Here is a 71,089-nt window from a genome sequence, read left to right as displayed (position 1 = left end):
TTTGGAAAACGTTAAGGAACAACGTTCTTCTGTGGGAATTTCAGTACTTTAGCATAACATTTCCTACAGGTTTCCTCATGGTTCTATTCAAAGCAATGTTCTCAAATTATTAGAAGAATGTTAAGGAAACTTTCCATAAAAAAAACACTTGAAAACTTTATTAAAGTTCAAAGAACGCTATAAGAATGTTATATAAAAACATAAACATCACATTCTCAGCATTAACAAAACTTTCTCTATCCTCTATCTTGTTTAGTGTGTTCGGGTGTGTTGGCCACGCCAACTATTTGGCCACACCTGATCTTAATGAGTGCTTGTTTCCTTTGAAATGAGATCTGTTTGACTAGACTAAAATTAGCAGGTTTGTATAATAAATAAATAAAACATGCCTTGCTGGACTAATTCCATGGATAGAGAACAGAAGAGCTGTGCCACAATATAAGATAAATGTGATTGAGTGATTAATGCCAAAACAAATGAATTTTCATGTGTTCTATCTGTGCTTGGAGTTCAAAACTGTTAACCCAAACTAAGCTAGCACTGTTATTAAAAGTCTTGTTGAAACATTTCCCAGAACGTTATTTAATTACCTTTAAATGAACTGTTATTTTCGTTCTCAGAACGTTAATAAAACCGCCAAGGAAAACGTTTTCAGAACCTCCTGCAACCTTAAAATGAATGTTCCCAGAACATGCAAAATGTTCACTTCCGTTCTCAGAACGTCTAAAAAACGTTCAGTTTTATCAGTCAGGAAATGTATGGCTTCGTTCCCAGAACCAATGGGAAAACAAAAATGTACATTCTCACAACTTCCAAGGAACCAAATATGGTAGCCGGGTTTACTCTCCTATAGTGTATGAAATACAATCCAGTGATTCTATATCTGTGACGTTCCCACCATCAAGAAGTCTCTGTAGTGAAAACAAAAATATGATTTCATTGATGACGCATTGTAAGGTCATTTGGGACAGGAAACTGAACAAAAGACCTCAAGTAAGTGGAAGTGGACTCTTCACTGGAGGCCCCACCTTTCTTCGGCCGACATGAGGTGAAAGTTCAACCATCCTCAGCGAAAACTGGATTCGTTGTCTTAGCCTTATTCTGTTTCTCTAACCCCGAAGCGAAAGGAAGTGTGCGATAAGCGAACCCAAGACTCTTTCATCTATTTGGGTCCGTGCTCGCCCCTACTGTGATCACCTGGCAGCAGAACAGAGCCTTCACTCCTCTCTCCTGGGAAACACCATCAGGAGGATTACTGGGAAAAGGCAGAGTAGAGCCGTTTCCCAGTAATCTTCCTAGTGCAGTCAGTGGTGGCTGGTGGCTGGCTGATCCATTTGCAACGGGCCACTGGGGTTTATCGATTCACTGTTTGCCACAAGGTATTACTATTACACAAGATTACCTAGTGGTCTATGGGCTACTTAGACGCGCGTGTGGCCATTCATGTTGTTGACTGTTTGCAATGGCAGGAAGAGGAGGAGGAGGTTTGAACTCTCTCTCTCTCTTATTAAGAGCTTAGCCTACCTATCCTGACCTTTGACCCCTTAACGAGGACAGTCCCTTGACGGTAGTCTGGTAAACATACTGTAGGTGTAAAGATGCTTACAGTCGCCACTTACGCTTGTATCAGTCTGCGGATTGAAAATGGCAGATTTGGGCACTAATAAGTGCCTAAATTAGAATGAGTGGCTGTACATGATGCCAGAGCTCTGGCTCTGCACTTCACAGTGCTGCATTGGTTTTGACTGACAGCCGTTCTGAACTTGAGTACTGCGCACAACAAGAAGGTGCCCCCATCCCTCCAGGTAATTGGGGAACTTGAGCAAATGTTTTGTTTTCTGAGTGAGGGAAATTCTGTAAATTAAGATGACTCAATGTATTTTGAAAGATGAGACGTGAGGATTATAATAAATATCACTTTGATGTCATACAAGCAAGCCAAACACCCGTGAGTCGTAATGTGCACTTCACCTCTCCAAATCATAAAAACTCATGTCATATACAGTGTCAACATTTATGATCACTATGTTTGATGTACAATTACAAGATGACATTTGACGTTGTCATACCAAATGTTTCTTTATTGTGAAGAGGATTCGCCAACGCACACGCACCTGAATGCACTCATGACTCCTCTCGCACCAAAATTACGATCTGTTTCTCTGAATTGCCTTGTGAAAGCCTAACACTGTAAGATCATATTTTATGTTGGCAATAGAACAAGCTTTCAAATCATGCCCACCTGACCCAGATTGGCATTTATAATGGACCGTTTTTGGATTGCGTAAACAACAACAGTAATTGTGTGATGGTGGGGATGCAGGGTTGGGTTCCAATCGAAACAACTACAAGTGTGCTTGCTCTAGTTCCTCAACGACACAGCTAGGAGAGCTAAAAAAAAAGTACCTTAGAGTTGAAGACTCTTCTTTGAGTCATAAAAGTGCATTGAAATTAATTAGGAACTGTGCACACTTTAGAGAGGTGTGTGACCACTTGGAGACACCAGTTAGTCCTCTCACTCAAACCCTTGTGTTTTTTTGGCCTTATGTTGCACCTACCTCACATTTTCCAGGAATAGTCTTATCAAGTTATTCAATGTATCCACAATGTATTTTCACATTTCATTTTCAATAACTGCAGCGAAAAGTCAATGTAAAATGCAGATAAAGTCAACAGTGTGACAGGTGAACTGTTATCTCCAAACTGTTCCCTTTCAATTGCTACCATTGTTATGCATATGCTTTCATATTTCTCGAATATAAACATTTAATTTTAGCCCTGTCCATATAGGCAAAATTCCCATGACTGTGAAGGGTTCAAGGGCTATAACTTATAATTACAAAATGACCTATACTGTATTCTTTAGCTGTGAGAGTTGTATATGGACCTGGGGAGATTGTTATTCGCACTCTTTGGGTTTGTAAACATAACACAGTCGCTGCATGCTAACATGCTAACATTAGCATCGAGCTAGCATTAGCATTGATGACCAAATAAACGATGGGAATTAATTAACCTGAGTTTAAATCACTTTAAAGAGAGTGTGCAGCTACTTAATGTAGCGAATGGAATCGTTTACCTTTTTTAGAAAGAAACTACACCACACAGAGGGACAGATACAAATACTGATTGAAAATCATATTTGTTTTTTACAATCTGCAAAAAGTGCCTGTCAAACATCATGAGCAAAAATCTGTTCAAATCTCTGTTTTCACCATAAGGCTTGACCTCTGCTTGCTTGCACAAAAGAAAACAACACTTCTGTCGGTCTCCCAGGTAAGTCCATCTACACGAGAATGAAAATGCTGAATTTGTTCAGGTCCCAGATGATATTGACTGCAAGGGGCCCAGAGAGGTGAAGTAAAAGCAATAGTGTTTAGGCTACGTCCCAAATGGTACCCTATTCCCGACATAGTGCGCTACTTTTAACCAGGGCCCATAGGGTCCACTATGTTGGGAATAGGGTGCCATTTGGAATGTACCTTTAGACTTAATCGCTGCTCTGGGTTTGTGGTCAGCAAAAGCCCTGAAGAAAATCTAGCGTGCGTGAGAAACATTACACGGGCCGATGTTGTGGCTTGTTTCTTAGCGTGACCCTCTATGCACCACGGATTAGCTCCAGTTACCATTAATGGAAAGTAGAGCAGACTCCTGGCTGGGCTGTTTGTGTGGGAGGCCTCTCTCTCTTGATCTCGCTCTCTCTCCTTCTCTCTCCTGAGTGTCCCCTCTTCTTCTCCTACCTCATGTACTCAGTGTGTGTGTGTGTGTGTGTGTGTGTGTGTGTGTGTGTGTCTGTGTGTGTGTGTGTGTGTGTGTGTGTGTGTGTGTGTGTGTGTGTGTGTGTGTGTGTGTGTGTGTGTGTGTGTGTGTGTGTGTGTGGAATGACGGGGGGCCCACTTAACACCAAATCTCCTCTAATCGGGGCTCTGTTTGGAGAGGGGTGAGGCGGCTGGAAAACAACCTCTCAGACACCTTGCTCAGCTCAGTCTTACCGTCCCGCTGACTAACTGGGGTCTTGACTATTTGGCACATGTTCTGTTGTGCTAGCAGTTATGGCATTACGTGTGTGTGTGTGTGTGTGTGTGTGTGTGTGTGTGTGTGTGTGTGTGTGTGTGTGTGTGTGTGTGTGTGTGTGTGTGTGTGTGTGTGTGTGTGTGTGTGTGTGGCCGAGGGCTCCCGGGTGGTGCAGCGGTCTAACCAGCGTCATAACAGACCCTGGTTTGATTCCAGGCTGTATCACAACCGGCCGTGATTGGGAGTCCCATAGGGCGGCGCACAATTGGCCCAGTGTCGTCAGGGTTTGGCTGTGGTAGGTCATCATTGTAAATAAGAATTTGTTCTTAACTGACTTGCCTAGTGAAATAAATAAAAAAGAAGTCCCCACAATAATAGTAAACAAACAGAAATTTGACCAACTGGGGATATTTTGTTAGTCCCCACAAGGTCAAATGCTATTTCTAGGGGGTTTAGGGTTAAGGTTATGATTAGTGTTAGGGTTAGAATTACATTAAGAGTTAGGGTTAGGAGCTAGGGTTAGTTTTAGGGTTAGGAGCTAGGGTTAGGCTTAAGGTTAAGATTAGGTTTTTGGGTTAAGGTTAAGGTTAGGGTTAGGATAAGAGTACGGGTTAGGGTTAAGGGTTAGGGAAAATAGGATTTTGAATGGGACTGAATTTTGTGTCCCCACAAGGTTAGATGTACAAGACTGTGTGTGTGTGTTTGTGTGTGTGTGTGTGTGCGTGTGTGTGTGCGCCCGTTGAGAGCTAGGGAGTGCATGTGTGTGTGTCTACCGTGTCCATGTCTGTGGCCCCCAGACAAAGTCCAAATGAAATACCAACACAGATCAGCAGGGTGAAAGGTAAATGTACAATTTCCTGGAAACACACATTCTCAAAATCCCCAAAAGCCTTAGCCGCAGACTGTGTGTGTGTGCTTGTGTGTGTTGTTGAAAAAGCAGTTTTATCAGTGCAGCTGAAAGGGGGCAGATATGCAGACACAGCCACACACACACACACACTCACACATTAACCCCCCCCCCCCCAAAACACACACAAACACACACTAAACCCATCTAAACCCACTCCCGACAAATACAAAGCATACCATGAGGCTTGTCTTTTGAACCAGGGCCTCAATTAATGCTATCCTGCCTCCAAGAAACTCCCTCTCAGCACCAGAAACCCAATGCCCTCAGGGATGGACGGATGTGGAGAATGTGTGTTTGTTGGGGAAGGAGGGAGAAGAGAGGTAGAGGGAAGGAGGGAAAGAGGGGTGGAGGAGTAAGGGAGGCCCATTGAGAAGTAGGCCCCAAACAAGGGCATCCTTTGTGCAAGCTAGAGGCTCATGTGATGAATTAGCACTAGCTCGCTGCTGCTGGAGAACATTTTTCCCCTCTCTCTCTCTTTCTCTCTCTCTCTCTCTCTCTCTCTCTCTCTCTCTCTCTCTCTCTCTCTCTCTCTCTCTCTCTCTCTCTCACTCGCTCTCTCCCTCTCTTTTTCTCTCCATATCTCTTTCTATCCCTCTCTCTTTCTCCCTCTCTCTCTCTTTCGCTCTCTCTCCTCTTCCTCTCTCTAAACTGTGTGTATCTGATAAGAGCTTGTATTATGCTTTACGGTGAGTGAATGAATGTGGCCCCCCATTGCTGACTTTGGGAAATTATGAGAGTACAGTGTGTACACACACACAGCACACACAAGGTACACACAGTACACACACAGACACACACACATACACATACACACACACAAGGCAGTGTAGCCTAGTGGTTAGAGTGTTGGACTAGTAACCGGAAGGTTGCATGTTTGAATCCCCGAGCTGACAAGGTACAAATCTGTTGTTCTGCCCCTGAACAAAGCAGTTAACCCACTGTTCCTAGGCCATCATTGAAAATAAGAATTTGTTCTTAACTGACTTGCCTAGTGAAATAAAAACACACAGTTTTGTACTGCTATCCTTGTGGGGATCAAATAATTGATTCCCATCCAAAATCCTATTTTCCCTAACCCCGTAACCCTAAATCTAACCTTAACCCTAAGCCTAAAATAACATTTTTCCTCGTAGGGACCGGACTTCTGCTACCCACAAGGACAGTTTAATATAAAACACACACACAAGGTATACAAACTAATGCTGGTACAGGCACCCCAATCTTTTAGACCGATAACTGACTTTGGCAACAAACCTCCAGACTAGTGGGGCCTTGATTGGGTGAGAGGAAAACACAAACCGTGACCTATATAAGGTATTTAGAAAAAATCCTGGAATAGCATTTACAACCACGTCGTTTTTTCCAGGGGATGCGTGCCAAATAGCACCCTATTCTGTATATAGTGCATTACTTTGACCAGGGCTTTCCCTATATAGGGCCTATGGGCCCTGGTCAAAAGTAGCTCATAGGGAATATTGTGCCATTTGAGACGCAACCAGAAACAAAGCCTCTCTCACACCCATGACACAGCGCCGACACTATGAATACGCGGTACCATTTTGTGTCGTGATATGATAGACAAATACCACAGGGATTAGATTTAAGCCTATATGCAGCTTTCTTTTGTGAGCGTGTGTGTGTGTGTGTGTGTGTGTGTGTGTGTGTGTGTGTGTGTGTGTGTGTGTGTGTGTGTGTGTGTGTGTGTGTGTGAGAGAGAAAAATATGAAAATGGTCAGTCGCTCTGGATAAGAGTGTCTGCTAAATGACTCAAATGTAAATGTAAATGTGTGTGGGTTTGTGTGTGGACCCCTTTTGTTTGTGTGGGCGAATATTGCTTAGCTTTCCATTGACATAATCTCTTTGCCAAGCCCTTGGTGAAACCAATCCACAGATTGGGATTCCACAGAGAATGCCTTAGAGATGTTTCTTTTCAGGCATCCGCCATGCATGTCTGATTAGAAAATTATGGATATTTTGCATCATTGATGTGGGCTCCGGCCAGGGGAAGGGTACAGTAGCCTGCATTGCTATGTGCTGGCAGGAGTAACGGCTCTACTTTTGTTTGTGCGTATGTGTGTGTGTTAGAATTTTGACTTACCGATACCAGGTTTAGTATCACGATACTCAATACCATCACAATAAATCGATACCAAAACGATACCACGGCAAAACAAGAAGGCGTATTAGCCAAAGTCACAGAATGGTACTTGACAGATCGTTTGAGTTCAATACCGTTACATTTAGCATTTGAGATTTTTGAATGTATGCATTAATCAATTATAAAACTATACAATAAATTTGACATTTTTATTTTTTGGGCCATCTAACTACATAACAACATAATTGTAATCATTTATTTGAAAGGTAAATCTCTATTGATAAACTGGGTAAATCAAGATGTAGCCTGGGCCTATTCACAATGCAGGGAAATGCATATTCAGTAGGAGTGTGTGCATGCATGAGTTATTGATCTTGTTTTGGCTGAATTCATGAGGCTACTGATGAAAAACTGTTTACCTGTTTACCTTCTTTTCGGGATAAATTTGTTACTAATTGTATAAAAAAAGCTGGATCCCTTCTAGCCATGACCGCTCGTAGTTGGTGGGCCATTGCAAACTATTGTAACGTGTACGCTGGGAGTCGGGAAGCAAGTTCAGGGTGTGTATTTAGTTCATAAATTAACTTAGAACAAATTAAGAAACACGAGTAGCGCACAGACATGAAACAACGGAACAGAAACAATAACGCCTAGGGAAAGAACCAAAGGGAGTGACATATATAGGGAAGGTAATCAGGCAGGTGATTGAGTCCAGGTGAGTCGTGATGAGGCGCTGATGCACGTAATGATGGTGACAGGTGTGCATAATAATGAGCAGCCTGGTGACCTCGAGTGCCGGAGAGTATACGTGACACCTGTCTGCTTTCGTTTTTTAGATGATCGACCTCTGTCGAGGGAGGGGCTGGTTTTTACATGTTGTGTATATTTATTTATTCTGAATACATATGTTTGTTAGCAATGTCAATTCTTAAGAATTAAAAAAATAAATACTTTTATGTTCGCTAACTGGACAGGCAAAGACCGCTGCGTACTAAACTGTAAACAAATCCAAACTTGAGCACTATCCATGGTACTATCTCTGCTGATCATATCTGCCAATCACATTATCCATATCCAAGGTAGTAGACCACTAATGATATTTCCAGAGAGATCACTTTCCGACAAACTACTATCAGGTAAATTATGTTTTATTTATTTGTAATCAAACTATTTAATTATATAAACATGATACCATCAATGCAAGTTGGAAAATGTCTCTCAGCTTAGGACACAGCAACCTTAGTAATGTAGCTAGCATGCTAGTTAGCTAGTTACAACAAGTAGAACAGTTGCTAGCTAGCGGGAACAGATAGCTTTATCACTAGCTAGCATGTCATTCTGGGACAAGGATGTTTTAGCTATCAGTTTTTTCCAAGTAATAATTTAAGACTACAAAAATCTGTAGAACTAGTAGCGTAAATCTAATACAGTCATCAAGGCAGGACCCACTAATTTAATTCATACTGACAAATAAGAAATGCCACATTGTCCCTGTCAATAGTTGGAGAAGGATGATTGCAGATCACCCTGTCTCAGACTGTCAGAATGTTTATTTTCTAGCTCACATACTACATCCCTTTGCTGTGATGATTTATTTTATTAATTCTTTTCTATCACGTTTGTCTTTTATTTATTTTGATATAACCTTTATTTAACTAGGCAAGTCAATTAAGAGCAAATTCATATTTACAATGATGACCTACCAAGAGGCAAAGGGCCTTCTGCAGGGATGGGTGCTGGGATAAAAAAAAAAAAAGTAGGACAAAACAAAAAACACAACATGACAGCAACACATGACAACACAGCATGGTAGCAACGCAACATGACAACAACATGGTAGCAACACAACATAGCAGCAGCACAACATGGTACAAACATTGTTAGGCACAGACAACAGCACAAAGGGCAAAAAGGTAGAGACAATAATACATCAAGCAAAGCAGCCACAAGTGTCAGTAAGAGTGTCCATGATTGAGTCCTTGAACGTAGAGTTGTAGGTAGAACTGTCCAGTTTGAGTGTTTTTGCAGCTCGTTTCAGTCGCTAGCAACAGCGACCTGAAAAAAGGAGCGACCCAGGGATGTATGTGCTTTGGGGACCTTTGGGGACCCAAATTCTATAAAACGATGTTGGAGGTGGCTTATGGTAGAGAAATGAACATTACATTCTCTGGCAACAGCTCTGTTGGACATTCCTGCTGTCAGCATGCCAATTGCACACTCCCTCAAAACTTAAGACACCTGTGGCATTGGGTTGTGTGACAAAACTGCACATTTTAAAGTTGGCCTTTTATTGTCCCCAGCACAAGGTGCACTTGTGTAAAGATCAGATTAATCAGCTTCTTGATATGCCACACCTGTCAGGTGGATGGATTATCTTGGCAAAGGAGAAATGCGCACCAACATTTTAGAGAAATAATATTTTTGTACGTATGGAACATTTCAAGGATATTTTAGTTCAGCTTATGAAACATGGGACCAACACTTTACATGTCGCGTTTATTTTTTTGTTCAGTATACAGTGTATTCAGAAAGTATTCAGACCCCTTGAATTTTACACATTTTGTTGCATTACAGACTTATTCTAAAATCGATATAATTGTTTTATTTACTCATCAATCTATACACAATACCCCATAATGACAAAGCAAAAACAGGTTTTAGAAATGTTTACAAATGTATAAAATAAAATAAACTGAAATATCACACTTACGTAAGTATTCAGGCCCTTTACTCAGTAATTTATTGAAGAACCTTTGGCAGCGATTACAGCCTCGATTCTTCTTGGGTATGACACTACAAGCTTGGCACACCTTTATTTGGGGTGTTTCTCCCATTCTTCTCTGCAGATCCTCTCAAGCTCTGTCAGGTTAGATGGGGAGCGTCGCTGCACAGCTATTTTCAGGTCTCTTCAGAGATGTTCGAATGGGCTCTGGCTGGGCCACTCAAGGACATTCAGAGACTTGTCCCAATGCCACTCCTGCATTGCCTTGGCTGTGTGCTTAGGGTCATTGTCCTGTTGGTCCTGAGCGTTCTGGAGCAGATTTTCATCAAGGATCTCTTTGTACTTTGCTCCGTTCATCTTTCCCTCGATCCTGACTAGTCTCCCAGTCCCTGCCGCTGAAAAACAACCCCACAGCATGATGCTGCCACTACCATGCTTCACCGTAGGGATGGTGCCAAGTTTCTTCCAGATGTGATGCTTGGCATTCAGGCCAAAGAGTTCAATCTTGGTTTCATCAGACCAGAGAATCTTGTTTCTCATGGTCTGAGAGTCCTTTTGGTGCCTTTTGGCAAACTCCAAGAGGGCTGTCATGTTCCTTTTACTGAGGAGTGGCTTCCGTCTGGCCATTTTACCATAAGGCCTGATTGGTGGAGTGCTGCAAAGATGATTGTCCTTCTGGAAGTTTCCCCCATCTCCACAGAGGAACTCTGGAGCACTGTCAGAGTGACCAAGGCCCTTCTTCCACTATTGCTCAGTTTAGCCGGGTGGCTAGCTCCATGAAGAGTCTTGGTGCTTCCAAATTTCTTCCATTTAAGACTGATGGATGCCTATCTGATTGAAGCCTTCTGCATATCTGTGCCTCGACACAATCCTGTCTACGGACAATTCCTTCGACCTCATGGCTTGGTTTTTGCTCTGACATGCACTGTCAACTGTGGGACCTTATATAGACAATTTCCCACAGGTGGACTCCAATCAAGTTGTAGAAACATCTCAAGAATGATCAATGGAAACAGGATGCACTTGAGCTCAATTGTGAGTGTTTTAGCAAAGGGTCTGAATACTTATGTAAATAAGGTATTTCTGTTCTTTATTTTTAATACATTTGTATGGAGTATTTTGTGTAGATTGATGATAATTTATTTATTTTTAATACATTTGCTGGGGACTAGGGGTTGCATCACTGCCCGGTATGGCAAGTGCTCGGCCTCCGACCGCAAGACACTACAGAGGGTAGTGCGTACGGCCCAGTACATCACTGGGGCCAAGCTTCCTGCCATCCAGGACCTCTATACCAGTCGGTGTCTTAGGAAGGCCCTAAAAATTGTCAAAGACTCCAGCCACCCTAGTCATAGACTGTTCTCTCTGCTACCGCACGGCAAGCAATACCGGAGCCTCAAGTCTAGGTCCAAAAGGCTTCTTAACAGCTTCTACCCCCAAGTCATAAGACTCCTGAACAGCTAATCAAATGGCTACCCAGACCCCTTTTTTACTCTGCTGCTACTCTCTGTTTATTATCTATGCGTAGTCACTTTAACTCTACCCACATGTACATATTACCTCAATTACCTTGACTAACCGGTGCCCCCTCACATTGACTCTGTACTAGTACCCCCTGTATATAGCCTCGCCATTGTTATTTTACTGCTGCTGTTTAATTATTTGATACTTTAATTTTCAATTTTACTTAAAGCGTTGTTGGTTAAGGGCTTGTAAGTAAACATTTCACTGTAAGGTGTTGTATTCATGTGACAAATAAAATTTGATTAGATTTTTGATATGATATACTTGTAATTATTAAATCCAAATATTTTCCAGAAATCTAAAAGCATTGGATTGATGGAGGCATGGGCTAGAGCAGGTGTATCAAACAAATGTTGCCCTGGGGGCCACATTCGGTTTTCACTGAGGTCAGGAGTGCCGCATTTAAAATGTATTATATTTCCTTACCGTCAAAAATAATTGTCTATCCATCGCTTTTTGAATTTTTGATGCTCCCTGACTGTCTAGCTTTCATTTTGATGACTGTTAGCAAACTAGACAGCGTGAAGAGTCTATAAAATGTTAGTCCATTATCTTTTCTACCCAGTTTCGAATTGGTTTTAGTCAAAGTAAAGTAAAAAAGAAACAGGGTATTTTACTCAAACCATTCCCGGGACAGATTGAATGGGTTTACATTTTTCCAACATACATTCCATCTGAAATGCCCCTTCTTTAGTTTCTCCTCCCCGGACGGCGCACACGTGATGTGGGAAGCGGTGGCACAGTCATCTGGAATCCACCGAAGCTCCCCTTTAAGTCTGGGATAACCACCAGAGCCCTCCTTTAAGGCGGTGGGAAATCATTGCCATGTGCTAAAGGGAGGTCGGAGGGCACGGAAAATGTTAGCGCACTTGAGGCGGCCATGAGGAAAGGATAGAGAGAGGGAGGGAGGGATAGGGGTGACTGTCTGAGAACAAGGTATTTTCTGTTTTGTGGAGGAGGGGATGTAAGTGGAAGGGGAATGCGGTTGGGGGGGGGGGGCAGGGATTTTCTGGGATGTAGAAGTCAACCAATGTAGATGTCAACCAATACTGTGACAGTCAAATGAAAGGTGTCAAGATCAAAAGAGAGGCGGACCAGTCCAATTGTTTTCTTTCTTTCTTTTGTGCACTCACAGGCTGGTGGTGCCCCTTTCAAAAAAGGTCACTGTCCCAACCTTAAAGTAGGTCTACCTCCTTCGTATGTACTCTACACCTCTTAAGCTCTCTCTTCTTTTCTTCTCCCACATTTTCACAGGAGTGCCGTCATGCTCCCATAAAGCCTCTTTTCTTTTCTTCCCCAAATGATCCCGATAAATCCGGGAGGGAGGTTAGGGGGTCAGACTCTGACATTCCTGAGCCCCTGGTTAACCCCTCTATTCTACCCCCCATTGCTACATATCCCAAGCTATGACTGGGCTATTACACATGTTAGACATATACATTCATTTCTATTGGCCACATATGTAGCCTGATGACCCATTTCTATCGGCCATAGGTGGACGCTATATTGCTCACATATCACTCTGAATCGAATCATGTCTACACTATTCTGAATCATACTTATGGGTACGGTAAAAATGACCTTGCATGCTGAAGGGGGGACGGGGGGGGGGGGGGGGGGGGGGGGGGGCGGGGGGGGGGGGGGGGGGGGGGGGGGGGGGGGGGGGGGTGCATGACACGGCATGGCTCCGAAATATCCTTTTGCAACCTTATACTACAAACCAGTGTCGGATTTAGGTATAGGCGACATGGGCAGGTGACATGGGCAGCCGCCCAGGGCGGTGTCTTGCCGGGGGCGGCATGGGGCGCCCGCACAAAAACAATCGAAATGGTGACATTTGCGCAATCGGTTTTCTATTGCTCATTTGCACGTCACGTCAATGACATCATGTCACCGTGTGGGACTGTGGGTCAATTAACCTTGTCGGAGTGGGCGCCCTGATTCTAGATTGTGAGCTAGGCAGGCTACTGCCTGGGAAGGTCTCCCACTCAGAAGTACAAGATGGGGAGGGGGACAGGGGTAGGTTGACCTCAGATCTCCCCACTGGAAGCCCGAGGTAGGGGGAGCGGGGGAATCTATCAAATAGCACACCTCTAACTTTATACAGTACAAAGCAATTAGTAAAATCAGTCACACTACGAAATACTGTGAATATATAGTTTCACAGACATATTGTTGCATTTTGTTCTGGTTTGTGCGAAATCGTTAAGAATAATATAAAACCAATCTGCACACCACCAAGGTGAATTGATTTAGTCTCGACAGTGTTGGGGGATGGGTAATGTATTGATGCTCGAGTGCCAAATCAACACAAATTTGTTTCTATTTGCCTTTGTTACTTCTTTTTGATATTTATGAGTCTAAGTTTTGTATGTATTTTTATATTTATATAGTTTTAAATGTTATGATGAATTATTTGTGTTGTTCCAAATGTCTGAATAAAAATTACAGTTAGTGCAGAATGGTGCTTTTTTTGTTGTTGGTGGGGGGGTGCTGAAGGGGGGGTTCACCCAGGAAGCCATACAAGCTAGAACCGCCACTGCTACAAACCATGTAAAAGCTTTGCATTCCTGTCACCAGGAAATGGTAAGGTAAACAACATTATATGAACCCAAGCAATATGGCCGCCTCCGTCACTACACAGCCACAACCATGTTTACATTTTTCCCCTGCCACTGAATCCCACAGAAAAATATTGCGAAAAACAGTTGCTGGGGAATCCAAACAACAGCTTGGCCTGTGTGTTGAGAAAGCCCAGAGGGCCGTCATCATTTCCTGAATAGAGCCCCTCTTTAACACCCCTCTAGCACTCCTCCCCCTCCTTTCTCCTGGTACAGTGTGCTAAACTAAAGGCAGCGTGTCTGGCTACATCATTGACGACGGGAAACTCTGCTGAAAGCTCACAGACAACCTCATTTATCCCCCCCAAATACTTATCCCAGAGGAGTGCAGAGATTCGCTGCATGTCACTGCATGGTGGGTATCCCATGACGACGCTAAGGCCCACTCTGGTTTTAAATATTAATCTACTGATCCGTCGGCTTGTTCGTTTGGTTTACCCACCTCCAGGCAGGCTGGGACAAGCCACCTTTTCAACCAGACTGCTACCTGCCAAGCTGCCCGGCACACATCCTCCTCTTGTGCCCAAATGATTTCCTTTGTTTGATGCCTTCTCGACACATAGAGAAGGAGAACATTTGTGGACAAAACATTTGTGGATGTTGACCTATACTCAGTATTCTCACCACAAAGCAAAGCAAATCTGGCTGATGACCAAACAACAACAAAAATAATATGTTCAACCGCTGAGACAAAAATAACACTATAGCTACATTATATAGCGATAAACGATAGCTATACTTCAATGAAGGCCAGTTGGTATGCTGAGAGAAGAGCCTCCATGTAAATGGATGTCTATCTCTTTCAAAGAGGGTATAATCATCAGAGGCATCTAAGGCGGAGGCGTCACACTGAGCTGCCATCCCCAGCCATCTGGACAGACAGCGGACGCTGCCAAGACCTTCCTACGGGCGTGCTTGGCCAGGCAGCCGTGATGGCAGAGAGACAATATAGCTAGCTAGCTTGCTAACCAGGCTACAGCAGACAGAGACGCTAGCACTACTAACCAGGTGCCGCAGAATAGGGCTGGGGTTAGATGTATGTTGCCACCCAAGAGAAGATTTAGGAACAGCTTACCAGAACTCAATCTTTGATCTGACCATAGGAGATGGTTCTCTTAAGCATAGATCAGGAGAACTTTCGCCATATAGCTCCTGCAGCTGCAGTATGCTGTTACGGAATAGAGAGTCAAGAAAACAAACAAACATACACAGATTAACACTGAAAGTAGCTTTATAGGTTGAGTTGTGCTTGATGGCAATTCCCCAAGTGTAAGAGTCTGTATTTTGTACTAAACTGCAGCAATGACAGAAAACCATCTGCTGTATACAATTAATACAATCCTGTAGAGTTAGAAACACTAACTTCCAAAGCCTTGTTATGTCCACTCTTCAACTTCCCACTGGGCAAAAACGGGTTGAGTCAACGTTGTTTTAACGTCATTTCAATAAACCAATCATTGTGATTACGTTGAATCAAGATGGAAAACGGATTGGATTTGAAAAAACTTCAGGGAATTTCATATATTTTTTTCACCCAACTTTTGTTGTTTTCATGTTGAATTCATGTTAGTTGACAACTCAACCAAAAGTAAATCAAAACTAGACGTTGAACTAACGTTTGTGCCCGGTGGGTTGTGTGTATTGATATAACTTATTCGTAGACTACTACTTTTTTTGTGTCATTCACCCATTACTTCAGCTGAAAGTTATCTTGTTTTGGGAGTGTGTGTGTTTCCCTGAGTGTGGGTGGGTGTGTGTTAGTGTTTGAGTGAGCGAGTGTGCTTTTCTGTGTGTGTGGTGGTGCTGTGAATGTTGTGCTGGAGCAGCAGCTACCCCTATTGACAGCTGAAGGATGGTGGGCTGTCTGCCTCGGCTCAGAAGCCTCTTCTCTCTCTCACCATGCCAAATAGCGCCCTCTATCTTCCACTCTTTTATCAAATCCCTCTATTCCTCCTTGGCTCCCTCACAGCTCAAACCCTAAACTATATCTCAAATTCTACCAACCAAATTATAATCCAGGAGCTAACTCAGAATATAGAGGTCATTCTAAAATGCTAAATAGCCTGAAAGCTAACTCTTGGTCCTGGAGATAACTCGACTACCTTTTGGAGATAAAATGGTAGCCAACTCTCACTGGCCAGAACTCTGTTGCACTCATATCCGTCCAGAGATTCCACTCACCCAGAAGGGTGGAGGGAAAGGGAAGGAAACTGGCTGGAGCTGTAGCCAGCCGCCTCCGCCAGCGCTTACTTTCCCCTTACTGACCCCAGAGGGAGGGAGTGGTGATTTCAACATGGAGGACTAGTTGGAGCACTGCAGGGAGGGAGAAATGGTTCACTTACAGCCGCCGATAAAACCTTGACCGCCTACGCCGTTGCCAAGAGCTGAAGAGAGAGCTAGCTAATGAGGTCTTGGGGCGCAAGGCCTTGCTAACACAAGCAGTCCTCTTTACCTCTCTCTCTCCCTTCCCTCTCTCTCTCACTTTCCATTCCTTTTCAGTCAGCACTCTCTCCCCCATTCAGACAACCTAAACAGAAAAGTCTCTCTCTTCTCCACTTGGCTCAGAGACTTGGCAAGCCTGCCATCCTCCCTCCTCCCTCCATTCCTGGTTCCACTACGTGTTTCTCCCTTGAAAACACATCTAATGACAGAGCCTTTGGAATGGGGAGAGCACAGGGTTCATGGAAAATACAGGGTAGGCCTGCCATTTCCAGTTTTATGGGACGTTCCTGGGCCGGGATTCAAAACGTTCTGTATTTTATTCCAATAGTAAGAGAGGGGATTTTTTCAGTTCCTGTCTCCTGGCCTGTCTCTCTGCTGCTGGAGCCAGGGCTGCCAAGACACACAGAAAAACAGCTGCAGCCAGGGTAAAAATAATTACTTCTCTGTTTGTCCCTGCAAGCTTCCTTCACTGGAGCCCTTGTGCAAATCTCCACTCAAAAACACTTGCTTGGTCTGTGTGTGTCTGAGTGTGTGTATGCGTGTGTGTGTGTATGTGTGTGTGTGTGTGCACGTGCGTGCGTGTCTGAGTGTGTGTGTGTGTGCGTGTGTGTGTGTGTGTGTGCGCGTGCGTGCGTGCGTGTCTGAGTGTGTGCGTGTGTGTGTGCGCGTGCGTGTCTGAGTGTGTGTGTGTGTGTGTGTGTGTGTGTGTGTGTGTGTGTGTGTGTGTGTGTGTGTGTGTGTGTGTGTGTGTGTGTGTGTGTGTGAAGCACACGTGTGTGTGCGTGCATGTGAAGCATCAGTGGGAAAGACTTCTGGTGGTGTGTCTTATCTCTCTCCACCGCTTTGGGGAATACCAACAGTGTTGCCATAGTTACCTCTCTGGTCTGAAACCATGGCAACAGAGGAGTACGCGCACCATTCCAAGGAAGATGACAGGGCAGAAGAAGATAATTGCTTTTGCACTCACAGACGCAAGTCGCCTTGCCAGGTTTTACAGTAAATGTGCAGAGTCAGCATGGCTGTGAAAGTCATATATAGCGATGAGCTCACCGTGCAGCATCATGCACACTGATTGGATTATGAGCCCAAGCATACTAATTACCTAGCCTTTATGGAGCATGCTTAATTCACTTAATAGTGCTATGTGCACAGTCAATAAAGGTACACAGTGTGGCTCGTATACTGCACAATAAGCAACTGCAGGGTGTCTCCTGTCTTATTGCCAACCTTAGCACACCCAGGAGAACAGTAAAAGTTATACCCATATAAATGGTTTTAAGAGAGATATGTAGGAATCAGTCAGTAAAGCATCCCCATTGGTTGGCTCTCTTTATAAACCCTAAAGTCTTACATGATTCTACTGTCTGATTGAGAGATAGTTTTGCAAGAACCATTATTTGTACAACATCTCTAAACACTCTCTGACGTGTGTGTCGCGGTCTTTCTATCCAAACCTCCAACCCACATCGACATAAGGACATGAGATCTGTCTGAGTCCCAGCAAATGACAAGAGTACTTGTTTCCTAGGGAATTGCTACAGACATGTATACAGACATGTATAATGTGGCCTGGGATGACAGCATGGATCAGGAGCCCTCCAAACACACGAGCACTGGGATCACATACAGCAGGGCTTCCAAAGCAGCTTCCAGGAACGATTGAGTAATGGTAATAATAACCCACCGCCGTGAGATGACGAGCCTCTGGCTAAGCCGCCTCACGTCATGCCCGGGCACTGGCGGAGCTAGATGTCCCTGAGGGGTGAATTCTTCGCCAACCCTCAGCCAGCTGCATGCCAGGTGCGAGCTGCTAAGCCGCTGGCGAGAGAGACGACAGGGCAGACGGATAATCCTCCTACCGTGTAAATTGTCCACAGACAAGTGTACACATGCACGCACATACACGCCAGTGGAGGCTGCTGAGGGGAGGACGGCTCGCTTCATTCCGGCCATTATTAGGAATCGTCCTCCCCTCAGCAGCCTCCACTGATACATGCACACACACACGTAAGTATGAAGAAGTACACATGCAATGCATGCTCACATGCACACACATAGAGACATAAATAAGGGTATGGAGGTCTACACACACTTGTTCAAACACACACTTGTACCAACACACATGCACGCACACAACCACACACCCACAGCTTAACTGGAACCCCCCCCAAAAGCACACACACCCTTCCAAAATCCTGTCAAGCGGCAACGTGTGGTCAATGACGCCAATCTCTAAGATTCAGTTACTCCTTTAATAAACTGTAACAACAACAAGCGGTCACAGAAATGGTGCAAGGGTGCAGAACGACTCGGTTGCCATTTAAAGACAAAGGTGCACGTAATACCAGACACAGTCTGGTGATGATGTAATCCATGTAAGGATGTGCATGCCTGATGGTTTGTATTACTGCAGGTCTGAGCATGTGCCCTCAGAAGCCTAATAGTCAAGGTGGTATATTTTTGCAGCAGTCTGGCCTTGCACATGTATTGCAGCTGACCATCTGTTCTGTTGAGCAGCACTTCTAGGGATTAGCTATCATCTGGGAGATGAAAAGTGCCAACTAAGGCCAAACTGGCATAGGAGCAAGGCTCAGAGCAACTGGCATAATTTTTCGTAAATGAATTGGTCATAGCGAAAGCTAAATTGTACACGTTTTCTTACTAGTCTAGATGATTGTGCCACACCATGTAGCCTACTGTTCAATATTTCACTTGGCCATTGTTTGCTGCTGTGTAGTCTACCCCAGATTAGTCAAAATACCTAGAGTTGTAGCTAAATTGTTTCTATTTTTGCTACTCTGGAGAAAATACTGTTGTTTAATTGTATCAAATGTGATCACTAGCCTGCTGCTTCTTTTTTTAATGAATTGTTACTGCCCCCTTGTGGTACTTTCATTTCAATGCGACCGACTACTAGTTACATTGATTTGAAGAAATCCTAACACATTTATTTTTTCCCATCTGGGTTCAACAACATGCAACACTTTATAGTCAATCAAATGCATACGTTATCGGAGATATCATGTGATTGGGAATTAAAGGTGTATTATTTTCTATCAGGCGTTCAATGCGGACACCCTAGCTGTCAAATTAGTCAGTGGTCCTACTGGTCCTTTTTGCTGCGAACTTGCGCCTGTGTGAGGTCATGTACCATCTTTGATATAAGCCAAAATTGAAATATTCTCTTTGTTAACATCGAAATATCAACCATTTCAGGAGTGATGATGGGCGGTAAATCGAGCACGATAGCCGCCGGTGTTTGCGGGGCTCTGTTCGTCGGCTACTGCATCTACTTCGACAGGAAAAGACGGAGTGACCCCAACTTCAAGAACAGGCTGCGAGAACGTGAGTGTTGCCTGCGTCCTTTGCAACCCGCTCCGGTCTCTGTTTGGGAGACCTGAGGTGCAACAAAATGCTCGAGCCAGGCAGAACTCGTTTAACTATTCCCAATTGGCGAAGTATAGAAGCTTGAATGGTAACGTTAATGGTTTGTGCATTAGATCTGATTCATTAATTGTCAGCGCACTGCTAACCCCAAAAGTCCTGCACCTAACTAGCTCCTAGCAGAGGAACGCTCAACTCTGTTCTCTTAAATAGAGTTGAGCGTTTATACTGTAGCTGGACTACAGTATTAAAGATGGATTCTGGCTGTCAGCTGGCCACAATGCTTTTATACACCTGCTTTACCGCAATTGAATGAGCCATGTTCCTGTTAGCAATTTTGTCATTTACCTTCCACCGTGGTAGTTCATAACCCTATCAGAAAAAAATAACTAGGATTGTTTGGCTAGTTGTCACTTGCTACTTAGCAGCTACACTTAAATATTTCCTGATTCTGACCCGGGTAAACCACTTTATCAAGGGATATCAGAAGGGGTGTGGATTATTTTGGAGCTTTGTTCAAAAGCCGAAGTTGTACTTCAGGGTGTCAATTTAGGATGTTAATGAGACTTCTTTACTGTTCCTAATCATAGTCTTGCATTGTAGGATTGCCTGAGAAACTAAGGTGTCTTAAGTACAGACAGGAGCAATCCCCAAAGCTATTTATATTAACAGTGATTGCGTTTACCTCTGCCCAAGGGAGGAGAAATCAGGTGGCTGCGAAACAGGGGACAGGACTGTCAAAGGTGAGTAAAATCCCCTCAAGGTACTATTTAAATTCTTCCTCAATGAATACACGTCTAAAGAAGTCATGTCTAGTACACTTAAGATGATACCTTGTGGAAAATAATCTCCAATGACCTCCAGTGGAATTAACAGGATATCTTCACTGGCATGTATTGGGACATGGCAAGGTGATGGCTGGAATTAGTGCATTGACTTAACCTTTCTATTTTTGTTACTCTGGAGAAAATACTGTTTAATTGTCTGTACAGTGGTACCGAATTTCAGTCAACACAACTGTATAGCTCCCCAATGGAAACAGACCTACTCGACTACACTCTTCCCTCCAAAATCTGTTACTTAAGGCCCATATACTTGACTAGTACAAGAACGGTTCTGTGGCGAACAAGCCATTGTTTTCCAATGGAGGAAGTGCAAACCCAGCAAGAACTGCTGGGCTGAGCTAGGCGTTGCGCTAAGAGGTCACTGAAATGTAATTCTAACCTTACACCTGACGAACTGGCAAGCCTCTGCGGATTGCCCCAGCTCATGTGAATAAGCCTTTTATTCTTATTGGAGCATAGGCCACCGACAACAGCTTTTCCACCTGTCTATGTTTTAGTTATTTCTTGACCAATGAAAAGAAAAGTGTGTGTTGTGGAACTCTTGCAGCTCCCAGACCTGAAGGATGCTGAGGCGGTCCAGAAGTTCTTCCTGGAGGAGATTCAGCTGGGAGAGGAGCTGTTGGCTCAAGGTAAATCAGTCTTGCTTACACTGACATCACTTAGGCTGTGTGTGACACTCTATTCCCCATATAGGCCTGCTAGTGCACTTTTTACCAAGCGATGACCCCCCTATTCCCCATATAGTGCACAACGTTTTACCAAGCGATGACTGCATATTCCCTATATAGTGCGCTACTTTGGACCAAAGCATTGACATCCTCCCCCACTACTTTCAACCAGTGCAATGACACCTTGTGCCCCATAATGCACTACCTAATTTACTTTTGACCAGAGTAGCGACACTGTTCTCCATATAATGTACTACTCGTTTCGTCGATCTAACCCTCTTTGCGCTTGGTATAGGAGACTACGAGAACGGCATCGAGCACCTGACCAACGCCATCGCCGTGTGCGGCCAGCCCCAGCAGCTTCTCCAGGTGCTTCAGCAGACTCTCCCGCCACCAGTCTTCCAGATGCTACTCACCAAACTGCCCACCATCAGCCAGGTACAGTCCTTTTCTCTACTTCAAGGTCATTTAGCAGACACTCCTACCCTGGGCTGCTTACAGTAAGTGCATACAAGCAAGGAAGCTAATGTATCTAATATGTAATATCTAATATGTAGTCAGAACTGCAGTCCTATTCAACATTGAGCTTGTGTAACATCCCCAACACTAACCATCAGCCGGGTACAGTGCCTCTCATACATTTCAGGGTCATTTGAAGGTACTGAAAAGTTATGTTGCGCTGTGCTATTAGCATAACCATTGGCACAATGTGTGTGCAACAGTCTGCTACAGATAGCTTTTGACCAACTAACTTTTTAGTGCCCGCATCTGCAGCAGGTACGCTTCTATTCAGAGCAATTTACACTAAGTGTATTCAAGCAAGAAAGCGGAAACTAACCAGGGCTGGCCGATATGGCCTAAAAATCATATTTTTATTTCTAAACATTTGCGAGTCACAAAAAACCTTGATTTTATTTTTAAACATTTTCCCTAAGCTTTGTTGCACAGTTAAAGGGCAATACACTGCATTTCAAAAAATAATCAAAATTCATTCAGGGCTTGTAAAATTATAACTAAGCTAAATATGATCCTTCCACAACCATAAGACTGACTAATAATTGAATTATTTGAGTAATAGTTTAACCTACTTTTTAAAAATAATCATTGCTCTGGCTTTCATGTCTGTCTATGAAATTGCATTTATTTATTTTTTACAAATTTAAACAGAACCACGCACAATGACCAACTTCTTGGAGCAGGCATAATAGAAAATTTAACATGGGTCTCGTAAAATCACTCAAGCACAAACCCACGTGCTAGTGAGTAGCCAGCTAATGTTTATTTCAAGTCTAACCAACTTGAATCTATTTGCTAGCTAACAAGGTAGAACAGTTGAACTTATTTAGATATCGAAATCAAGTGGCCTACCTGGATAAACCGATGCTTATTTCTCAGAATGAGAATGAGTTGCCAATTCCTAATGTAAATGTATTTTTATGCTCATTGCACATTTATTTAAAAAAAAAAAACAGACTAGACAGCTAGCCCATAAGTCTGTGGCTAAAATGCTGCTAGCGGTACTGCCCGTGACAGACTGAGAATGAATTTTCCACCATATTCATTGATACTTGTTTTAGATGGGTCTGCTCCGTACTACATTCTGAGAGTTGACACATAAAACGGGTATCATTAGAAAGGTTAAGTTCTCGTCTAAGCATTTCGGTGTTCCTATGACTGGTTCTGTTGGACCAAACCTCAAATGCTGCAAATAGCGAGTTTAACTTCCTCTATGACAACAAGCAGTTTCTTTAATCTTTGTTGTTGTGAGGGGCTTGGTGTCTGTGTGCTAGTGGGAAGGTGCACAAGGAGCAAAGGAGATGAGACCAAAAACACATAAAAAAAATAAAAACGTAGATTCCTGCAATCCAGGCATCTGAACATTTAAGAAAAAACAAAATTTAGATGAATTAGATATCGCCCAGCCCTAAAACCAGTTGTATTATATGCTAGACAGAAGTACAATCTGATTCAAATAAAAAAAATTGGTCACGTGTTTAACAGATGTTATTGTGGGTGTAGCGAAATGCTTATAGAGAAAATACTGCAACGTTGCCTAGGAGATAGAAGCACGGCTGCCCTTTATCGGCACCATTTTTTTCACGAATGAGTTTAGGTAACAAACATGTCTGAGACTGAAACACAGCTCGTGACTTTGGTGGAGCTGTATGTGCCTCCAAGTACAGATCCAGCATACTGCTTTTACCTATCAAACCTTGTCAAAAATGGTCTTTCTAACATAATGAAAGGCACCCACCACACTGTTTAACCATCTTCAGTCCTTTCAGGGGCTGCATGTCTCAACCATAGAGTAGAAGTGCTGATTTTTGGGTCAGTTTTTACCTTGAGTAAGAACATGGACAGAGGGGACCTGAGCCCGTATTCATAAAACATCTGAGTAGGAGAAGATGCTTTTTGAATATGGGCCCTGATCCTAGATCAGCACTTTTACTCTGAGACTCTTTATGATTATGGTTCGAGATCAACAACGAAGAGGAAACTGGACACATTTTGCATGTTTATGGCTTTAGAATTTGACGTTATTTCCCTCTTTCCTGCAGCGTATTGTGAGCGCACAAGGTAGCTTGAATGAAGAGGACTTAGAATGAGGATCGTCGCTGGAAATTTCCCCTCGGAACCCTCCTATAACGGAGTGCCCCTAGATGCTGATCTTGGGTCAGTTTTGTATTTCCCCGACTAATGGTTAAGGTTAGGATTGGGGGAGGGGAAGGTGATCCTAGATCAGTACCTAGGGGAAAGTTAATCCCGGTGCTCCTATAACCAATTTTCTAGACAAGTCAGGATAAGAGGTAAACTTTTTTAAACTCACTTTGGAGGGTATTGAACATTCTTTCGCTTCTGTCCAAATGAAAGAAACATGAAACCGTCCCCCACACGTGTTACTATTGGTTGCATCAAATTACCATATCGTGATTTGCAGCAACCAATCAAAAATGCCTATCGGACAGCATTGTTATTGGATTCATATGCAGTTAGAAAAATACATTGTTTTGCTTCTCTTAGTGGTCGGTCTCTGGAAGGTGTAGCAAAGCATTTCACAGCATTTACAATATCATCGCTGCAACCACTCCCACGTTTACACAGCTCTGGGACCATATGTATTAAGCGTCTTGAGTAGGAGTGCTGATCTAGGATCAGGTCCCCCCTGCCCATGCATTCTCATTCATTGTGATCTAAAAGGGAAAAATGGATCCTAAAAAAAAGCATTCCTACTTGATACATATAGCCCCTGTATTAAAACCTCTTTCTACAAACTTCTTAGATCACATGTAGGAACAAGGAAATTGAAAGACTGTCTCAATGTTGTTGCTTCATGGTATTTAAGTTATTGTTTTGATTTCAGTCCGACATGGAGATACTTTAGAAAGTGATTGAATGTTCTGTTAGGTCATTAAGAGGTTGTTCCTCTTTGTAAGAAATCGAAATAAAAAGGTAAATGACACTTGCTTCTAAAAGTTTATTTAGTCTCTCAGATATTAATGTCCAGAATAGTTAATGAATGTTTTCCCTACCGTTAGGTGGGACCATAGACGTACAGTTGAAGTCGGAAGTTTACATACCTTAGCCAAATACATTTAAACTCAGTTTTTCACAATTCCTGACATTTAATCCAAGTAAAAATGTTGTTTAATTTAGGATCACCACTTTATTTTAAGAATGTGAAATGTCATAATATGTGATTTTATTTAAGCTTTTATTTCTTTCATCACATTCCCAGTGGGTCAGAAGTTTATATACACTCAATTAGTATTTGGTAGCATTGCCGTCAAATGTTTAGGTAGCCTTTCACAAGCTTCCCACAATAGGTTTTGTGAATATTGGCCCATTCCTCCTAACAGAGCTGGTGTAACTGAGTCAGGTTTGTAGGCTTCCTTGCTCGCACATGCTTTTTCAGTTCTTCCCACAAAGGTCAAGGCTTTGATGGCCACTCCAATACCCATGCTTCACGGTTGGGATGGTGTTCTTCAGCTTGCAAGCATCCCCCTTTTTGCTCCAAACATAAGGATGGTCATTATGGCCAAACCGTTCTATTTTTGTTTCATTAGACCAGAGGACATTTCTCCAAAAAGTACAATCTTTGTCCCCATGGGCAGTTGCAAACCATAGTCTGGCTTTTATAATGGCGGTTCTGGAGAAGTGGCTTCTTCCTTGCTGAGGGGCCTTTCAGGTTATGTGGATATAGATACTGTTGTACCTGTTTCCTCCAGCATCTTCACAAGGTCCTTTACTGTTGTTCTGGGATTGATTTGCACTTTTTGCACCAAAGTACGCTCATCTCTAGGAGACAGAACACGTCTCCTTCCTGAGCGGTGTAACGGCTGCGTGGTCCCATGGTGTTTATACTTGCGTACTATTGTTTGTACACATGAACGTGGTACCTTCAGGCGTTTGGAAATTGCTCCCAAGAATGAATCAGACTTGTGGAGGTCTACAATTTTTTTCTGAGGTATTGGCTGATTTCTTTTGATTTTCCCATGATGTCAAGCAAAGAGGCACTGAGTTTGAAGGTAGGCCTTGAAATATATCCACAGGTACACCTCCAATTGACTCAAATGATGTCAATTAGCCAATCAGAAGCTTCTAAAGCCATGACATTTTCTGGAATTTTCCAAGCTGTTTAAAGGCACAGTCAACTTAGTGTATGTAAACTTCTGACCCACTGGAATTGTGATACAGTGAAATAATCTGTCTAAACAATTGTTGGAAAAATTACTTGTGTCATGCAAAAAGTGATGTCCAAACCGACTTGCCAAAACTATAGTTTAACAAGAAAGTTGTGAAGTGGTTGAAAAACGAGTTAATGACTCCAACCTAAGTGTATGTAAACTGTACATGTTAATATTTACATACATTGGGTGGGATAGCCCCAACCTAAAAAAAAGTTTCAACTGGAAATGAGTTAAGTCAGGAACGCTTACACACCATCTCATGATATAGCTCCACAACACATTTTATCTGCTTTAACAATATCAAATTCATTTATATCACAACTGCACAAAGCACAGACCATCAAATGTGTACGACCTGATTCCTTTTCCTCGGTTTGAGTTTCTTCTTCAGTGCTTTCGCCTTTGCTTTTTTTCTGTTTGGGTCAGCCATCTCACCTTTGAAGGAAGAGGGGCCGGTGGTGGCTTTCGTTGCCTCGCCTGGACTTTTCTTGAATGGCTTCCCCATCGATTTGATTTGAGGCCCCTTCCCCTGTGGCCTCCCGGAAGACTTGTTTTGGGGACCGCCCTGGCCCGGTCTCTTCTTAAATCCCCCTTTGGTAGGCTCCTTCCCTGCACCCTTAGTCTCTCTTTCTTTCCCTCGGGGACCTCTGTGCACCACTTTCTTCTTCTCTTTCTCCTTCTTCACTGACCTCTTCACCCGGACCGACCTCTCCAGGAGTTTTGAGCCGTCTAGTTTCAAGGCCAGCTGGACAGCATCGATGCTCTACAACAAAAGCGTTAGCCGTTACAGATGATGCAGGTACGGATGGAGGGGGTGTAGTTAGAAAAGAATCTGTGCTGCTGCCGTATGGGACTTGGCCAGCTCAGTAGTGGGAAGACTGCTGAAATGCATACATAACTGCTTCACACACACACACCTCTGAGCAGGTTGGGTGCGTATGAAATGTGCGTTCTTTTTCTCACCTTGAATAAGATGTAGCCGAAGCCCTTGCCCATTCCAGAGTACTTGTCCCGCACCAGCCGCACCCCCTCCACCTTGCCACACTCCTCAAAGTGCTGTCGCAGTGGCAATTCGTTTATATCTGCAAGTTAATACAGTATGAGCCAAATAACCTGCATTTGTTTTACTTTTGACTGAGACGTTCACAGGAAAGTAAACCCTCTTAAATAGTTACTCACCGAATGGTAGATTGCCAATGAATATTGACCTCTTGTGATCGTGCTGAAAGACGAAACGATTTTAGTCAATGTAGCAGCATCCTTGCTCAAACAAGTGTCAATTTATCACCTTAACTGGATCGAACTCTCAGCAAGTGCATTCTATTGCCACCAAGTATACCGATCTTAATGCTAGGCAGCTGCTGTGCTTTATAAAATATCAAGTGTCATGGGACACTTACCGATGCACTTTTGGAGACCCTGTCGACCCGGATGTGAATGTTTTTCTCAATCTCCATGCCGTTCCTGCAAGAATTAAAGTAATACATATTAACCCACAAGGGCCTAAAGATAACACTTGATATGTTAATCTCTCGGACAGACGCACGTAACACATGGTAACGTAGCATCTCAACTGACTGGGATTTGACGACTAATGAGGAACTTTGTTCTGGTACGCAGATTTTGACACTGATCATTTGGACAAATCACGATTTCGCAGGTGCGCACATCTTCGAATTTCTGAAGGGGAACGTAATAGAGCATCTGACGCAATTAAGCAAGACTTTAGTTCTGAGTTTACGAGATTATGACAATTTAAAACAGCCATGATAAAATTCAAGTTGAATGCTTGTCAGTTGCTATACTTTTCCAATGCCTTCTTGGCTCCTTCCTCAGCTCTGAAAACCACGTAGGCATTGATGCTCTGCTTCTTGGGGTGAACCTTGCGTCTAGAGAAGGAAAGCAACAACAAAAAGTACTCAAATGCATGCGTCATGTTACCACGGATACTCCCATTCAATCAGTGTTAGCGTTTCTGAAGGTAAAAAAACAAGGAAACTTACTGAATAGCTGCTACTTTGCGTGACATAGATGGATCCTCTCTTACCTGCAAGGAAAATGACATCTTTTAGCTTCACCGATCAGGGTTGAGTCTTCAGAAAGCGTTGTATTATTCAACTTTCATCCATTACTATGAAGCATTCAGGAAGCTTTACCCTAGTGGAAATCAAATTTTATTTGTCACATGCACCGAATACAACGGGTGTAGACCTTACAGCGGAATGCTTACTTACAAGCCCTTAAACAATGCAGTTAAGGAAATACCTAAAAAAAAGGTAAGAGATAAAAATAACAATTAAAGAGAAGCAGTAAATAACAATAGCGGCGCTATATACAGGGGGTACCGGTACAATGTCAATGTGCGGGGGCACCGTTGTCGAGGTAATATGTACATGTAGGTAGAGTTATTAAAGTGACTACGCACAGATAAGAGTAGCAGCAGCGTTCCGGGGGGGGGGCAATGCAAATAGTCTGGGTAGCCATTTGATTAGCTGTTCAGGAGTCTTGTGGCTTGGGGGTAGAAGCTGTTAAAGAAGCCTTTTGGACCTAGACATGGCACTCCGGTGCCGTGCGGTAGCAGAGAGACTATGACTAGGGTGGCTGGAGTCTGACAATTTTTACCACCTTCCTCTGACACCGCCTGGTATAGAGGTCCTGGATGGCAGGAAGCTTGGCCCCGGAGATGTACTGGGCCGTACGCACTACCCTCTGTAGAGCCTTGCGGTCAGAGGTCGAGCAGTTGCCATACCAGGCAGTGATGCAACCCATCAGGATGCTCTCGATGGTGCAGCTGTAAAATATTTTGAGGATCTGAGAACCCATGCCAAATCTTTGTCTCCTGAGGGGGAATAGGTTTTGTCGTGGCCTCTTCACGACTGTCTTGGTGTGCTTGGACCATGTTTGTTGATGTGGACACCAAGGAACTTGAAGTTCTCAACCTGCTCCACTACAGCCCCGTCAATGAGAATGGGGGCGTGCTCGGTCCTCCTTTTTCTGTAGTCCACAATCATCTCCTTTGTCTTGATCATGTTGAGGGAGAGGTTGTGCTTGCACCACACAGTCAGGTCTCTGACCTACTCCCTATAGGCTGTCTCATTGTTATCGGTGATGAGGCCTACCACTGTTGTCATCAGCAAACTTAATGGTGATGGAGTCGTGCCTGGCCATGCAGTCATGAGTGAACAGGGAGTGCAGGAGGGGCCTAAGCACACACCCCTGAGGGGCCCACGTGTTGAGGATCAGCGTTGCGGATGTTTTACCTACCCTTCCCACCTGGGGGCGGCCCGTCAGGAAGTCCAGGATCCAGTTGCAGAGGGAGGTGTTTAGTCCCAGGGTCCTTAGCTTAGTGATGAGCTTTGTGGGCACTATGGTGTTGAATGCTGAACTGTAGTCAATGAACAGCATTCTCACATAGGTGTTCCTTTTGTTCAGGTGTGAGAGGGCAGTGTGGAGTGCAATAGAGATTGCATCATCTGTGAATCTGTTGGTGTGGTATGAAATTGGAGTGGGTCTAGTGTTTCTGGGATAATGGTGTTGATGTGAGCCATGACCAGCCTTTCAAAGCATTTCATGGCTACAGATGTGAGTGCTACGGGGTGGTAGTCATTTAGGCAGGTTACCTTAATGTTCTTGGGCACAGGGACTATGGTGGTCTGCTTGAAACATGTTGGTATTACAGACTCATGCTCGGCGTACACATCCTGGTAATCCGTCTGGCCCTGCGGCCTTGTGAATGTTGACCTGAAAGTCTTACTCACATCATCTAACTCACAAATGAGCACTCGCATTGTCTGACGATGGGTATGAGATTAATCTAATACGGTGAATGGAGTACTTACCACTGATCGAAATCGAATGCTTTCAATGGCTCCCTGATCCTTGAAGACAAGCTGTAGTGTCTGAAAAACCAAACACAGAAACAACATAAGGCATATTTGTATTTTCACTTGATCACCATTTTATTTGCTTTGATTTCAAATGCTATTTGAACCCAGGTCTGCTTTCAACATACCTAATCAATGAGATTATGTTCACTGCTTATAACACAACTAGGACTGGGGCTACTGTTACCTTCTTTGTGCAGCTGGCAGGGAGGTTGCCGACAAACACTGTTCGTTTCTGCTTTACCCTCTCCTCTGCAATTTGGGCTCCAGTCCTCTGTTTTTTTGTCTGCCTCTCCTCCTCCTCTGTCGCACCCCCTTCTCCCATCTCAACAGCTTTCCTTTTAGTCTTCTTGGGCATCTTTGGGACCTGTTCATCTTCGTCAGCATTTTGTAATGCACTTTCTCTGAAAGCGAGCGAGAAAGAAAGCTTTTATCTATCAATCTACATCTCTTGCAGCATATTCTTTTGCATGTCACATTGTTTCATTTTGAATCGCTCACCTGTTTTCTAGACTTAAGTCTGCAGCTGATTTTTCCTTTGCGGCTTTCTTTGTTTGTTTCTGGTTGTTCTGGACTTTTGTGACCGCACCTTCCTTCACCTCCACGCTCCTCGGTTCAGGCTATGAAGGGAATAAAAAGGCTACATGACTCAGGCCCTCAAGCTCTCTAGTTCTGTTGGTTTTCCAGGTAATTACCTCCATCATTTTGGAAAGGAAAGCTAAAATGTGTGTTTCTTAGTGGGCAGGTAGGAACTCCGTTTCACATTATTTCAGAAACTTTTCTCTACTGAATATGGCCTTGGTTTCCTGGAAAACAATAAGTCAGCTGGGCTGCAGCATTAAAAGACCCGAGCTGTGCATCCTTGCCTTGGACTTATGGCCTTACCTTGGGAGCAGGAACAAAGAACGGAGTGTCAACTACTGGTGCAGCTTGGAACAATGCAGATAGCGATCCGGAGCTTGATGTAGACTCCTTTGGAAACAAGCTGCCTGATACTGATCCCACTACATAGTCCATGGACTGTTTGTCCACAGATGGCCCCTCACTAAGGAAAAACAAAAATCCTTGTTAGACTTATATACAGCAGCAGTTTGTTCACTACCAGTTTTGTGTTGGGTAGCTAGAGGTGCATGAATGCCAAGGTATGTGTAATATTTATTGCTACAAAGACAGCTTGCTGCCCTTGTGATCGTCTTCATAAGCATTTCCTGAACATCCAGAGGTAACAAAGGTAAGCTATCCAGTGTCAATGAGCTGCCAACCTAATTGGTTGCGAACACACAGAAGCAATTTACTGAACAAAAATATAAACGCAACATGAAACAATTACCGATTTTACTGAGTTACAGTTTATATAATGATATCAGTCAATTGAAATAAATAAATTAGGCCCTACTCTACGGATTTCACGACTGAATTCAGATATGCATCTGTTGGTCACAGATAGGGGCGTGGATCAAAATACCAGTCTGCATCTGGTGTGACCACCATTTGCCTCATGTAACACCACATCTCCTTCGAATAGAGTTGATTAGGCTGTTAATTGTGGCCTGTGGAATGTTGTCCCACTCCTCTTAAAATGGCGAGACCTGGAGCATGCTGCCGTACACATAGATCCAGAGCATCCCAAACATGCTCAATAGGTGACATGTCTGAGTATGCAGGCCATGGAAGAACAGACATTTTCAGCTTCCAGGAATTGTGTATAGAGCCTTACGTCATGGTGCTGTGCATTATCATGCTGAAACATGGTGTTGGCGGCAGATGAATGTCACGACAATTGGCCTCTCGTCATGGTGTCGCTGTGCATTCAAATTGCCATCAATAAAATTCAGTTGTGTTCATTGTCTGTAGTTTATGTCTGACCATAACCCCACCGCCACCTTGGGGCACACTGTTCACAACATTGACATCAGCAAACTGCTCTCCCACACGATGCCATACATGTGGTCTGCGGTTGTGAGGCCGGTTGGATCTGCTGCCAAATTCTGTAAAACGATGTTGAAGGCGGCTTATGGTAGAGAAATTAACATTCAATTCTCTAGGAACAGCTCTGGATATTCCTGCAGTCAGCATGCAAATTGCAAGCTCCCTCAACTTGAGACATCTGTGGCATTGTGTTGTAGCAAATCTGCACAAGGTGCACCTGTGTCAAATCAAATATTATTTGTCACACACATATTTAGCAGATGTTATTACAGGTGTAGCGAAATGCTTGTGTTCCTAGCTCCAACAGTGCAGTAGTATAACAATTCACATCAATATACACAAATCTAAAAAATAATGGAATTAAGAAATATATAAAATATTAGATTGAGCAATGTCAGTGGCTCATACTGCTTTAATCATCTCATATGTATATACTGTATGTAAACATTAAAGTGACTAGTGTTCCATTATTAAAGTGGCCAGTGATTCCAAGTCTATGTGTATATAGGGCAGCAGCCTCTAAGGAGCAGGGTTGTGTAACCGGGTGGAAGATGGCTAGTAAACAGTCTGATGGCCTTGAGATAGATGTTTTCAGTCTCTCGGTCCCAGTTTTGATGCACCTGTACTGACCTCGCTTTCTGGATGATATCGGGGTGAACAGGCCGTGGCTCGGGTGGTTTATGTCCTTGATGATCTTTTTGGCCTTCCTGTGACATTGGGTGCTGTAGGTGTCCTGGAGTGCAGGTAGTTTGCCCCCGGTGATGCGTTGGGCAGACCATAGCACCCTCTGGACAGACCTGCAGTTACGGCGATGCAGTTGCCATACCAGGCGGTGATATAGCCCGACAGGATGCTCTCAATTGTGCATCTGTAAACGTTTGAGGGTTTTAGAGCCCAGCAAAATATCTTCAACCTCCTGAGGTTGATGAGGAGCTGTTGCGCCTTCTTCACCACACTGTCTGTGTGGGTGGACCATTTCAGATCGTCAGTGATGTGTACGTCGAGGAACTTGAAGCTTTCCAACTTTCCGTTGATGTGGATAGGGGGGTGCTCCCTCTGCTGTTTCCTGAAGTCCACGATCATCTCCTTTGTTTTGTTGACGTTGAGTGAGAGGTTATTTTCCTGGCACTTCTCCCAAGGCCCTCACTTCATCCCTGTAGGCTGTCTCGTCATTGTTGGTAATCAGGCCTACTACTGTTGTGTTGTCTGCTAACTTGATGATTGAGTTGGAGGCATGTAGTCATGGGTGAACAGGGAGTATAGGAGGGGGCTGGGCATGCACCCTTGTGGGTCCCCTGTGTTGAGGATCAGCATCTGGGCTGGCAGCCTTGCGGGGGTTAACACCTTTAAATGTCTTACTCACGTTGGCCACGGAGAAGGAGAGCCCACAGTCCTTGCCGGGAAGCAAGACGTTTGTGTCCACGTCGTGGCTAGTTTTCCTTTTGTAGTCAATGATTGTCTGTAGACCATGCCACATACTTCTGTGTAATGATCATGCCGTTTAATGATCTTCTTAATATGCCACACTTGTCAGGTGGATAGATTATTTTGGCAAAGGAGAAATGCTCACTAACGGGGATGTAAACAAATTTGTGCACAATATTTGAGAGAAATACATTTGTGCATATGGAACATTTCTGGGATCTTTTATTTCAGTTCATGAAACATTGGACCAACACTTTACATGTTGCGTAAAAAAAAATAGTTCAGTGTAATAGTGTGCGTTTCCCAAACTACCTTGTATTTCCAACAATTTTCAAATTGAACATAATTATTAACGTTAGATACATGCGGATACTCGTGGAATGGCGACTAACCTCTCTCCAGAAAGTGTCTTTTTCATGGTCAGTTCACGTCAATGTTCTCGATGGTCGATTCCAACTGGTTTGAATGATGAGACACTCTTATAAAAACGTGCTTTTTATCATGGAAATGATTAATCAAATAATTTGTACGGGAAGTTATAATGAACACATCTATTTAGAACTATTTGTTGATGCCAAGAAGAAATGTAGCTATTTACTCACGTTTTACTCCATGAAGACCTGTCCTTCACCTAATTATGTCCTACCATGCACAACGCAATTGTAAATGTTCCCAGCTATTACATATGGGTGGGCTTTCATCCAGTGATCTAAAATATAGATGCATTGATTGTTACCTGATTATAACGATGATGGCTATTTAAATAATGACACTAAAATAACGTTTATTGCCGATAACTTAATCATTAATAATCTATGAAACTTGTACGGCAAACGTGTGCATCATCATATTCAGTTACTTCCTGTCGGGGTTTGTGAGCTGTGATTATTTATGCTGCTTCGAAATATGACCAACTCTTTGAAAGTTACCTTAAATCAGACACATATTTGGAAATAACAGCATATCCATTCTGTGGTCCTCGTGTTTCATGGGCAGTGAAGATGTTTGTTGTAGCTAATCTAGCTATAGTAGCCAATCAAATAAAGCTAAACAACATCACAGTTTCTTGGGAGTTGACGTGACAGCAAGTATTTTAGCTAGCTAACGTTACTACCTAATGCTTTCTTAAATAGCACTGTCAAAGTACAGCAAGTAAGTACAGAAGGCTTTACCTGCTCATTCTTTTTCATTGCACATATATAGGTAGACAAATACCCAACGTTATAGATTCAGTGAGTTCAATGAGAGTCTCTGACCAGACACAACCCACCACCATGGACGAGTGCCTTCCATCAGACGCAGTGGGCAGACGTGTGGCTTGTGAAGGGGAGCGTGGCACGGTGCGGTTTGTTGGCACTGTACCACCAGCTGCGGGTAAGCTAACTAGCTACAGACGGCTTGGGATATCGATATAATAGGCAAAATAACATAAGCGTTATCCACAGTGTGTGTGGCAGCACTGTTTGAGAGAAATGCGCAATTATTCTTGGCCATGCACTATAACCAAGTACTTATTCAATGCCTGTGCTTACCAATTCCTCTGTGCTTAGGGTTGTGGCTTGGTGTGGAGTGGGACAACCCTGATCGAGGCAAACACAATGGAAGCCATGAAGGTGTCCACTACTTCACGTGAAGGTAAAGTAAACCATATCAAGTATCTCCATGATGGTAGCATGACATGGGTGTCATCCTAATTACTGTTAACCCATAAGTAAAATCTTCCGTAATTTGGTCAGCTGCGTGATTTATTTCTGTGTTCATACGTGTCAGAAATTGAAATTCTGGCAAAAATGAAGTCTCCACCCTCAAAAAAAGGAAACAGGCATTTGTTTTGGTTTGGAATGTGGCCATATGTGTTTTTGGTTCTCTCCCCCCTCCACCCCACCTAAGGCATCCGAAGGGAGGCTCTTTCGTCCGGCCCAAGAAGGCCAGCTTCGGGGTGGACTACCTGACGGCCATCAGGCGGCGTTACGAGATGGAGGTCCAGCAGGTCTTAGGAGAGGAGATCCAGATCTCCACGAGGACGGTGGAGATGGTGTGCTTCGAGGCCATCTCGGAGAAACAGAACAAGGCTTTGGAGCCCGAGAGTGAGAGGACATTTTAGTCCAGGACTAGGCTTAATTTGATTTAGGGAATCTGTCCCAAAGTGGGCTTATTTGTACAGTCAACTCCATATGTACTGTTTGCAATAGTTAAGGAATATTGTTAAAGCATGCCAGCTATACCAGAAGATGCCAGTATCAGGTCCCAAAAAGAGGTTTCTAACCTAAAGGGTATTCCCTGGTTAAATAAATAAATATTAATAAATAGTTGAACTGCACCACTCTCCAACAGAATTTGCACTTCTGATGTGCAGTCATCTGTACTTATTCAGTGGAAAGCGTTGTTATCATCTGTGCTTCTCCGCAGGGTGAAAAACCTCACCGATGTTGCACTTAGGTTACGCGATGTTTCCAGCCCGGGCCCTGCAAACGAAATCCGAAACACCACTCCCCGTATCCTTTAATTTAGTAGCTTTTAATTAGTTAAATAAGTGCCCATGTCTCAACGATACTACTATAATTTTTGTTCATTTTAATTATTTATTTTTAAACCCATTTTTCTCCCAAATTTCATGGTATCCAATTGGTAGTTAGTCTTGTCTCATCGCTGCAACTCCCGTACGGACTCGGGAGAGGTGAAGGTCGAGAGCCATGCGTCCTCCGAACCACAACCCAGCCAAGCCGCGCTGCTTCTTGACACAATGCCCGCTTAACCCAGAAGCCAGCCTCACAGACGTGTCGGAGGAAACGCCATACACCTGGCGACCCTGTCAGCGTGCATGCGCCCGGGCCGCCACTGGAATCGCTAGAGCGCGATGGGACAAGGACATCACTGCCGGCCAAACGCTCCCCTAACCCGGACAACGCTGAGCCAATTGTGCGCCGCCCCATGGGTCTCCCGGTCGCGGCCTGCTGTGACAGAGCCAGGATCTCTAGTGGCACTGCTAGCAACTGCGATGCTGCGCCACTCGGGAGGCCACAAAATTGTTAATGTTAATAATACTTGAGTGCACTTCTCTGACCTGGACTTACTGTGATATGTAGCTACATTACACCATGTTTGTGTCCCAAATGGCACCCCTTTCCCCTATATAGTGCACTACTTTTGACTAGGGCTCTGGTCAAAAGTAGTGCACTTTAGCGAATGCGTGTTATTTGGGACGCAGGCCCATGTCCTGTTAGTAAATGTACGGTCCACCCACCCAATTGAATTAGTTTGGGGGAAGCATTGATTGGACATTTAGCTGATGGTGCGCTACTACTTCATCCTTAATGGTCACTGCCAGACGTGCTGATGTTGGACCTGTGTGGGAACCTCCTGTGCTGCTGGGACGACGTGATGGCCATCACGGAGCAGATGGAGGAACTCAAAGAGCTTCATCTCAGGTAGATCACACCGAATAATGGTGTGTGTTTTTGTGTCTGACTTTTCTCAAACTCTGATCCCCTCATTGACGTGTCTCTCTCTCGTCCTCTGTCCCCTCAGCCACAACAGACTGCGTGTGCCTTCCAACCCTACGGTGCGACCTCGGGCCTTCCCCTGCCTCACGGTCCTCTCCCTCACCAACTGCGCCCTCACGTGGCCTCAGGTGACAGCCACCCCCCTGTACCGTTCCCTCAGGCATTATGGGTCTCTTTCTCAATTCATCTTTCCTCAATTCCTTGCATCCTCTATGCTTACATCCTCAAAACCCATTGGAGAAGAAGGCTGGAGGAAAAGAACCTTGGACCTTATCCACCAATATGGTTGAGAAGGAGGCAAGGAAATAGGATGTGAGGAATTGATGAAAGATTAATTCAGATCGATCCCATCTGAAGAAAATTCTATTTTGCAGGCTGATTTTATTTTGAAAGGTGTTTTTGTACCAGTTAATACGGTAATAGATAATTAAGTTGCAGTGCACGATATGTTAATTAACGAGCTGGTGCAAACCTGTGAAGGCCTAATGAAATGAGAAAAACTTCTCTATATGCTGAGTCTCTTTACCCCCTCTCCCTTTGGTGTTGGTCTGTTAGCTGCTTGAGTGCGCCCCCATGTGGCCACTGCTGGAAGAGCTCTACGTCTCTGAGAATGACATCACTGAACTGCAGAGGTAAGGTTTTAGCCGTTTTGGGTCTCCCTTCCGATGTAGTTTTTTTAAATTTCTAAAACAACATATAGGACTGACTTGTATTTCCGCCTTTTTCACGCAGGCCAAACAATGTCTTACAGTCCTTGGCAGTTTTGGGTCTCTCAACAAACCCTTTGGTTGATGGAACCGTACTGAGTATTGCCAAGGTAAGATCGAGCATAACCCTACCAACACAGACACTTGTCATAACAGTTCTCTACGTCTTATGACAAAATGACATAGCCCTGTCGTTAGCTTCGACTTGTGCATTGACAGTTCTTGGGAGTACTTCACTTTACTTTCATGAGCAATAATCAACAAAACATTTTTTTTGTATGCATACTATTATCCTAATAAATGAGTATTTCATTATTTGCTTAACATTAGCATTTCGATGAATAAGCATTTGTAATAACTTATGTAGCATTTATCATGGAATTTACAATAAAATAACCTTTTACATCCATGATTTTCATGAATTTTAGAATGGAGAATCTAAATATGTCTAAGACTGGTTTGTCAACCTTGAGGTTTGATGACGCACTGCCTGGTAAAGTTTACATCCACACTTTTTTGAAAACGTTATATTTTTTTGTGTTTGTTAATGGAAGTCAAGTTGAATTAACATATCAGTAGAGATATTTGAACAAGATTTCAGAACATGCATATGGATATGTGTTTTGATGACAGGTATTTCACAATGTGTAAAACTGTAAGAGTGAAAGATCAACATTGAGTATACTAGTATTTTTTTATGTCTTCTGAAGGTTGCAAAACAGCAATGTTTCCTGCCCTGAAAATTCTCAGTTAATAGCAACAACATTTCAGAGGTGAGTATTGTCTGTGAATGGAGATGAAACGGTATGAACATTTCATATCACGATTGTGACAAATTATCACGGTATTGTTAAAATGTGCTAGAAATGTTCAAAAAGTACTGATACACACACACACTGAAATCATTTCACCAAGTTTTATATTGAAAACTAACAAACAACATAAAATGAGCAGCACTATGCACTTTGTGTGCATAAACATTAAAATAATAACATTAAAGATGGCGCCATGAGAGGTAAGTTTCCCTAGTGCAAGTTTAAATGAACACAACTTTAAGTAAGCAAATCAAATGTGCATATAAGAGCAACACAAGTAAAGCAATGTGCATGTAAGAACAATACAACCATATATAAACAAATCCAATGTGCAGGTGTTGACATTAAAATAACAACACAATATGTAAACCAATCAAATGAACAGCACTGATTGTATGGCCGTTCTCTCCTTCTTACAGAAATAAGGTGCTGCTGGCCTAACATCCTGTATGCATGCATCTTTGTTCACTTGAGAATGAAATGTAAAAATGTCAGCATATTTACTTTGTCTGGTTAAAGTAGTGATCTGCGAGGGGAGACAATGTGCCCACTGGCACTGAACACTCTGATGATACGCTGGTTGCTGGGATGCACAAAAGCTTCCTGGCAACCCTGGCAAGGTGAGACAGCTCTGATACATGGCCCCTCCACCACACCAGTGGATCCTCTTCTGCTGGAATGGGTGGGGCCCCTCCACCACACCAGTGGATCCTCTTCTACTGGAATGGGTGGCAGAGACAGGTAGACCTTGATCTCTTCTTTCACTCTGTCTTCTGGGATGGTCGGAATCTGACCCTCTTTACCTCAACAAGGCAACAGAGGTGATATTTCTCAGCAATCCAGCCAGGCCTTTCCCCTCCGATGCCGCTGTGGTGGAGGTGCTGCTGGTGCTTTGAGGTTCTTCCCTGACTTGTGCAGCTGCCAGCTTCAAGGCCTCCTGGACACAGCTGTCAGTGTCAACTTTTGCAGCCTCAGGCTCATCTAAAAAGCTCCTTTTGGAGCGTGGGTCAACAAAACAAGCCATGTGCATGACTCTCTTTGCATCTGTTGTTAAACTTCTTCGGGATCGGTGTCCCTTCCACGGGACGGTTGAGCTAACGTAGGCTAATGCGATTAGCGTGAGGTTGTAAGTAACAAGAAAATCTTCCAGGACATAGACATATCTGATATTGGCAGAAAGCTTAAATTCTTGTTAATCTAACTGCACTGTCCAATTTACAGTAGCTATTACAGTGAAAGAATACCATGCTATTGTTTGAGTGCCTAATTTTGACATGAAAAGTTATTAATTAACAAATTAGGCACATTTGGGCAGTCTTGATACAACATTTTGAACAGAAATGCAGTGGTTCATTGGATCAGTCTAAAACGTTGCACATACACTGCTGCCATCTAGTGGCCAAAACCTAAAGTGCACCTGGGCTGGAATAATACATTATGGCCTTTCTCTTGCATTTCAAAGATGGTACAAAAAAATACAAAATAACATTTTTTTCCCTTCTTTGTATTATCTTTTACCAGATCTATTGTGTTCTCCTACATTCCTTTCACATTTCCATAAACTTAAGTGTTTCTTTTCAAATGGTACCAAGAATATGCATGTCCTTGCTTCAGGGCCATTGCTACAGGCAGTTAGACTTGGGTATGTCATTTTAGGCGAAAATTGAAAAGGGATTACGGTCTTCTCTCATTACCCTTTTCATCTCCTTTGTCAGGGATGGCTCCGTATCCTTTTCCACCAGAACATCACGGGTGATGTGGTCCAGGACAGGCTTGATGGCTGACAGTGTCTGAGGCAAGTGCATCTGTAAACTTCCTCAGAGGTTCAAGGAGCTGGCACAGTTGCTCCATGACACTTATGTCGGTATCCTTGGACATCAGATGCCATGTTCCTCTTTTCACCAGCCAGTGTCGCACAGACTGGCTGCTGTTGGCTGAGGAAACGCTCAAGCATCTTGTGTTTAGATCCCCATTGGGTCACCACATGGATCAGAGCCTTCTGTGGCAAGTTGAGGGCAGCTTGCTTTTCTCTCAGTTCTCTCATTCTCTTCCAGCTCCGTGAGCTCCTTGACCTGCTGTGTCAACTCTCTGAATTTTCAGCGCCTTTGAGATGGCCAGGTTCAAATTATGGCCAAAGCACCCAAGCCACAGATCTGGGAACTCTTCAAAAGCCTTGATCATGTTTGTTGCGTTGTCTGTGGTTATGCAGACCAGGTCTTTCTTGTTGATCCCCCACTCTTCCAGCATATTCTCAAAAAACTCTCTGTTGTGAGCTGAGTGATCTTCTGGGAAGAACTGTGTTTCCAGGCAGTTTGATTCCAGTTGCCAGTCTGGGGTGAGGTAATGGATAGTGAAGGTGATGTAGGGTTGACCACCCCCTGCTTTCACTGGTCCAGAGGTCAGTAGTTGCAGTAAACCATGTGCCTTGAGCCAAACCTTTTCCAACATCAGCTTTAACCTGGTTGTACAGGTTTGGGATTTCAGTCTTGGAAAATGTTTGTGATGGCACTTTTTAGTGAGGCACGGCAACCTACATCAGACTCAGAAAGCCAGGCCTCTCAACAATTTGAAATGGCATCATGTCCTTTGCAATGTAATATGAAAGGGCTGCAGTGAGGTCTTGAGCATTTTTTTTATGTGGGTGCATAAGCAGCCTGCCTTTTTAAATGCTTGCTTGAGTATCTGTGTCACAACTGTAGATGAGGGACCAGTAGCATCACTGGGTTTGCCTGCTGCACGCCCACTCTGTAAACAAGGGAATGGAACATGTATTATTATTACTACTACACCCTGCTAGGTAAAGTCCCCCCTTATCTCCGCTCACTGGTCACCATAGCAGCACCCACCTGTAGCACGCGCTCCAGCAGGTATATCTCTCATCACCCCCAAAGCCAATACCTCCTTTGGCCATCTCTCTTTCCTGTTCTCTGTTGCCAATGACTGGAACGAACTACAAAAATCTCTGAAACTGGAAACACTTATCTCCCTCACTAGCTTTCAGCACCAGCTGTCAGAGCAGCTCACAGATCACTGCACCTGTACATAGCCCATCTATAATTTAGCCCAAACAACTACCTCTTCCCCTACTGTATTTATTTATTTTATTTTGCTCCTTTGCACCCCATTATTTCTACTTTGCACTTTCTTCTACTACAAATCTACCATTCCAGTGTTTTACTTGCTATATTGTATTTACTTTGCCACCATGGTCTTTTTTGCCTTTACCTCCCTTATCTCACCTCATTTGCTCACATTGTACATAGACTTATTTTTCTACTGTATTATTGACTGTATATTTGTTTTACTCCATGTGTAACTCTGTTGTTGTCGAACTGCTTTGCTTTATCTTGGCCAGGTCGCAATTGTAAATGAGATCTTGTTCTCAACTTGCCTACCTGGTTAAATAAAGGTGAAATAAAATAAAAATAAATAAATGTATTATTATTATTCACCCTCTCTCTCTCTCTCTCACTCACACACACACACACACACACACACACACACACACAGTCAGTCTTCTGTGTTGCATTTGAGTATATGCAATGACCTCATGCACAATTTACATAAATACAAATCAGTCTTAAGAAGACAGTGATAGTAATTGCAATGAGCCCAACAATTGACATGAATACAGGAGTCTTGTATAGGAGTCTAGTGTTTCTCCTGTTGGAACACTTTTACAACCAAGTCGACGACTGCCGGATTTTAACTGAACAAAATGTTGTTTGGGTGACTAAACTACATAACACGGTGCAATGGGCGTATAGAGTCTGCAGACACACGACGCATACAGCAGCAGAACAACGTGTGGTGTTTTTACAAGAGTAGGTAACACTGAAAGCTTCAGTTTACATTATTGACATGCTATTAGCAAGTTTGACAGACAAACCATGACATTTTCCCCCATTCCGAAGTCCCCACATCATGCATTGAGCTAAAAGTGAACTTACCTTGCATTCGCTATAAAGTAGTGGGTGGTGGTCACGAAGATGACTCGAGATTAAAAGTGTTGCCCCCTTTCGCAGAGATTTTCTCATTTTTTTGCATGTTCTGCAGACAGGGTGACCATCTTCGATTTAAGTTTCCCTCAGCACTCTTGTAAAACCCAAAATACGACCACACTTCAGAGCTCTGTCATTGCCTTTCGCCATGTTGTAACACAAAACAAACCCCACGTTGCATGCTGCGCCTGCGTCAGACTCGCTAACTTTGATGCTCGACAGTATTTACCGTGAGTTTTTCAAACCTCTGTAATCAAACACGGTATTAATGATCATTCAAATTTCAAATGGTAATACTAACCGTCGGGAATTTAACCGTGGTTTATCGTGAAACCGGTAACCGTTTCATCCCTATCTGTTAGTAAGGTCTCTCTTCTAAGAGAGATTTTATTTTAATGATATGTATCTGGATATATGAATGATGAATTACTAAACTAATTTGATGAATGTCACTAGCGTTAGTCTGCAAAAAGTGAATACTTGTTCTGTAAAGATAGGTAGTGGGGGGAGAGAAAGTTTTCACATGTAACTCGACCCTTTATCTCCCCTCTTGCTCTCTTTCTAAACCCTATACATACACCCCCTTGTGCTTACACACAAACACACTGACACTGCAATACATACAACAATAAAAACCACACCCTCACTGACACACACTCTTACAATCTCATTCAGTCACTGACACACACACACACAGTGGTCGGTAATAAACGAGCTAGAGAAGCTGCAGAGCCTGGTCCGGTTGTCACGTCGGCAGAACCCCCTGCTGAGCCGGGAGAGGAACCCCGGCACAGCCATGCAGCTGCTCATCGCCAGCGTGGGCCGGCTGGAGGCCCCCAACAGGTGGACGGTGAGGCCCCGTCCTCCATTTAACGCTGCCGCCAAACCGGGATGTGTTCATTAAGCGCCATTTTAATACACCCGGGTCTGAAAGACAGACCCAGCTCCTTACAGTTGCACCCCACATGGCCGACATGCAATATATACTGGTGCGACTAATGGTCAGCCACTGTGCGCAAGCGTAAAGTGATAGCTGTGATAGATCCAGCTATATGCCTCCATCCCAAATGAATGGAAAAGATATGCACCGAAGAAAACCAGGAAATTAGACAATGCTTACTATATCTTCATTCGATATTTGAGGCATGTAGTAGCTGCATCTACACGCCATGGGACGTGGTTTCATCTAGACATTGTGAAATGTTCCTTTAAAGCTATATATGTTTCCTTCTCATATCCCCCCCTATGAGTCCATCAATGTTTGCAGATGTGCTTGCTGAAATCCTCCATTCTCTTTCCATGTTACTGTGGTTACCTGTAGATCCTGCCTGAGGACAGGAGGGGGGCAGAGCTGGACTACTGCAAGATGTTCGCACACATTTGCGTAGAGCAGTGTTTCTTAATCCTGGTCCTGGGTTTTTTGTCCTAGCACTACACACCTGATTCCACTAATAAACTTATTATCAAACATTTAATAAGTGTAATCGGCTGTCTAGGGCAAACACTAAAATGTGTCCCCCAAGACCAGGATTATGAATGAATTAGGTCTTTTTTGAATGATTTGGTAATAACCTGTAATAATAACCTGTAATGTGCTGTGACCCAATAAACACAACACAGTCAGAGTATCAAAATTGCATTAGTTCGTAAGAGTAAAATAGAATTTCAAACTTCCCCCACCTGTCACGCTCGGACCTAGGAGAGCTGTGTTTTCTCTGTTTAGCTAGGCCAGGGTGTGATAGGTGGGTGGGCATTCTATGTTTTATTTTCTATGTTTTGGCCGGGTATGGTTTCCAATCAGAGGTAGGAACCTATCGTTGTCTCTGATTGGAAGCCATACTTAGGCAGCCTGTTTTTCCTTTGTGGGTAGTTGCTTTCTGTTTAGTTTGTTAGTTTACCTGACAGAACTGTTTGGCTGTCGTTTTTTTTATTTTCCTTTGTTAAGTGTTTTCATTAAAAGTAAAGATGAGCACTCAACACGCTGCGCCTTGGTCTCTTCAATACGACGCCTGTGACACCACCAGGCATAACATTTGTTTCTCCGGATGAGACGGACCGAAAATCTGTGGTGAAGAAACTCCCAGGTAAAGACTCCCACCTGACTTCATCAGCTAATTAGATAGCATGTAATATTATTATAATTATTACATTATGTGTGATGGCTAAGCAAATTAATTGAGATGTGCATGGATGTGCCGGACTCCGACTCCAGACCACATATACCCCCTGGCAAATTTTTGTCCCTCTTATTGTTTCTCCCTCTGTCATTTCTGACTGTGCTTTGAAATAACAATACAAAATATGTAAGGTCGGGACCCCGATCTCCAATAAAAAGACTTCACAATACTGAACTGAGCTGGCCTGGTTACTCATCGCCAGCGTAGTTACTGAAACGCACAATGTGAAAAGAAAATGTCAGAGCCAGCACAGTTTGGTTCCGTTCAGCACGATAGTGGGGAAAGGATATACCTGTGCCAAAGGTATTTTTTTCATTGAGGGGCTGAAAATGAAAGAAAATCTAGTTAACATCCTCGATACCTGTGTCGAATTATAGTAAGAGATACTTTACTAGGCAATAGGAAACGTGTTGGGGACGTTTTTGAACAGTGTGTTTCGAGCTCTACATCCAACAACCGCAGACTTTGGATTTTTTGCACTTAGGCAATGTTTTGGGCAGCATGCACACTGCATAAAGTTGTCTGCTGTTGACTGTAGACCCACGTGAAAATGGCACTCCAAATTATAAAGTGCTGTTTGGATAAATAGTTGCACTTATCAACTGTTTTTATACTCTTCAATCTCTTTGTGCCAATGGGAGATCATGCATGTAAGATCTTAATGAAATGGTACCATCTGTGTGTGACCTTCTGTGTAAGAGCAATTGAAGTGACGGTAACCTATTGTATTTTAATAAAACACTCTTTTGATGTGTTTTAGATTCCATGATGTTTCAGAAAGTGAAGGGGCTGCTCTACAGACTGCTAAAGATACCAGGTGCTGAGTTGAAACTCTCCTACACTAGCTCAAAGGTAAAGACGTTTACTGACAACAGCAACTGCCCTATACTACCTCAAAGGTAAAGGGGTCTAGTCTAGTTTTATTAGGTGTAACCATACTCGCCACTCATATGTGAATCTGTTTAATAGACCAATGGTACACTATCACTTTCATAGCAGTGGAAGGGACTCCCTAAAACGGCATTTGTCTTTCCTCAGCTGGAGGGCAAAGAGATTGAGATCGACAACGACCTGAAACCGCTGCAGTTCTACTCCATCGAAGACGGAAACAAGGTCCTTGTCCTCTGGTTGTGATCCGCAAAGGTCCGGATTGGTTGCCTGATGACTCAAACTGAATTATTCCGCTTCCGTTGCATAACGTTTGGCCGGAGCAAGGAGTTTGGGTAGCCAGGAAACCGGATTGGAAGTTTAAGCAATATTCCGAAATCCATGAGATAACTGTACAGCACTTAAACTGGGACGAAAACACAGCGCAATATCTATTCAGCCAGAGGAGACCAATCGATGTAGGAGAAGGAAACACTTGGGTTGTGTTCATTTGGCATGAAACAGAAGAGAACTGTCCAAAATGAAGTGAAACGGGAAGGGAACATCTGAACTTGTCCAATAAGAGACCCTGGTGTCATGTGCCCTAAAGAACACAACCCAAGTGTGCACTATGTGAGCAATATGTGTATTTGTATTTATTAGGATCGTATCAACAGCTTACATCATAAATAAAACAATTCATCATACAATAAATTATTACAAAATTACTCTTATTGCTCTCACTCAATGAGGTACCGGGCAAATGAGAACTAGGAGACATTTAGGCCCATGAGGGGTGGTAGTTTCCCATCCCTGAGCTATGATACCTTTCATAGCTTGGCCTTTAGTGAGTTAGCAGCAGTTAAGGTATCATCAGGTGGTGTCAAATTAACCTACAACTTTCCAGCAAATATAGCTCTGAATATGTGGCTATGATCCTACACTAGGGCTGACTCCATTTAGTCGATTGTTTGGTCGATAGGCTGTTGGTCGACCAAGATGGTTTTTTTGTTGTTGTCGCAAATAGATAGATTTTGTTTGTTTGTTCATTCCTCATGAGACACCTGTATGATTCGCGCCTGTCTCAGTGGACTAATCCATTGAGGAGGCCACAGGGATGCCACGGTCCAAGAAGAAAGGGAGTGTGGCTGAGATGCACAAGGCACATCTCTGTCTAGAATGCGCTCTTTCCAACCATTTTGTGCGCATTCATTGTTTCATAACTTCATTGTGTGAATTGTTTGCCCTTTGATGTTAGTGTCTATCAATTCCCCATTACATATCACCAGTAGTAGCCTACATTTACCATTCATTCCCATAATTTCTGATCTACAATGTTTCTTTAGTTACTGTAATTTCTGTTAATGCATTCAATATATTATTTTTTTGTCGTTTACCGTTCTCTATCAGAGTGGACACATTGTTTGCAGAGCTCAACCTAGGCTACACTTGTAAGAAACACGTTTTGGTTTATTTCATTCCATTTCTGAGTTTTGCCAATTTTATTGTCTTTTGTTTGGAGTGCTCCTGTCAATGTTGAGTAAGGACGCACACCTGATTACGGATATAGAAGCACGGCCACTAAAATAGAAAGGTTCCTGGAGGCACCTTTTAGGGGTTCCTCAGATTGCCACACCGGTGGAAACCCTAAAGCTGCTTCCAGGAACCTTTCCCTGAGGAACCTTTTTAAACAGGTTCCTCAAATAACCTTTTTAGGGTGTTATGGTTCCTGTAGTAACCTTTAATGTCCCATGTATTCTATTATTAATAATAATACAAATTACATTAAGTGGCAAACTTGTAAAGTCACAAATACATTTTATTGACTTTAAAAGTCACTTGCAGACAAATATCACTTGCAGACATCACAGGAATCTCTGGTCTCCCCTATCTTGCACTACAGCAAAAAGTTTGCCATTCATACAATATTTGTTGATAATTTATCCCCTCATCAATTCCGAGAAGATGTCTGAATGAACAGCATTGTTCTTTTCACTGATGCTGCATACTCAATATTAGAAGGGAAATGCATCTCCATGGAGATGTCCTCCGGCTCTTGTGAGTAGCTCCTCTCCATCCAGGAGGAGTTGGATGTGGCTCTCATCCGCAAAGTGTTTTTCCCTTTATTCTTATGGTAGATGATGGGAACTTTGCTTTCAGGCTCGGGGGGAAAAAAAGAACACTGTAAGAAGTAAAAAAAAATGGAAGAAAAAAAATTAAAGTTACTGAAGTCATATTCAAACATTGAGTTAACTGAGCACAGCATACCTTACACAGTACAACTAACTTGGCATTTCTTTATTTGTCTGCTGGGAAATACATACCTGGTCTGAGATGTACAGCCCACTTGGATTTTCTTTGAAGAGGTAGGGGAGGAGCAAAATGTCTGCAGTTACATTCAGACCTTCAATTGGAGGGTGTGTAATAAAACATCTGGATTAGAATCAATAGAATTAGAACGCTGCATACTGTTAAGGGTACATTTTACATGCAGTAAAAGTGGAGAGAAAAAAACAAACCTTTGTGAGCCTCCTCTGTGTAAGAGAAGTGCCGTCTTGTAGAGATTCAGCAACTCCACTGCCGAATCCGGACAAAATGTTCCTGTCCACATCCATACTGAATTTGCTTCTCATCTCTCAGAACCTGAAAGTCAGTTTGTTTATAATGCATCATCAATATATCTTGGATTCAGAGTACTATGCTACATTAGTTGTGCTTTTTACCATTTATTTCTATTAGACTTTACAATGGCTGACAAATGGAGTGCTAGGTACTGTTTAAGATGTCATTGGTGCCTTGTTGTTTCATATAAAGTTCTCGCTTTTTCAGTCCTTTTCACTTTGTCTTGTAGGGAACATATGTTTGCTCTTTTCTTGGCACTCCTGCATCTTTTCAACATGTAACTTCTGCCTGAAGGAATCCTCACCAGTCTCGATATGAGAAAATCTAATATAAATATAAAATATTGATACATGCAATATCAAACACAAAGTTTATAGAAAAAGGCTAAACGTATTCACAAAGCATCTGAGTTCTGATCTAGGATCAGGCCCCCCACCTTTACAATATTATTTATGATCTTAAAAAACGATCTGGGATCAGCGGTTCGACTGAATATGGGCCATTATTTGTATGCAGATACCTTGGCTATTTTGGTCGGGGATTCATTTTCGGTGTCATCTGGACTTTTTTCCCCCCTTGCCTCCCAAACCTCTTCTGCATTTCCTGTACTTGTGCAATGTGAGCAAGTGGCTGCCTTTCTTTTTTGTATTTATTCTTTATCAGGCCATGCCATGACTCCTTAAAAAAATGTAATGTGGAGAGGAGAAATGTCATCACGGATTATTTCGACGGAGGTCAGAAGAGCAGACTTGAGATGGTCTTGTTAAGCTGCTGGAAATGTGATAGAATAGCAATGTGAGAAGAAAAATATCCAAGCCAGCACATTATGGTCTGGGTCGGCACAATGATGTAAAAAGGTTATTAGTGTGTGAATTAACGTGAGTAGGACATTTGAAGAATTCTTACATATGCCTTCCCTGTGTGGTCTCTCAACGAGGGGTATTTTTGAATGAGCGCTGTGCACACATCCATGTATTGCTGGGAAGTGGAGTACCTAAAGCAAAAGAGAAACATACAAGATTACATTTTGACTAACAATTCTGTTTGTAATACAAATTACATTGATGGAAGGCGTTGATTATCATCATGTAAAAGTTGAGTGTGCTATGCGATCAGCTGCATTGATTATGACAAGACAGTATGGAGGAGAGTATGGAGGACGGAGACAGGGCTCAGGATGATACACACACAAGCATTATGATTCATAACAGAGGAACGTATATCATTAACATTAAGCTAAGATCAGGTCACTACATAACTATACTCACCAAGTGTAAGTACATATGAAGTCGAACAACACCTGCACAATCTGAGACCTCCACTTTGAGCGCACAGTAGGGCGATGAGATCGTCACATTTTTTAAAAAGTTTTTATTTTAATACTTCTGGAAATTCGAGGTCTAAACACAAACGGTCAGACTCTTTGGCTGATTGATATGTTCTGTTGCTGGCCAGTTGCTGCGACATTTTGCTGGACAGATGCTGGCTCATTTTGCTGGGCTGTTTGCTGCAGCTGTGAACTAAGAACTTTTTTTTGTGCTTTCAGGCCCGGGAAAAAAAAAGTGCAGAGAATTGGAATAGGATGAATGTGATAAAATCAATAATTTTTTTATTTCTTTAACCTTTATTTAACTAGGCAAGTCAAATTCTTATTTACAATGATGGCCTACCAAAAGGGCTCCTGCGGAGACGGGGGCCTGGGATTTAAAATTAAAAATAAATACAATATAAATGTATGTAACGATCGTCTGGAAGAGGGGACCAAGATGCAGCGTGGTAAGTGGTCATAATGATTTTTAATGATACACTTGAAAAAACAAACAGGGAAAACGAAAGCCAACAGTTCTGTCGGTGCAAACCACACAACAGAAACAACTACCCACCCAATGTAACATCCTGGCCTAACCAAAATAAAGAACAAAAAACCCCTCTCTATGGCCAGGGCGTTACAGTACCCCCCCAAAGGTGCGGACTCCGGCCGCAAAACCTGACTCTGAAGGGGAGGGTCCGGGTGGGCCTTCCTACGGCGGCGGCTCGGGTGCGGGACGTGTACCCCGCTCCACCCTTGGCTTCGGCCACTTAGGTGGCGCCCCTAGCTGCGCCGGAGGACTGGCGGGCGACCCTGGCTGCGCCCGGCTGGCGGGCGACCCCGGCGGCTCCGGACAGGCGGGCGGCTCCGGACTGGCGGGCGGCTCTGGCCCAGGATTCACCAGGCTGGGGAGACATGAAGGAGGCCTGGCTCTGGGCGCAGGCACAGGACTCACCAGGCTGGGGAGACCCACTGGAGGCCTGGTCCTGGGAGGAGGCACTACAAGGCTAGTGCGAGGAGCAGGAACAGGACGTACTGAGAGAGAGTGCGAGAGGCAGGCACCTGAAAAGCATGGGTAGTTGACTCAGGCCTCACCCCTGGTCCAGCCGAACTACCCGTGTCCGAACTACCCGTGTGCCCCCCCCCCCAACATTTTTTGGGGGCTGCCTCTCGTTCTTCCCGGGTAGGCTCCGATATCTGTCGATCACCTGGCCCCAAGTCCAGTCTCTCCTCCCAATCCACTCCTGATGAGACCAGGTGTCCATCTCCTCCCGAGCACGCTGCTTGATCCAGTTGTGGTGGGTAGTTCTGTAACGATCGTCTGGAAGAGGGCACCAAGATGCAGCGTGGTAAGTGGTCATAATGATTTTTAATGATACACTTGAAAAAACAAACAGGGAAAACGAAAGCCAACAGTTCTGTCGGTGCAAACCACACAACAGAAACAACTACCCACCCAATGTAACACCCTGGCCTAACCAAAATAAAGAACAAAAAACCCTTCTCTATGGCCAGGGCGTTACAATGTAGGACAAAACACACATCACAACAAGAGAGACAACACAACACTACATAAAGAAAGACCTAAAACAACAACATAGCAAGGCAGCAATACATGACAACACAGCATGGTAGCAACACAACATAACAACAACATGATAGCAACACAACATGGTAGCAGCACATAACATGGTACAAACATTATTGGGTACAGACAACAGCACAAAGGGCAAGAAGGTAGAGACAACAATACATTGCACAAAGCAGCCACAACTGTCAGTAAGAGTGTCCATGATTGAGTCTTTGAATGAAGAGATTGAGATAAAACTGTCCAGTTTGAGTGTTTGTTGCAGCTCGTTCCAGTCGCTAGCTGCAGCGAACTGAAAAAAGGAGCGACCCAGGGATGTGTGTGCTTTGGGGAACTTTAACAGATTGTGATTGGCAGAACGAGTGTTGTATGTGGAGGATGAGGGCTGCAGTAGATATCTCAGATAGGGGGGAGTGAGGCCTAAGAGGGTTTTATAAATAAGCATCAACCAGTGGGTCTTGCGATTGGTATACAGAGATGACCAGTTTACAAGGGAGTATAGAGTGCAGTGATGTGTCCTATAAGGAGCATTGGTGGCAAATCTGATGGTAGAATGGTAAAGAATATCTAGCCTCCCTTACCTGCCAATCTATAAATTATGTCTCTGTAATCTAGCATGGTCATCTGAATCAGGGTTAGTTTGGCAGCTGGGGTGAAAGGGGAGCGATTAGATGTAACTTTAGCCTGCAGCTTTGATATGTGCTAAGAGAAGAACAGTGTACTGTCTAGCCATACTCCCAAGTACTTGTATGAGGTGACTACCTCAAGCTCTAAACTCTCACAACTGCCTTGTTCAGGGGCTGAACGACAGATTTTTACCTTGACAGCTAAGGGATTCGATCTAGCAACCTTTCGGTTACTGACCCAACGCTCTAACCACTAGGCTACCTGCCACACCTGAAAGCTTGTTGGACACAAAGATAGCTTTGTTGTAGAGCATTTAACACAAAATCCGGGGAGGTGCCAGCTGAGTGTCATCTGCATATAAATGGATGAGAGAGCTTCCTACTGCCTGAGCTATGTTGTTGATGTAAATTGAGAAGAGTGTGGGGCCAAGGATCGAGCCTTTGGGTACTCCCTTGGTGACAGGCAGTGGCTGGGACAGCAGATTTTCTGACTTTATACACTGCACTCTTTGAGGTAGTTAGCAAACCAGCCCAAAGACCCCACAGAGACACCAATACTCCTTAGCCGGCCCACAGGAATGGAATGGTCAACCGTATCAAACGCTTTGGCCAAGTCAATAATAATATCAGCACCGTATTGCTTAGAATAAAGGGTAAAGCTGACATCATTGAGGACCTTTATGGTTGCAGTGACACATCCACATCCTGAGCGGAAACCAGATTGCATAAACGAGAGAATACTATAGACATCAAGAAAGCCAGTCAGTTGATTATCGACAAGTTTTTCCAACACTTTTGATAAACAGGGCAAAATATAAATAGGCCTATAACAGTTAAGATCAGCTTGATCTCCCCCTTGAAATAAAGGACGAACCGTGGCTGCCTTCCAAGCAATGGTAACCTCCCCAGAAAGGAGAGACAGGTTAAAAAGGTTGGCGATAGGCTTGGTGATGATAGGGGAAGCAACCTTAAAGAAAAAAACCACCTGACAGATGATTTAGATAACAGTCATACATTGACTAACCTATTTGATCTTTTTTTGAGTCTCCATTCATTTTGTGAATTTGATTTGAACTTTGATTATTGGGACGAGTTGCTCCACCATTCTTTGGTCCAATGACAATGTCTCTTCATCAATTTGGTGTTCTGTGGGGAAAAAATATACTAAAGAATATGCCAGTGTTCTGGTCAGGGCATATTACAATAGGAAAAGCATATGAAAATGTGAAAACAAAAGCACGTTGTGCTTAATAAGTTAGTCAATGAATTTTAACTAACTGCAATACAGTGGCAGAGTGGAATGGACACTCTTCCCTTTGTGTCCCTGTATCCATCTAAGCCATGGAAATCTATCTCCTCACCGGGCCTTATAGCAATCTATTGTTGACTGTGTTGAACCATGTATGCGTGGGGATGGCTGTTGAACCTGTCTGGTAGTAGTACTTTACCACACAAGCACCAAGGAAACTGTATATTCCACACACTTCCTTGAACACAGGGATCTCTTCTGAATGGACAGTGTTGATGACCAGATAGTCTCTTACATTGTATTGCACGTTGTTCACTGTAATGGACTTTTGTCTTGGTGATATACACTGCTCAAAAAAATAAAGGGAACACTAAAATAACACATCCTAGATCTGAATGAATGAAATAATCTTATTAAATACTTTTTTCTTTACATAGTTGAATGTGCTGACAACAAAATCACACAAAAATAATCAATGGAAATCCAATTTATCAACCCATGGAGGTCTGGATTTGGAGTCACACTCAAAATTAAAGTGGAAAACCACACTACAGGCTGATCCAACTTTGATGTAATGTTCTTAAAACAAGTCAAAATGAGGCTCAGTAGTGTGTGTGGCCTCCACGTGCCTGTATGACCTCCCTACAACGCCTGGGCATGCTCCTGATGAGGTGGCGGATGGTCTCCTGAGGGATCTCCTCCCAGACCTGAACTAAAGCATCCGCCAACTCTTGGACAGTCTGTGGTGCAACGTGGCGTTGGTGGATGGAGTGAGACATGATGTCCCAGATGTGCTCAATTGGATTCAGGTCTGGGGAACGGGTGGGCCAGTCCATAGCATCAATGCCTTCCTCTTGCAGGAACTGCTGACACACTCCAGCCACATGAGGTCTAGCATTGTCTTGCATTAGAAGGAACCCAGGGCCAACCGCACCAGCATATGGTCTCACAAGGGGTCTGAGGATCTCATCTCGGTACCTAATGGCAGTCAGGCTACCTCTGGCGAGCACATGGAGGGCTGTGCGGCCCCCCAAAGAAATGCCACCCCACACCATGACTGACCCACCGCCAAACCGGTCATGCTGGAGGATGTTGCAGGCAGCAGAACGTTCTCCACGGCATCTCAAGACTGTCACGTCTGTCACATGTGCTCAGTGTGAACCTGCTTTCATTTGTGAAGAGCACATTCACAGCATGTGAAATGTATTGTCAATCAGTGTTGCTTCCTAAGTGGACAGTTTGATTTCACAGAAGTGTGATTGACTTGGAGTTACATTGTGTTGTTTAAGTGTTCCCTTTATTTTTTTGAGCAGTGTATTTTGCTCTGATGGCTTCTCTGAATCTGGCACTTAACAGTGTACGGCAAAGTTTAGAAGTGCATGCAGTGGGACGTCTCTTCTGTCCTCACAGTGTGTTGTTGTGTTGCCAAGGCAGTTGTTGTTGGTTTGCTCCCAGCATTGTCTTCCCTGGAAACAGCTTCTGGAAATTCAGTGATTTCTTTTTCTGCCTTGTATTGGATCCAGGGTCTTTTTAAGACTGGGGCCAAGATGATGTCAGATATCGCTCGAAGCAGAAGATAGGTATCCCAAGCACTGCCATTTTGTATTAGACTATATCATTTGGGGGGGAAAAACTGAAAAATTTACATTTTTCTGATGCACTTCCAGATAGATGCCCATTCATCCTTTGGACTCTCTTGTATTGTGGCACAGGTTTAGAAGACATCTCGTTTGGCATAAAACAAGTTCTCAATCTCATAGTTGATCTGAGCAAGAGTAATTTGCCCCTCTTGAACCAGTTGTCGCAGCACTAGTCTGAGCACTGTGGGTGACCTAGACAACTACAAGTACCATCAGGCTGTGGAAGAAAATCCAGACAATGCATTGATGTATGGCATCAAAAAAGCCTGTTGCTTCTCTCAGCTGAATCATGTACTATCTCCAATTGCACCAGACGTCATCATGACCTTCATTAGGGCATCATCAAATCAAATCAGTTCAGTCAATATGGAATATTTCAAGAACTTTCAAAGTTTCTTCCAGTGCAGTCGCAAAAACCATCAAGCGCTATGATGAAACTGGCTTTCCTGTGGCGGTCCTCATGAAAGGAAGATCCAGAGTTACCTCTGCTGCAGAGGATAAGTTCATTAGAGTTACCGGCTTCAGAAATTGCAGCCCAAATAAATGCTTCACTGTCACGTCCTGACCAGCAGAGGGCATATTGCTTAGTCTAGGTCAGGATGTGGCAGGTGGTTTGTGTTTGTTTAATGTTGGATGATTGGGACTTCCAATTGAAGGCAGGTGTGTATAGTTGCCTTTGATTGGAAGTCCTATATAGGTGTGTGTGTTTGTCTTTGGGGTTGTGGGGAATTGTTGTGAGCACTGCTGTGTTTGGTATAGCCTGCCACACCGTCACATTGTGAGTACCGATCATTGTTTTGTTTATTGGTTTTCAGTGGATGCTCTACTCCTTTTGTTTTCAACATTAAAAACATGAGTATCCACACTTCCGCTGCGCCTTGGTCCTCTTTCACCGACGACAATCGTGACAGAATTCCCCACCTACAAAGGACCAAGCAGCGGAAGAAGGCTGGCGAGGTAAGGGAGACCGAGAGGCACCCCCAAGAATTTTTTAGGGGGGGGCACAAGGGGAGTGTTGCGGGGCAAGTATGGAGCCCCAGGCCAGCTCCCCGCACTAGCATGGAGGTGCGTGGTCACAATCGGGTACGCCCAGTACCAGCACCACGCACCAGGCTTCAAGTGCGTGAACCCAGCCTCGTCAGTCAACAGTCGTCAGTGCGGCCCGCCAGTCAACAGTCGACAGAGCTGCCCGCCAGTCAACAGTCGTCAGAGCTGCCCGCCAGTCAACAGTCGTCAGAGCTGCCCGCCAGTCAACAGTTGTCAGAGCTGCCCGCCAGTCAACAGTCGTCAGAGCTGCCCGCCAGTCAACAGTCGTCAGAGCTGCCCGCCAGTCAACAGTCGTCAGAGCTGCCCGCCAGTCAACAGTCGTCAGAGCTGCCCGCCAGTCAACAGTCGTCAGAGCTGCCCGTCAGTCAACAGTCGCCAGAGAGGTCAGACTGCGCTGAACTGCCGGAGTGGCCAGACTGCGCTGAACTGCCGGAGTGGCCAGACTGCGCTGAACTGCCGGAGTGGCCAGACTGCGCTGAACTGCCGGAGTGGCCAGACTGCGCTGAACTGCCGGAGTGGCCAGACTGCGCTGAACTGCCGGAGTGGCCAGACTGCCCTGAACTGCCGGAGTGGCCAGACTGCCCTGAACTGCCGGAGTGGCCAGACTGCCCTGAACTGCCGGAGTGGCCAGACTGCGCTGAACTGCCGGAGTGGCCAGACTGCGCTGAACTGCCGGAGTGGCCAGACTGCGCTGAACTGCCGGAGTGGCCAGACTGCGCTGAACTGCCGGAGTGGCCAGACTGCCCTGACCTGCCGGAGTGGCCAGACTGCCCTGACCTGCCGGAGTGGCCAGACTGCCCTGACCTGCCGGAGTGGCCAGACTGCCCCGACCTGCCGGAGTGGCCAGACTGCCCTGACCTGCCGGAGTGGCCAGACTGCCCTGACCTGCCGGAGTGGCCAGACTGCCCTGACCTGCCGGAGTGGCCAGACTGCCCCGACCGCCCCGAGCTGACAGACTGCCCCGACCGTCCCGAGCTGCCAGACTGCCCCGACCGTCCCGAGCTGCCAGACTGCCCCGACCGTCCCGAGCTCCAGACTGCCCCGACCGTCCCGAGCTGCCAGACTGCCCCGACTGTCCCGAGCCGCCAGACTGGCCGGACTGCCCCGACTGCCTGGAATGGCCAGCACCTGAGCCACCTCCAGGATAGGTGGGTTGGGGAGGGAGGGTGTAGCACAGTGCCGTCGGTGACGGCAGCCACCCTCCCTTCCCTCCCTTTTTGTTTAGGGGGTATTGTTTGTTGGTTTTGTTGGGGTATTGGGGATTTTCTTGTGTTTTTCTTTTTTAGGTGCATCCCGGAGTCTGCACCTTGAGAGGGGGGTACTGTCACGTCCTGACCAGCAGAGGGCATATTGCTTAGTCTAGGTCAGGATGTGGCAGGTGGTTTGTGTTTGTTTAATGTTGGATGATTGGGACTTCCAATTGAAGGCAGGTGTGTATAGTTGCCTTTGATTGGAAGTCCTATATAGGTGTGTGTGTTTGTCTTTGGGGTTGTGGGGAATTGTTGTGAGCACTGCTGTGTTTGGTATAGCCTGCCACACCGTCACATTGTGAGTACCGATCATTGTTTTGTTTATTGGTTTTCAGTGGATGCTCTACTCCTTTTGTTTTCAACATTAAAAACATGAGTATCCACACTTCCGCTGCGCCTTGGTCCTCTTTCACCGACGACAATCGTGACATTCACAGAGTTCAAGTAAGAGACACATCTCAGCATCAACTGTTCAGAGGAGACTGTGTGAATCAGGTCTTCATGGTGGAATTGCTGCAAAGAAACCACTACTAAAGGACACCAATACGAAAGAAGATACCTGCTTGGGCCAAGAAACACGAGCAATGGACATTCGACCGGTTCCAACCGCCTGGTCTTTGTGAGACGCAGAGTAGGTGAACGGATGATCTCCGAATATATGTGGTTCCCACCGTGAAGCATGGAGAAGGAGGTGTGATGGTGTGGGGGTGCTTTGCTGGTGACACTATCAGTGATTTATTTAGAATTCAAGGCACACTTAACCAGCATGGCTAACACGGCATTCTGCAGCGATACGCCATCCCATCTGGTTTGTGCTTAGTGGGACTATCATTTGTTTTCAACAGGACAGTGACACAACACACCTCCAGGCTGTGTAAGGGCTATTCGACCAATAGGGAGAGTGATGGAGTGCTGCATCAGATAACCTGGCCTCCACAATCACCAGACCTCAACCCAATTGAGATGGTTTGGGATGAGTCGGACCACAGAGTCAATGAAAAGCAGAATATGCTCAGCATATGTGGGAAGTCTTTCAAGACTGTTGGAAAAGCATTACAGGTGAAGCTGGTTGAGAGAATGCCAAGAGTGTGCACAGCTGTCATCAAGGCAAAGAGTGGCTACTTTGAAGAATCAAAAATATATTTTGATTTGTTTAAAACTTTTTAGGTTACTTCATGATTCCATAGGAGTTGTTTCATAGAATACATCAAAACTATCATTCTACAATGTAGAAAATAGTAAAAATAAAGAAAAACCCTTGCATGAGTAGGTGTGTCCAAACTTTTGACTGGTACTGTATGTTCAGGAATCCCCTTATTGTTTGGGATACCTTTAAAATGTAGTTTCAGAGGTCATTCAATTCAATATTCATCAGTAAAGAAAAAGCAGTTTCTGTCCAAAGAGACAAGACTAACAAGGGAGATACAGGAACTAACAGTACAGGTAGATAGCAAAAGAAATAGAAAATGGTACTACAGAGATCCGAAACAAGTTAGAGGAAAAACTAAAAGAACTAGAGGAATTTATTCAAGAACGATCTAATGTTTTTCACTTTCAGCCCCCAGAAAAGATACAGCTATATTACAACAAATATTATGGTTGAACTCAAATGTGCTGGTTGATAAAATACCTGTATTTATAGAAAATATGTTTAGAAAGGATATTTTGTTTTTAAATGATATGTTAAATTGGAATGGTAGAGATATCTTTCATGGCGCTATCGGATTTGAATGGAAAGGTCTGCTCAATTCAAGATTACCAATTGATTACCAAGATTACCAATTGATTACAGCATTACCTCAAAAATGGAGGCAGGTGGCAGCGGGAGGAGGTAGGGAACTGGTCTGTCTGCCCAATATAAAGAATCAAAACTGGCAGAGGAACAAAAATAGCATAAATATGAAAGTATAACAGTTTCATTTGAGGACCAGGATGTTGACAGCTGTGTCATACAGATTGCAAAATAGCTGGGAAGAGATTTTTGATGTACCAATTCCATTGCACAGGGTATATGAGCCACAGGGCCTTCCCTGTGGCTCAGTTGGTAGAGCATGGTGTTTGCAACGCCAGCATGGTGTGTGCAACGCCAGGGTTGTGGGTTCGATTCCCACAGGGGGGCCAGTACAAAGAAAATACATGAAATTAAATGTATTCACTTATCCAGAGTAAGTCACTCTGGATAAGAGCGTCTGCTAAATGACTAAAATGTAAAAAATATGAGTTGATATATAAAACTACATAAGATTCAAGACTATTTGGGGCATAAAATCATCGTAGCTCTGCAGATTTTGTTGTGAGGATACAGAATCAATAGACCATTTGTTCTGGTATTTCCCGCATTTAGCCTGTCTCTGGTCTCAGCTTCAGGAATGGCTGAAAAAGCATAACGTTAATCTACAATTTACCCTAGAAATACCATTGTTGGGAGATTTGGAGAGATCTGGTCAGTCAATGGTTGTTTTGGTTGGGTTGGATATTAATGATGCTCCAAATGGGGCATTAAGTTCTTTTCATGTCAACCCAAATTGGCCTGTTAGAGTTCTCAATAAAGAGAGAGCCTATTTGGACAGTAATAAAGGCTTCGTGATACAGTGCTGTTCACAACGTTGACATCAGCAAACCGCTCGCCCACACAACGCCATGCACGCTGTCTGCCATCTACCCGGTACAGTTGAAACCGGGATTCATCCGTGAAGAGCACACTTCTTTAGCATGCCAGTGGCCATCGAAGGTGAGCATTTGCCCACTGAAGTTGGTTACGACACCAAACTGCAGTCAGGTCAAGACCCTGGCGAGGACGACGAGCACGCAGATTCACTTCCCTGAGACGGTTTCTGACAGTTTGTGCAGAAATTCTTCGGTTGTGCAAACCCACAATTTCATCAGCTGTCCAGGTGGCTGGTCTCAGACAATCCTGCGGCTTATAGTAGAGAAATTAACATTCAATTCTCTGGCAAAAGCTCTGGTGGAAATTCCTGCAGTCAGTATAACAATCGCACGCTCCCACAAAACTTGTGGCATTGTGATGTGACAAAACTGCACATTTTAGAGTAGCCTTTTATTGTCCCCAGCACAAGGTGCACCTGTGTAATGATCATGCTGTTTAATCAGCTTCTTGATATGCCACACCTGTCAGGTGGATATTCCATAGTGATATTCAAATAGGCTACATCTGTTGCTACAGACGTTGAGAAATGATGACGTAATTTACATTTGTATTGTTCTCCAGCACCTAAAAAATGTGCACTACACTATGAATGGGAGGGGGATTGTAGTATGTGTGTGTGTGTGTGTGTGAGTCCCGCAAAATCCTCCTGTTGTCCTGCATTTGGGTATTTTAAATGTGTTCACTCAACTGCAATCAACCAATAGTATTAGTATTTCCTGTGCAGAGCCATGTTGTATCTGGCACGTGTCACATACAACTTTCCACCTGAGAACAGGGATCAATCTCTGCTTCCAACCTTCCCACGGTTTATCCCATTTGCCTGTCTCTCTGTCTCGTTTCATTACTGTCTGAATAAAGTGTAAAACCACCTTAAAAATGTTTTTAAAAATTATTAGCGTACTTAAAATTTCATCCCACAAAAAACTCAAAGTAAGAAAGTTGTACTTTTTTGAGTGTTCATTTAATGTTCAAAGCATCCTGAATACACTTGACCCGTTTTTAATTTTTTTTTAAATACATTGTCGACCCTGGTTATAGGCCTAATACGTAAAATTGCAGGAAATTAGCTTTAAAACAGTAACTGTTCCTGGGAGAGGGGGCAATGAGGGGGCAATGAAATTCACATAGCATACCTCACTCCAAGCTTTCTACAAAAGTTGGCAGCCCTGATTTTGGTAGCCTTGTGAAACCAGACTGACCGCTGCACTCACGTTTCGTAACAGTTCATGTGAGATCAGGCTGGTTTAACGATGCTAACATTTTGCCAATGTTCTTTGGCTTTCACACGACTCTGTTAAAAATGTATATTGATGAAACCAGTTGATTGGTTTGGTCCCCTGGTTAAACACTCCAAAATGGAAGCTTCTCCAACACAGCCCCTTCCTTCCGGGCAGTAAATCAATATTCTGCATAAAATGTTTACTGCAGACCTTGGTCAAATACATATTTATTTTCTGTTGATTGCCCAATGTGTGTTTGATTTCACTGAGTCCAGTGTGCTGGGTAAGAAACACTGATGTTTGCAGAGAGATAAGAGCTGCCGGGAATTTTGGTTTAAATGATCGATCAGTAATAACAACACACATGCTTACAAATCAGCTAAATCGCAAAACCTTCCCCAGGTATTGGTGGGTAGGATGGCTCAATCTTCTGTTAGGTCCAAGATTACAACCAATCCAAGATTACAACCAATTGATTACAGCATTACTACAAAAATGGAGGAAGCAGGTGGCAGCGGGAGGAGGTAGGGAACTGGTCTGTCTGCCCAATATAAAGGATCAAAAATAGCCAAATAGGAAACTATAACCGTTTCATTTGAGGACCAGGATGTTGACAGCTGTGGCATACAGATTGCAAAATAACTGGGAAGAGATGTTTGATGTACCGATTCCATGGCACAGGGTGTATGAGTTGATATATAGAAACAGGATTGTGTCGAGGCACGGATCTGGGGAAGGGTACCAAACAATTTCTGCAGCTTTGAAGGTCTCCAAGAACACAGTTGGCTCCATCATTCTTAAATGGAAGAAGATTGGAACCACGAAGACTCTTCCTAGAGCTGGCTGCCCGGCTAAACTGAGAAATCTCTGTGGAGATGGGAGAACCTTCCAAAAGGACATCCATTTCTGCAGCATTCCACCAATCAGGCCTTTATGGTAGAGTGGCCAGACAGAAGCCACTCCTCAGTAAAAGGCACATGACAGCCTGTCAACAAAAAAAAACTGTTCTTGCTTTGTCATTATGGGGTATTGTGTGTAGATTGATGAGGAGAGAAAAAAAAACAATTGAATCCATTTTAGAATAAGGCTGTAATGTAAGAAAATGTGGAAAAAGTCAAGGGGTCTGAATACTTTCCGTATGCACTGCATGAATCCTATTGTTTTTCTCTTAAAGATTATCATAGTTGAATGTCCAGTGTGCTGGCTGGGTGAATTTTGCACTTGTGGAAATTCCCTTGGTTCACTTGTCTGCTAACCCAAGAGCACTTCAACGTTTTGAGAGGAAAATACGTATTTAAACCCCATGTTTGGTCCATAGTAAGGCTTCTACAGTAGCAGGATAGCTCCTTTGTATTGAATGAATACTAAATAAAGGTACAGAATTGCTGTGTCAACGTTTTTGTTTGGATTTGTCTTTCAACGTTTGGGAATTTGTGAAAATTGGCAACATGATTTTAGCTTTGTAGTGTGGTGTGCGTATTAATATACTCTTGAACTTTGTGTATTTAATAATAAAAATTCATAGTGGTGATCAAGTTTGGAATAACCTGACAAACCACTGCAGCACCCTGCCTGCACCCCCTACTTTCTGAAACCAGGAGTCTTAACTACTGTACCTAGGCCAGGATTTAATCTGAGACGCGCTTATTAACGCAGCTGTTCTAGAAAGCCAACAATTTGCCTTTTAAAGGTAATTTCCCCGGCGTTCACTGCATTTGCATTCATGGTAATCGCTGTGGATGTTGGCTTAAGCGTAAATGTCCTTTAATACAGTACACCCGTTATCGGCTGCCTAGCGCAGCTGTGCTATAGTGTGGCTTGGATAGAATCCTAGCCTTACACTTACTAGGCTAGTGGCCAATCCAAAAAGGGCTTTAGTTTTTGAGATACCTGAGGTAGAACAAAACACAACCATGTCTCTTATTTCTCACATTTATGAAGTAAAACACCCCCTAAACTAAAAAAGTGCTTCATAAGCTTTTTTAACCCAATATTGCAAGCTCTGAAATTGCTAAAATGTGGAATACAAGTAGTCAGTTGTCTGCCCTCAATACACAAACAAACTGCATTAGGATGTCTTAAAGCATTTTGGAAATATAGACCTGTAAACACAGAGGTACCTTAGCCGGAAATATCAACTATGAAGTTTTATGATGAATGTAGGCTACTGTTTTTGTAGCTGATTAATTGACACATTTTTTATCCAATTTCGTGGAATCCAATTGGTAGTTACAGTCTTGTAACTAAGGACTTGGGATAGGCGAAGGTCGAGAGCTGTGCATCCTCCAAAACACAACCCAGCCAAGATGCTTCTTGACACAACACCCGCTTAACCCAGAAGCCAGCTGCACCAATGTGTCGGATTCCGCACACCTAACCATGCTGGGCCAATTGTGCGCCGCCCCATGGGTCTCCCAGGCGCAGCCAGCTACGACAGAGCCTGGACTCGAACCATGATCTCTAGTGGCACAGCTAGCACTGCAATGCAGTGCCTTAGGCCATTGTGCCACTCGGGAGGCCCGTCTTTTGATGCTGTGGCTATTCTAAGCTGCTCTAAGGAAAACTGATGTCTGAGCTCTAAGGCTCAGACATCAGAAATAGATGTTTTTGGGTCCAAAGTTCCTTGAAGGATTATGTATTTTCTTTGGGGCCACCATGGATATTGCCTCAAATCCAATATGGTGTCAAAAATCAAATATCGCTGCCATAATACCATTTCATTAAAGTTAAATCACGTGTAAATATCAATTTTGTACAACTCATGCCCATAAAGACTGTTTTGATGTTAATACAATTTTAGCAAATATATTGAAAATTAAATAAATAAATAAATATCTCTTTCCGGGTAAGTCGCTAAGAGTTTTGCAAACCTGGTTTGTACAATATTTGCACATTATTATTTTTTTAATTCTTCAAGCTCTGTCAAATTGGTTATTGATCATTGCTAGACAGTCATTTGAAGTCTTGCCATAGATTTTCAAGCCGATTTAAGTCAAAACTGTAACCGAGCCACTCAGGAACATTCAATGTCGTCTTGGTAAACAACTCCAGTGTATATTTGGCCTTGTCTTTTAGGTTATTGTGCTGTGAAAGGGGAATTTGTCTCCTAGTGTGTAACGTATACACTGGGAGTCAGGAAGCAGGTGCAGAAGGTGAGTTTAATGATAAGAATAAGGCAGAACAACAGGAGAACGTGACCAAAACCAATACTGCCTGATGACTGAGCCTACCCAGGGCTAAATAAAGGGAGAGTAAATCAAAGTGATGACAGTAGGTCCAGGTGTGCGTAAGGATGGGGAGCAGGTGTGTGTAATGACGGTTGCCAGGACCGGTGGTTAGTAGATTGGCGAAGTCGAGCGCTGGAGCGCAGAAGGGACCTGATGGCATAGGCCAGGCCTGGGCAATTCCAGTCCACGGAGGTCTGATTGGTGTCACACTTTTCCCCCTATCCCTAGCAAACACACCTGATTTAAACTAATGGCATTTCTAACTGAAGATCACGATTAGTTGATTATTGGAGTCAGGTGTGTTAGCTGGGGCTAGGGCAAAAGTGTGACACCTGTCAGGCCCCCAAGGACTGGAGTTGCCCAGGCCTGGCATGGCGGTAGCCCCATAGATGTCCAGGAGAGGTGGAGGGGTGTCACGGGGGACGGCACCAGCCAGGGGACCAGAAACCACAGGCCTGAAAAGGGAAACATGAAAAGAGGGTGAGATCTGGTAGTTGGGGGGAGTTGTAATCGATATGTTACCTCGTTGACCCGCCGGAGGACGTTGAAGGGCCCCACAAACCGGGAGATCAGCTTCCGGCAGGGCAGGCGGAGCGGGAGGTTCCCTGGTGGAAAGCCAGACGTGATCTCGAGGATGGAACACGGGAGCCTCACTGCGGTGGTGGTCTGCCTGCTCCTTCTGGCAGCGGACATGGGAAGCGTTCCAAACCTCCTATGCGCACCGGAACAACTTGTCCACCGCAGGGGCTTCAGTCTGTCTCTGGGTCCACGGGGCCATGGCCGGCTGATATCACATGACGCACTGGAAGGGAGTCAGCACGGTGGAGGAGTGACGAAGTGAGTTCTGGGTGTACTCCCCCAGGGAAGGAACCGGGCAGTGACTGCTAAGGAACCTCCCCAGCTCCTGGTTGACACTCTCCACCTGCCCGTTGGATTGCGGCCAGTACCGGGATGTGAGGCTGCCGAAGAGATTTTGTTTGGGCACATACGGAGCAGGAGTTGACATAGCGGGAAACGTCCCGCGCGAAGATGGGCCACCAGTACTTTGCGGAGATGGATTGAAGAGTGCGGGTGAGACCTGGGTGTCCAGCGGTGAGAGTTGTGTGCGCCCAGGAGCCTCTCCCGAATAGTGCAGATGGGACAGGGCTTTGATGTTTTTTTAACCTGGGCGATATGACAGGGTGAAGTTGAATCTAGTGAAGTGCCCACCTTGCTTGGCGCGGGTTCAGCCGCCTCGCTGTCCGTATGTACTCCAGATTCCAATGGTCGGTGAGGATGAGAAATGGGTCCTTGGCACCCTCCAGCCAGTGTCTCTACTCTTCTAATGCCAACTTCACCACAAGGAGATCCCGGTCGCCGACGTCATAGTTCCTCTCTGCAGGAGACTTTCTTTGAGTAGTATGCACATGGATACATGTGAATTACCTTAGCGTTGGGAAAGGACAGCCCCCACTCCCACTTCTGAGGCGTCCACCTCCACCACGAAGGACAGCGTAGAATCTGGTTGTTTCAGCAACAGGACGAAGGTGAAATGCCCCTTCAGTAGGCGGAGGGCCTCATCAGCTGCAGGACTCCACAACAACTCAAGGGGACCGCCCTTGAAGAGAGAGGTGAGAGGCAATGGAACTGAAGTTTTTAATGAAGCAGCGGTGGTAGAAGTTGGAAAACCCCAAAAACTGTTGTAGCCCCTTTACAGTGGTTGGGACTGGCCATGACCAGATTGCCTCGACTTTCCTTTCATCCATAATCACTCCCTGCGGGCTGATCCGGTGTCCCAAACAGGAGACAGCGACTTGATGGAACTGGCACTTCTCCACTTTCACATACAGGCCGTTTTCCAGGAGGCCTCCCAGGACTTTGGATGTTGTCGACACCTCGTTCACGAATGCCTGGAACACAGATGGAGCATTGACTAATCCATAAGGCATCACCAAGTACTCATAGTGCCCCTCCCGGATGAGGATCAGATTGTTGGCACCACGCAGTTCCAGTTTAGAAAAAAAACGGGCCCTGCAAAGCTGTTCGACAGCGGCCGGCAACAATGGGAGAGGGTAGCGGTACTTGGTGGTGATGGAATTGAGGCCTCTTTAATTGATGCACGGACGTCGACCTGCGTATTTCTTGGCCACAAAGAAGCCTTCCTATGCAGAGGAGGTGGATGGGCGGATGAAACCCTGTTGGAGAAATTCCTCGATGTACTCCTCCATGGCCTCGTTTTCAGTCACCGACAGAGGGTAGACATGGCTGTGCAGAGCCTGCAAGCAGGTCGATGGAACAGTCCCAGGGGCAATGAGGAGGGAGACAGGTGGCGTGGGTCTTAGAGAAAACCTCAAGGGCTGGAGGGCAGCCACATGACTCTCAATCGAGAGTTGAGAGTCATGGAAGGCTGAGGATGATTTTGAGGATGATTTTGTGTACAGATGCAATGATGAGGAGGAAGCGAAGGCTTTCTTGGTAGATGGGGCCCACGGTGAGGGTGAGTGGTGCTGTGATGTGCATGATTGTGCCAGATCTCACTGGTTGATTATCCAGGGCTTGGACCGGAAGAGGAGAGGAGAGTGAGTACAAGGTGATGTTCAGGGAGGAGGCGAGTGCCTGGTCGATGAAATTCCCCGCAGCCCCGGAGTCCACTAGGGCTGTCGAGACAACACATGAGGGACGGCCAGCCAGTGAAATGGAAATCAGGAATGGTTTGGCGGAAAGCGATGGTGATGGAATACTCACGCCTACCCTGGAAGATGGGTGATCACGGGGCCCGCCCCTCTGCCCCAGTGAACCCCGGGTTAGGACTCACCAGACACTGCTGAAGCTGATAACCCTCCTATTCACAATAGGAACAGAGCCCCAGCTGTTTCCAGCGACGCCGCTCTGCCATGGTGAGGTGTGTGGCCCCTACCTCCATGGGTTCAGGCTCTGCCTCAGGACAGCTAAAGGAGGAGGGAGAGAGGCGAAGTGGGGCGCTGGCGCTCCTGAAGAAGGTTGTCCAGACGGATGGCCATCGCGATAAGCGTATCCAAGGAAAGGTTACCGGCTCGGCACGCCAACCCTGTCTGGACCTCCTCACCCAGTCCTCTTCGGAATAGGGAGTGGAGTGCCGGCTCATTCCATCCGCTGGAGGCTGCCACGGTCCGGAAGGTGAGGGCGTACTCCACAGCGGTCTGGGCACGCTGCCGTAGTGGGAGTAATCGTTTACCTCCCTATCTGCCCTCCGGTGGATGCTCGAAGACTACCCTGAACAGAGCCATGAACCTCTCGTATGAACCCAGCTCTTCCTCTTTCCCAGACGGCCGTAGCCCACTCAAACACCCACCCGGTCAGCTGAGAAATGACCGTGGCAGCCTTGGACCTCTCAGGGGTGGGGACTCCCGTCTGATGGGCGAAACAGAAGGAGCACTGGAGTAGGATGGAGTCCTGTCATACTTGTCCGGGAGTGACATTCGGGCATCGTTGACCTAGGCAGACTGCTGGATAGGATGGGAGGCTGGCTCGCTGGGACGACAAGTTGGAGGTGAATCCTCTCCGGTGGTGTGGAGGCGGTGGAGGACGCAGAGGACCTCATCCATAGCCACACCCAGTTGCACCAGCTGATCGTAGTGTTGACGGAGTAGGTGTCCCTGCTTCAGTATTTTTAGGCAGTAATCTTTATTGGGCGGGAGTAGGCGTGACACAGTTTTGTTGGAGAGCAGACTGGACCAGGTTTTCCTTGAGGATTTTGCCTGTGCTTGGCTCTATTCCATTTCTAATATATGGATTTCATGACTGGGAATACAGATATGCATCTACTGGTCAATGATACCTTTTCAAAAAAGTTAGGGCTGTGGATCAGAAAATCAGTCAGTATTTGGTGTGACCACTATTTGCCTCATGCAGCATGATACAGTACATCTCCTTCGCATATAGTTGATCAGGCTTTTGATTGTGGCCTGTGGAATGTTGACCCACTCCTCTTCAACAGTTGTGCAAAGTCGATGGATATTGGGGGGAACTGGAACACGGTGACGTACACGTCGATCCAGAGCATCCCAAACTGGCTCAATGAGTGACATGTCTGGTGAGTATGCAGGCCATAGAAGAACTGGGACATTTTCAGCTTCCAGGAATTGTGTACAGATGTGACATGGGGCTGTGCATTATCATGATGAAACATGAGGTGATGGCGGTGGATGAATGGCACGACAGTGGGTCTCAGGATCTCGTCATGGTGTCTTTCATTCAAATTGCCTTCGTTAAAATGCAATTGTCTTCGTTGTCTGTAGCTTATGCCTGCCCATACCATAACCCCACCAACACCATGGGGCACTCTGTTCACAACGTTGATATCAACCAACCACACGCCCACACAACGCCATCTGCCCAGCACAGTTGAAACCGGAATTCATCCGTGAAGAGCACACCTCTCCAGCATGCCAATGGCCATCGAAGGTGAGAATTTGTCCACTGAAGTCGGTTACGACACCGAACTGAAGTTAGGTCAAGACCCTGGTGAGGACGACGAGCACGCAGATGAGCTTCCCTGATAAGGTTTATGACAGTTTGTGCAGAAATTCTTTGGTTGTGCAAACCCATAGTTTCATTAGATGTCCGGGTGGCTCGTCTCGCAGGTGAAGAACCCTGATGTCAAGGTCCTGGGCTGGTGTGGTTACACTTCATCTGCGGTTGTGAGGCCAGTTGGACATAATGCCAAATTCTCTAAAATGACTCTGGATAAGAGCGTCTGCTAAGTGACAAAAAAAAAAAAAAAAAAAAACATGGTAGAGAAATTAACATTCAATTCTCTGGCAACAGCTCTGGTGGAGATTCCTGCAGTCAGCATGCCAATTGCACTCTCCCTCAAACCTTCAGACATCTGTGGCATTGTGATGTCACAAAACTGCACATTTTAGAGTGTCCTTTTGATGTCCCCAGCACAAGGTGCAACTGTGTAATGGTGATGCTTTTTTAATCAGCTTCTTGATTTGCCACACCTGTCAGGTGGATGGATTATCTTGGCAAAGGAGAAATGCTCACTAACAGGGATGTAAACAAATTTGAGCACAACATTTGAGAGAAATAAGCTTTTTGTGCGTATGGAAAAATTTGACGATGTTTGATTTCAGCTCATAAAACATGGGACCAACACTTAAATGTTGCATTTATATTTTTGTTCAGTATAATTTGTAAAAATGTCTAAAAAAACAATTCCACTTTGACATTATGGGTTATTATGTGTAGATCAGTAGATCCACGTCCCGCACCTGAGCCGCCTCCTATATAGGTGGGTTGGGGAGGGGGGGGTGTAGCACAGTGCCGTCGTTGACGGCAGCCACCCTCCCTTCCCTCCCTTTAGTTTAGGGGGATAGTTTTTGTTGTTTGGGGGTTTTTGTCTTTTCTTTTAGGTGCAGTCGGGGTCTGCACCTTTAGGGGGGGGGGGTAATGTCACGTCCTGACCAATATTTAGGTATTGTTTGTATTATATTGGGTCAGGACGTGGCAGAGGTTATTTGTTCTGTATTGTGGGGTTTTGTGTGTGGTGTAGTGGGGTGTGTTAGCTTGGGTATAGGTTCTAGGTTTGTCTTTTCTATGTATAGTTAATTGGGGTTGGACTCCCAATTGAAGGCAGGTGTGTTGAGTTGCCTTTGATTGGGAGTCCTATATAATAGGGTGTGTTTGTCTTTGTGTTTTGTGGGTAGTTGTATTTTGCACTGCTAGTTATAGCCTGCGAAACTGTCATTAGTCGTTCATTGTTTTCTTGTTTTCACGTGTTCACATTTATCTAATAAATTATGATGTTGAGCACGAACTCCGCTGCGTATTGGTCCACTTTCTCCGACGATGATTTCGCTATATCGTCTGACGAAGAAGAATTCTGTGACAGACAAAATATAAATGTAATAAATGTTTAATTTGTAATTGCAAGAGTGTGGGCAGAACAAATCAAGTCCACAGATGAACCATTGACTGAAAAAAATGAGTTTCCAGTGTCTGAGCCCACTTGTTTTCCTTAGAGCCGATTAGATTACAATAGCCACAACATCAAAAAAACATGTAACTGTTTGTAAATTTGTCAGACAGGAGGACTATACAGCAGTGAATGAGAGCAAATTTGACTTGGAAAGTTGTCTATTAGTCAAGTACCAAAAAGTAAAGCTTACATTCATCATAAATACTCATGAGATATTTTCACCTATTATATCTCTGTGTTTCCAGGTCTATATTTCCAAGATAAAATAAGATATCCTAGTGCTATGTGTATGTAGTGCATATGACTGACAACTTTTATTCCAAATTTGAGCAATATCAGAGCATGCGGTATTGGTTTACATTACATGCTCTCTCAACCCTGTAATTATTCTGCACTTTTTGAGTTTAGCGGCGGGGGGGTTGTCACAGTATCTATCAATTTAACCCCTTTTGCAGTAAACATTTCTACACAACCATCCATTTCATAAATGGGAGACATTAGGGATGTGAAAAAACATGTATTTTATTATGTTCTACCTCGAGTAGGATAATCAAAAAAGAAAAATGGGGACTTTGCCACTAGCCTTTCACATAACAAACACTGTTTTCAGAGAGAGATAAGAGCTGCTGGGAAATGTTGTTGAAACGATCAATCAGTAAACACACACACACACACACACACACACAACTAAGTCATAAAACATTACCAAGTATTGGTGGGCAAGTAGGGCTCAATCATCTAAGTTAAGTACAAAAACCTACTTAGCCTATTATTAAAGAATCTCATTTGAACTCCTTCACACATTCATTTAATTTATCTAGCCAACCGGTTTCCCAAGTCCAAGTTTTTTAATATACCCACATGGCATTTTAAGCATTGACATACATAGGTATAGAATTAACAGCAATAAATAAACAATTACACACAGTTAAGATGAAAAGACTCAAAGTCTCATTAATTAGGTGGCGGAAGCAGGGTTTAAGGGTGTCTTGTACTGTATCTCTCTGTTCCCGGAATTCCCAATTCTGATAAGAACAAATACAGGGTGGGAGGGTGAGCATGTTGTCTGGCGCTCGTCCAAAAGGGGAGGGTCAAGAGCAGAACTGAGTTATGGTCCGGGAAAATGCAACGATAAAAGCTTGAGCCTGGGTGAAGCAATTTAATTTGGACTTGAATCAGACCCACGTTATGCTGATGAAGCTAGTGTTGCTGGCCGCTGTGACTCTGTCTCTCCCTATCCTCTCCAATGGTGAAGTGCTGTGAGTACATCATAAATAAGATCATTTTCAATGTGGTAGAACATTTGGTCCCACAATTCTAAAGGCAATACATCAGCCATCATTCCTAGAATTGTCATGGTAAACGTGTCACAGAAACGATGAATAATAAATATTACTTCTGAAAATTGTAGTATTAATAGCTAGATTTCCATCCAATTGGAGACAGATTTTCATGCGAAATTCTAAAATCCGCTCAAA

At 44.2% G+C, this 71,089-nt stretch overlaps 4 protein-coding genes and 1 long non-coding RNA gene across 7 annotated transcripts in view; 4 read left to right on the top strand and 1 right to left on the bottom strand.

Moving 5' to 3' along the window:
- The first annotated feature begins 19,437 nt into the window (after positions 1-19,437).
- On the top strand, positions 19,438-24,688 carry LOC115177829 (mitochondrial import receptor subunit TOM20 homolog). Its single transcript, XM_029738814.1, has 5 exons — positions 19,438-19,676; positions 20,412-20,458; positions 21,108-21,189; positions 21,524-21,666; positions 23,787-24,688. The coding sequence occupies exons 1-5, from the start codon at positions 19,553-19,555 to the stop codon at positions 23,832-23,834; spliced, it is 444 nt and encodes a 147-aa protein (XP_029594674.1). The 5' UTR covers positions 19,438-19,552; the 3' UTR covers positions 23,835-24,688.
- A 1,485-nt stretch (positions 24,689-26,173) lies between these two features.
- LOC115177725 (RNA-binding protein 34) lies at positions 26,174-33,807 on the bottom strand. 2 transcript variants are annotated; one of them, XM_029738661.1, is made up of 12 exons: positions 33,757-33,807; positions 33,547-33,610; positions 30,686-30,845; positions 30,302-30,420; positions 29,988-30,204; positions 29,756-29,815; positions 27,920-27,963; positions 27,722-27,805; positions 27,317-27,380; positions 27,096-27,138; positions 26,880-26,998; positions 26,174-26,679 (listed from the first exon to the last, which is right to left on the bottom strand). In XM_029738661.1, exons 2-12 carry the CDS (start codon positions 33,570-33,572, stop codon positions 26,257-26,259), a joined length of 1,359 nt encoding a protein of 452 aa, XP_029594521.1. In that variant the 5' UTR covers positions 33,573-33,610; positions 33,757-33,807; the 3' UTR covers positions 26,174-26,256. The 2 variants fall into 2 exon arrangements, with proteins under 2 accessions (XP_029594521.1, XP_029594522.1); XM_029738662.1 differs by lacking the exon at positions 33,757-33,807 and having other exon boundaries at positions 33,547-33,750.
- Positions 33,808-34,024: 217 nt separating this feature from the next.
- LOC115177726 (tubulin-specific chaperone E) lies at positions 34,025-38,660 on the top strand. Of its 2 annotated transcripts, XM_029738664.1 has the most exons (9): positions 34,025-34,528; positions 34,705-34,789; positions 35,045-35,649; positions 36,483-36,582; positions 36,683-36,785; positions 37,213-37,289; positions 37,390-37,474; positions 37,793-37,857; positions 38,075-38,660. In XM_029738664.1, exons 4-8 carry the CDS (start codon positions 36,491-36,493, stop codon positions 37,814-37,816), a joined length of 381 nt encoding a protein of 126 aa, XP_029594524.1. In that variant the 5' UTR covers positions 34,025-34,528; positions 34,705-34,789; positions 35,045-35,649; positions 36,483-36,490; the 3' UTR covers positions 37,817-37,857; positions 38,075-38,660. The 2 variants fall into 2 exon arrangements, with proteins under 2 accessions (XP_029594524.1, XP_029594523.1); XM_029738663.1 differs by having other exon boundaries at positions 37,390-38,660.
- Positions 38,661-44,857: 6,197 nt separating this feature from the next.
- Positions 44,858-45,521, top strand: LOC115177727 (uncharacterized). Its single transcript, XR_003872470.1, has 3 exons — positions 44,858-45,007; positions 45,118-45,209; positions 45,396-45,521. It is a non-coding gene; the product is annotated as an uncharacterized LOC115177727 (long non-coding RNA).
- Positions 45,522-70,764: 25,243 nt separating this feature from the next.
- The window catches only part of LOC115178882 (complement C3), a 44,751-nt gene continuing 44,426 nt past the window's right edge, over positions 70,765-71,089 (top strand). The window contains exon 1 of the mRNA XM_029740272.1: positions 70,765-70,870. Within this exon, the coding sequence (XP_029596132.1) occupies positions 70,800-70,870 (71 nt within the window). The 5' untranslated portion in view covers positions 70,765-70,799. The remainder of the gene's footprint in view (positions 70,871-71,089) is intronic.

The sequence above is a fragment of the Salmo trutta genome, chromosome 38 (genome assembly GCF_901001165.1).
Source record: "Salmo trutta chromosome 38, fSalTru1.1, whole genome shotgun sequence".
NCBI classification, from domain to species: domain Eukaryota; kingdom Metazoa; phylum Chordata; class Actinopteri; order Salmoniformes; family Salmonidae; genus Salmo; species Salmo trutta.
Note: the sequence above shows the minus strand (reverse complement) of the source record. Positions and strands in the feature narration are given on the sequence as shown.

Excerpts from the sequence above, each read along its gene's own strand:
- LOC115177726 (XM_029738663.1), top strand. The coding sequence starts at position 36,491 with ATGTTGGACCTGTGTGGGAACCTCCTGTGCTGCTGGGACGACGTGATG. Across the intron at positions 36,786-37,212 it reads GCGCCCTCACGTGGCCTCAG|CTGCTTGAGTGCGCCCCCAT; the intron begins GTGACAGCCACC and ends TTGGTCTGTTAG. Across the intron at positions 37,290-37,389 it reads GACATCACTGAACTGCAGAG|GCCAAACAATGTCTTACAGT; the intron begins GTAAGGTTTTAG and ends TTTTTCACGCAG.
- LOC115177829 (XM_029738814.1), top strand. The coding sequence starts at position 19,553 with ATGATGGGCGGTAAATCGAGCACGATAGCCGCCGGTGTTTGCGGGGCT. Across the intron at positions 20,459-21,107 it reads AGGGGACAGGACTGTCAAAG|CTCCCAGACCTGAAGGATGC; the intron begins GTGAGTAAAATC and ends GAACTCTTGCAG. Across the intron at positions 21,667-23,786 it reads AACTGCCCACCATCAGCCAG|CGTATTGTGAGCGCACAAGG; the intron begins GTACAGTCCTTT and ends TCTTTCCTGCAG.
- LOC115177725 (XM_029738661.1), bottom strand. The coding sequence starts at position 33,572 with ATGAAAAAGACACTTTCTGGAGAGAG. Across the intron at positions 30,846-33,546 it reads AAGACACTTTCTGGAGAGAG|TGAGGGGCCATCTGTGGACA; the intron begins GTTAGTCGCCAT and ends GTTTTTCCTTAG. Across the intron at positions 27,806-27,919 it reads CGCAAAGTAGCAGCTATTCA|ACGCAAGGTTCACCCCAAGA; the intron begins GTAAGTTTCCTT and ends TTCCTTCTCTAG.